General features: G+C 43.2%; 1 protein-coding gene across 1 annotated transcript; it reads left to right on the top strand.

Annotated features, from left to right (window-relative positions):
• Positions 1-10,789: 10,789 nt before the first annotated feature.
• Positions 10,790-53,696, top strand: LOC106580554 (substance-P receptor-like). The gene is made up of 6 exons (XM_045704199.1): positions 10,790-11,550; positions 31,151-31,345; positions 45,568-45,718; positions 50,051-50,247; positions 52,958-53,166; positions 53,221-53,696. The coding sequence occupies exons 1-6, from the start codon at positions 11,141-11,143 to the stop codon at positions 53,334-53,336; spliced, it is 1,278 nt and encodes a 425-aa protein (XP_045560155.1). The 5' UTR covers positions 10,790-11,140; the 3' UTR covers positions 53,337-53,696.
• Positions 53,697-67,922: the final 14,226 nt, after the last annotated feature.

The raw sequence follows: 67,922 nt of genomic DNA, 5'->3' as shown, positions 1-67,922 counted from the left end.
TACAAAACATAGAAAAACACCCCCGTCATGCCCTGACCTACTCTACCATAGAAAATAACATCTTATTATGGTCAGGACATGACAGTACCCCCCCCAAAGGTGCGGACTCCGACCGCACCTAAACAAAACAACAACCCCCCCCCCAAAAAAAGGGAGGGTAGGGTGGGTAACTACTGTCTATGGCGGCTCTGGTGCAGTACACATAACCTTCTTATCCTGTGGATCCTCCAACAGAGGAGGCGGCTCTGGTTCGGGGCGTAACCCCCGCTCTGCCCGCTGATCCCTCTGCTTCTGTGCCACCAGACCGTGGATCATCTCCGGACTGGGGGCCGTCGCTGGAGGCTCCGGACTGGGGGCCGTCTCAGGGGGCTCCGGACTGGGGGCCGTCTCAGGGGGCTCCGGACTGGGGGCCGTCTCAGGGGCTCCGGACTGGGGGCCGTCTCAGGGGGCTCCGGACTGGGGGCCGTCTCAGGGGGCTCCGGACTGGGGGCCGTCTCAGGGGGCTCCGGACTGGGGGCCGTCTCAGGGGGCTCCGGACTGTGGGCCGTCTCAGGGGGTTCCGGACTGTGGGCCGTCTCAGGGGGTTCCGGACTGTGGGCCGTCTCAGGGGGTTCCGGACTGTGGGCCGTCTCAGGGGGTTCCGGACTGTGGGCCGTCGCCGGAGGTTCCGGACTGTGGAACGTCGCCGGAGGTTCCGGACTGTGGAACGTCGCCGGAGGTTCCGGACTGGGAACTGTCGCCGGAAGCTCCGGACTGGGAACTGTCGCCGGAAGCTCCAGACTGGGAACTGTCACCGGAAGCTCCAGGCTGGGAATGCGTACTGGAGGCCTGATGCGTGGGGCTGGCATAGGTGGCGCCAGACTAGTAACACGCACCTCAGGGCGAGTGCGGGGAGCAGGAACAGGACATCCCGGACTGGGCAGGAGCACTGTAGCCTGATGCGTGGGGCTGGCATAGGTGGCGCCAGACTGGTAACATGCACCTCAGGGCAAGTGCGGGGAGCAGGAACAGGGCGTACCAGGCTGGATAGACTCACTGGAGGCCGGGTGCGTGGGGCAGGCACAGGATATACTGGACCGTGGAGGCGCACTGGAGGTCTCGAGCGTAGAGCTGGCACAACCCATCCTGGCTGAATGCTTAACCTAGCTCGGCAAATGCGGGGCGCAGGCACAGATCGCACCGGACTGTGTATGCGCACTGGCGACACAGTGCGCATCACCGCATAACACGGTGCTTGCTTCTTCACTTGCTCCCCATGGTAAGCATGGGGAGTTGGCTCAGGTCTCCACCCTGACTCTGCGGGGGGGGTCTGCCTCTCAGGCTTCCGTGATTGCCGTGACTCCCTCGCTGCCTCCACCTGCTTCCCCGGCAGGCTGTTGTATCTATCCAATACCTGCTCCCAAGTCCAGTCTATTCTTTCCTCCAACACCTCCAGAGACCAGGATGCCATCTCCTCCCGGGCACACCTGACCACGCTGCTTGGTCCTTTTGTGGTGGGAGATTCTGTCACAGCTGTCGTAGGAATGAGCGGACCAAAGTGCAGCGTGTGTGTCGTTCCACATTTTATTTATACTGTGAAACTATGCAATACATAAACAAACTTGAATAAACAAAACAACAAACCGTGATGCAGAGGTGAAACATACACTACTCAAAGATAATCTCCCACAAACCCAGGTGGAAAAAAACCCTACTTAAGTATGATCTCCAATTAGAGACAACGAGGACCAGCTGCCTCTAATTGGAGATCATCCCAAACAAAACCAACATAGAAATACAAAACTAGAACATGAACATAGAAATACAAAACATATAAAAACACCCCCTGTCACGCCCTGACCTACTCTACCATTGAAAATAAAATCTTACTATGGTCAGGACGTGACAGTTGGGGTCAGTCTATTGGATACTAACTCACATAACCAGTGACCAACTGATGGACTGATGAAATGAATGACTGTCACAGTGGTTGTCATGTCATTGTATGTGAAAGTGGGAATATACACTACCGGTCAAAAGTTTTAGAACACCTACTCATTCAAGGGTTTAGAATAATAGCGAGGACATGAAATAACACACATGGAATTATGTAGTAACCAAAAAAGTGTTTAACAAATCAAAATATATTTTTTATTTGAGATTTTTCAAATAGCCTTGATGACAGCTTTGCACACTCTTGGTATTCTCTCAACCAGCTTCATGAGGTAGTCACCTGGAATGCATTTCAATTAACAGGTGTGCCTTGTTAAAAGTTCATTTGTGGCATTTCTTTCCTTCTTAATGCATTTGAGCCAATCAATTGTGTTGTGACAAGGTAGGGGTGGTATACAGAAGATAGTCCTATTTGGTAAAAGACCAATTCCATATTATGGCAAGAACAGCTCAAATAAGCAAAGAGAAACAACAGTCCATCATTACTTTAAGACATGTCAATATGGAACATTTCAAGAACTTTGAAAGTTTCTTCAAGTATAGTCGCAAAAACCATCAAGCGCTATGATGAAACTGGCTCTCATGAGGACCGCCACAGGAATGGAAGACCCAGCGTTACCTCTGCTGCAGAGAATACATTAATTAGAGTTACCAGCCTCAGAAAATGCAGCCCAAATAAATGCTTCACAGAGTTCAAAAAACAGACACGTCTCAACATCATCTGTTCAGAGGAGACTGTGTGAATCTGGCCTTCATGGTCAAATTGCTGCAAAGAAACCACTACTAAAGGACTCCAATAAGAAGAAACTTGCTTGGGCCAAGAAACACAAGCAATGGACATTAGACCAGTGGAAAATTGTCCTTTGGTCTGGAGTCCAAATTTGAGGTTTTGGGATTTGTGAGACACGGTGTGGGGGAATGGATGATCTCCGCATGTGTATTTCTCACCTTAAAACATAGAGTAAGAGGTGTTATGGTGTGGGGGTGCTTTGCTGGTGACACTGTCTGTGATCTATTTAGAATTCAAGGCACACTTAACCAGCATGGGTACCACACCATTCTGCAGCAATACGCCATCCCTTCTGGTTTGGGCTTAGTGGGACTATCATTTGTTTTTCAACAGGACAATGACCCAACACACCTCCAGGCTGTGTAAGGGCTATTTTACCAAGAAGGAGAGTAATGGAGTGCTGAATCAGATGACCTGGCCTCCACATTCCCCCGACCTCAACCAGACTGAGATCATTTGGGATGAGTCAGAGTGAAGGAAAAGCAGCCAACAAGTGCTCAGCATATGTGGGAACTCCTTTAAGACTGTTGGAAAAGCATTCCAGGTGAAGCTGGTTGAGAGAATACCAAGCATGTGCAAAGCTGTCATCAAGGCAAAGGTTGGCTATTTGAAGAATCTCAAATATGAAATATATTTTGATTTGTTTAACACTTTTTTGGTTACTACATGATTCCATATGTGTTATTTCATAGTTTTGATGTCTTCACTATTATTCTACAACGTAGAAAATCGTTAAAAAAAAGTAAAACCCTTGAATGAGTAGGTGTGTCCAAACTTTTGACTGGTACTGTATATTATTGCCTGACTGAATAAAGGCACTTGAAACTTTTGACCGGTAGTGTAGCTTAACAGGATATTATATGAATTCTCAACATTTTATAATTCTCCATTAGATACACATTTCACAAAATCTGCCCTTTCTATCAGAATAGGGTGACTCAGAGTGACTATCTAGAAATAACGAAATACATGGGTCTGGGTTGACCAACCCTCCCACCCAAAAAAAAACTCTGGATGAAGAGCTGTCAAAAACAAGACAGGAGCAAAAAGTCAGCGTTTGGCATTCAAAGCAGGTTGCAAAAAGGTCATAACAAAAGAGCTCATTTGACCAGAAAGCACTTTGAATTCTGAGGTGTTCTAATGTAAATTACTAGGACAAAGGTCAGAGAGCTAAGGACTAAGCTCATTCTTATTAATTTTTTGTCTATTGAGTCTGTCCTTTAAACACTGGTGTAATTATTCCAAAAGGGAATTAGACAATTAGAAACTTATCTGAACCACCATTCTTCATTGTGAGAAAGTGCTGGACTGAAACTACTCTGACATAGATCAGGATATTAGAGCCCAAAGACATTTACTGCGTCATTGATTATTACTTTGTAATATCTACACCAGATAACAGGAGTTTGGTTCTGTTCCAGTACGTCACTATATTAAACATTTATTTTCTTCCTCATCTCTAAGGTGACAGGATAATCTAGTTTTCCTCTACCTATACTGTGAGCCATTAAAATTGTTCAGGTTATCATGCTAACAATAACATGCATGTACCGTGCCAAAATGAAAATCTTGCAATTAATGTGAAACAATGTTGTATATGATACAATCATCTCTCTCCCATTGCCTATAGGGGGAATTGGTGAGAATGTTGAATTGCTGACATGTTTTAAGCAGTCCCGATGATTACCTTGGAGCACTGATTACTTATTTCCCCCTGTAGGAAATAAGTGACGTCATGCAAAAAATAGAAGGTTAAGTTGAGAGAGAATGGAATTTAAGAAGGACGTATTAAAGAGGATGAGGGAGAGGATAGAGGACAGTGATCAGGAAAGAAAGGCTGTGTGTGACTCACAAGGCAGGGAGCATGGAGAAGACAGACAGGTAGAGAGAACCCTCTACTAATGGCCAATATTCTGTACCATACATTTCATGACCACCATTTTGTCCTCAAGTTCATACAGTGGGGGAAAAAAGTATTTGATCCCCTGCTGATTTTGTATGTTTGCCCACTGACAAAGAAATTATCAATCTATAATTTTAATGGTAGGTTTATTTGAACAGTGAGAGACAGAATAACAACAAAAATATCCAGAAAAACGCATGTCAATAATGTTAATGTCACGTCCTGGCCAGTATAAGGGTTAATTGTTATTGTAGTTTGGTCAGGACGTGGCAGAGGGTATTTGTTTTATGTGGTTCAGGGTGGTGTGTTAGTTAGGAGGGTGTTTGATTTATTATTTCCGGGTTTTGAGTTATGGTCTATGTTTATGTATTTCTATGTGGAGTCTAGTGAGTGTGTTTCTATGTTGAGTTAATTTGGGTGGACTTCCAATTGAAGGCAGCTGTTTGGTGTTCCCTTTGATTGGAAGTCCTATATTAGTTGGGTGTGTTTGTCTTGTATTTGTGGGAGATTGTTTTTGCATTGCGTGTTTTTGTTAGCATGCAAAACTGTCATTTGTCGTGCTTATTGTTTTCTTGTTTTTTCGTGTTCAACGTTTGTTAATAAATTAAGAAAATGAACACCAACTCTGCTGCATATTGGTCCACCTTTTCGGACGCACGATTTCGCTATATCGTCCTCCGACGAAGAATGTCGTGACAGTTAAAAATTGATTTGCATTTTAAATGAGGGAAATAAGTATTTGACCCCCTCTCAATCAGAAAGATTTCTGGCTCCCAGGTGTCTTTTATACAGGTAACGAGCTGAGATTAGGAGCACACTCTTAAAGGGTGTGCTCCTAACCGCAGCTTGTTACCTGTATAAAAGACACCTGTCCACAGAAGCAATCAATCAATCAGATTCCAAACTCTCCACCATGACCAAGACCAAAGAGCTCTCCAAGGATGTCAGGGACAAGATTGTAGACCTACACAAGGCTGGAATGGGCTGCAAGACCATCGCCAAGCAGCTTGGTGAGAAGGTGACAACATTTCGTGCGATTATTCGCAAATGGAAGAAACACAAAAGAACTGTCAATATCCCTCGGCCTGGGGCTCCATGCAAGATCTCACCTCGTGGAGTTGCAATGAGCATGAGAACGGTGAGGAATCAGCCCAGAACTACACGGGAGGATCTTGTCAATGTTCTCAAGGCAGCTGGGACCATAGTCACCAAGAAAACAATTGGTAACACACTACGCCGTGAAGGAATGAAATCCTGCAGCGCCCGCAAGGTCCCCCTGCTCAAGAATACATATACATGCCCGTCTGAAGTTTGCCAATGAACATCTGAATACTTCAGAGGACAACTGGTGAAAGTGTTGTGGTCAGATGAGACCAAAATGGAGCTCTTTGGCATCAACTCAACTTGCTGTGTTTGGAGGAGAAGGAATGCTGCCTATGACCCCAAGAACACCATCTCCACCGTCAAACATGGAGGTGGAAACATTATGCTTTGGGGGTGTTTTTCTGCTATGGGGACAGGACAACTTCACCGCATCATTTGACGGGGCCATGTACTGTCAAATCTTGGGTGAGAACCTCCTTCCCTCAGCCAGGGCATTGAAAATGGGTCGTGGATGGGTATTCCATCATGACAATGACCCAAAACACACGGCCAAGGCAACAAAGGAGTGGCTCAAGAAGAAGCACATTAAGGTCCTGGAGTGGCCTAGCCAGTCTCCAGACCTTAATCCCATAGAAAATCTGTGGAGGGAGCTGAAGGTTCGAGTTGCCAAACATCAGCCTTGAAACCTTAATGACTTGGAGAAGATCTGCAAAGAGGAGTGGGACAAAATCCCTCCTGATATGTGTGCAAACCTGGTGGCCAACTACAAGAAACATCTGACCTCTGTGATTGCCAACAAGGCTTTTGCCACCAAGTACTAAGTCATGTTTTGCAGAGGGGTCAAATACTTATTTCCCTCATTAAAATGCAAATCATTTTATAACATTTTTGACATGCATTTTTCTGGATTTTTTTGTTGTTATTCTGTCTCTCACTGTTCATTTAAACCTACCATTAAAATGATAGACTGATCATTTCTTTGTAAGTTGGCAAACATACAAAATCAGCAGGGGATCAAATACTTTTTTTCCCCCACTGTAGCTAGTAGTTAGATGAATTCCATATTTTCTCTCAAATAATAGATGATTACGTAGCTCTTAGAGATAACGTTTACAGTAATAGGAGCTCACATTATGATGAAACCTACTGTTATCCAAGATAATGACATACTGTTCTGTATGGAGGTACAGATGTAGGATCTTCATTTGACCACCCTGTTGCAGGAGAACTCTTCTGCAATGCAGGACATTTAAAACTTATATTGTATTTGCGGTTTTAAAAGGCAGGTATGAAGGTAAGAGCCAGATGCAGACAAAGTCGAATTAACAATGGTTTAATATTCCAACAGGGGCAGGCAATAGACAGGTCAAGGCAGGCAAGGGTCAGTAAACCAGAGGTTGGGAAACGGTACCAGGTCGGCAGGCAGGCTCAGGGTCAGGACAGGCAAGGGGCAAAACCAGGTGGGCGAGAATAAGAGAGACTGGAAAAAACAGGAGCTGAGGCAAAAACGCTGGTTGTCTTGACAAAGACGAACTGGCAACAGACGAACAGAAACCACAGGTATAAATACACAGGGGATAATGGGGAAGATAGGCGATACCTGGAAGGGGGTGGAGACAATCACAAAGACAGGTTAAACAGATCAGGGTGTGACAGGCTTCTGAAGTTTGTAATTTCCACTTTGAAATCTAGACTTGATTTTCCCTTACCAAAAATCTACCGACCCCTGCAAAACTTTCCATGAATTACAATCCACATAATAATTATAATTTCCTGTTGCTCTAGGATAATTTGCTACTGTAACTGGCTCAATTTAAGATCATACATCTGTACAGTAGTTACACAGTAGCATCCTCTGCACTTGTGAGCTTTTAAACAATCCTTTGGATGATAATCAATAGACAGTCCTCATTGCAAGGGCTTCCAACTGTTTAGTGATTTTATAACTGTGTTGGTCCTACTGTATAAGTGCACACATAATGATGTTACCACTATGCTGTCAGGAATGTCAATGGTTTCTCTATGTGGAATAATATTTTAAATTCTTCTTCTCAATTGTTATAGGTACATTACACATTCATCCGTGTTGACGCCCCCCCTTGGGTTGTGCCGTGGGGGAGATCTTTGTGGGCTATACTCGGCCTTGTCTCAGGATGGTAAGTTGGTGGTTGAAGATATCCCTCTAGTGGTGTGGGGGCTGTGCTTTGGCAAAGTGGGTGGGTTATATCCTTCCTGTTTGGCCCTATCCGGGGGTGTCGTCGGATGGGGCCACAGTGTCTCCCGACCCCTACTGTCTCAGCCTCCAGTATTTATGCTGCAGTAGTTTTTATGTGTCAGGGGGCTAGGGTCAGTCTGTTATATCTGGAGTATTTCTTTCTCTCTTTCTCTCTTTCTTTCTCTCTCTCGGAGGACCTGAGCCCTAGGACCATGCCTCAGGACTACCTGGCCTGATGACTCCTTGCTGTCCCCAGTCCACCTGGCCGTGCTGCTGCTCCAGTTTCAACTGTTCTGCCTGCAGCTATGGAACCCTAACATGTTCACCGGATGTTCTACCTGTCCCAGACCTGCTGCTTTCAACTCTCTAGAGACAGCAGGAGCGGTAGAGATACTCTGAATGATCGGCTATGAAAAGCCAACTGACATTTACTCCTGAGGTGCTGACCTGTTGCACCCTCGACAATCACTGTGATTATTATTATTTGACCCTGCTGGTCATCTATGAACATTTGAACATATTGGCCATGTTCTGTTATAATCTCCACCCGGCACAGCCAGAAGAGGACTGGCCACCCCTCACAGCCGGGTTCCTCTCTAGGTTTCTTCCTAGGTTCTGGCCTTTCTACTGAGTTTTTCCTAGCCACCGTGCTTCTACACCTGCATTGCTTGCTGATCGGGATTTTAAACTGGGCTTCTGTACAGCACTTTGTGACATCAGCTGATGTAAGAAGGGCTTTATAAATACATTTGATTGATAGATTGAAGTAAGACACATGAATCAACCTCCATTATTTTCAGTGATGGGATTACTACAGTATATGATGCTAGTAGTATTATGACAGGCTACCATTGTGTGGTCTTTTCTCAATTCTACAGAGGATTTTCCAAGAACTGCAATGCCGTAGCCTCGGCTCCCAGGCTGAGCTCACGTCATGTGAAAGCCTGTGACTGAGGCGAGCAATGACCTTATAAAATGCAATGTCCTTGTAAAAGCGTATTACTACATACACTACCGTTAAAAGTTTGGGGTCACTTTAGAAATGTCCTTGTTTTTGAAAGAAAAGCAATTTTTTTGGTCCATTGAAATCACATCAAATTGATCATAAATACAGTGTAGACATTGTTTATGTTGTAAATGACTATTGTAGATGGAAACGACTGATTTTTAAGGGAATATCTACATGGGCATATAGAGGTCCATTATCAGCAACCATCACTCCTGTGTTCCAATGGCACATTCTGTTAGCTAATCCAAGTTTATCATTTTAAAAGGCTAATTGATCATTAGAAAAACCCTTTTTCAATTATGTTAGCACAGCTGAAAACTGTTGATCTGATTAAAGAAGCAATAAAACTGGCCTTCTTTAGACTAGTTGAGTATTTATTTATTTTTATTTATTTCACATTTAACCAGGTAGGCAAGCTGAGAACAAGTTCTCATTTACAACTGCGACCTGGCCAAGATAAAGCAAAGCAGTTCGACACATATAACAACACAGTGTTACACATGGAGTAAAACAAACATACAGTCAATAATACAGTAGAAAAATAAGTCTATATACAATGTGAGCAAATGAGGTGAGATAAGGGAGGTAAAGGCAATAAATAGGCCATGGTGGCGAAGTAAATACAATATAGCAATTAAAACACTGGAATGGTAGATTTGACAGTAGATGAGTGTGCAAAGTAGAAATACTGGGGTGCAAAGGAGCAAAATAAATAAATTAATAAATACAGTAGGGGAAGAGGTAGTTGTTTGGGCTATTTATAGATGGGCTATGTACAGGTGCAGTGATCTGTGAGCTGCTCTGACAGCTGGTTCTTAAAGCTAGTAAGGGAGATAAGTGTTTCCAGTTTCAGAGATTTTTTAGTTCGTTCCAGTCATTGGCAGCAGAGAACTGGAAGGAGAGGCGGCCAAAGGAGGAATTGGCTTTGGGGGTGACAAGTGAGATATACCTGTATCTTGAGCATCAGCATTTGTGGGTTCGATTACAGGCTCAAAATGGCCAGAAACAAATAACTTTCCTTTGAAACTCGTCAGTCTATTCTTGTTCTGAGAAATGAAGGCTATTCCATGTGAGAAATTGCCAAGAAACTGAAGATCTTGTACAACGCTGTATTCTGATCCCTTCACAGAACAGCGCAAACTGGCTCTAACCAGTCACTTAGACATTCAGACACAGAAAATGACACAGAACAATTTATCTTTGGGCCTCTAGGAAGCTATCTCTCTCTCTCTCTCTCTCTCTCTCCCTCTCTCTCTGTCTCTCTCGCTCTCTGTGTTACTCAAGCACATTGACTGATTGTCGATCTGCCCCAATTCCTTGGGTACAACATTCATTCAGTAATTTAGCTACAGAGCATTGGGTGGTTGAGGCAGAAAAGGCCACCAGATGGAGAGTGAGCAGGAACGTGTCAGACAGTCAGTTGTGATAACTGACTTAAAATTAATTTCCCTGCTCTTTCAGGTTTCAGGACCTGATTTCAGTTATGCTTGACATAGTACTCTATCTATCCCCTTATGGCGCATGCAATAGAAGCCCATCAGGTACGTTTTCAGAGGCTTCTAAAACCAACAAAACATATCACAAAGCTGTTCACCTCAGTATAAATATCTTCTACACTTTTCACACCAATTTGGGGAAAGGAAAAGAGAGAAACATTCATTTTAGTCTCTCTCTAATCTAACCCTCTCTTTCTCCTTTTCCAATTTTTTTGGCAGCGAGAGAGAGAGAGAGAGAGAGAGAGAGAGAGAGAGAGAGAACCTCAAGAGCGCTGGAGAGTGGAGTCAAGTCTAAGAACAGCTCCTTTCACGTCCTGTGTCTTTTTGCTGCGGTGGAGAAGGGGTGCTCCGTTGAACGCCATGTACCAAGGAACACCTACATTTTACGCGGAGTGGAGTCAACTTAAATACACATTCATTTTCTTATCCAAATTACATTTTTAATAACTGCGGGTTATTCTAAATTTTCTGTGTGTGAGCTGCTTCTTCAGTGATCATTGCATCATGTTACCAGTCTAATTTAGGGGTGCCAAATTCGTCAGGATGACAATGACGAAGAAAGTTCAAATTGAAAGCATTCTCCAAGATGATTTGTTACCATTTACTCAATCAGTAACTGGTTGATTAGTGTACATTTCATAAGTGTTGCATGGACTAATTATATTATTGTCACCAGCAGAACACCAAAAAAATGGACCCCTTGTTCATCACAACTGATTTACAATTGCCAAGCAATTGGACCAACTTTTCAGGGGTCAATGGAACTGATCAGGACTGGAACCAGTTTGTGCAACCCGTTTGGAGAATTGTGCTATGGGCATTCGCCTACAGTTGCATGGTTACTGTGTCTCTGGTGGGGAACGTCGTAGTAATATGGATTATTATGGCGCATAAACGAATGCGAACTGTGACCAACTATTTTCTGTTGAACCTCGCGTTTGCTGAAGCGTCTATGTCTGCCTTCAACACCGTTATCAACTTCATCTATTCCGTGCACAACGAGTGGTACTTCGGGCTGATGTACTGCCGCTTTCACAACTTCTTCCCCGTCGCTGCTGTCTTCGCTAGTATATACTCTATGACTGCGATAGCGGTGGACAGGTGAGTTCTGTTTGGGGAAACGTTTCAATGCGCAGCTTCTCATGTTTCACACTGATCTAACAAATGTGAATTTAATCCAAAGTCTAGAATGTATGTTTATGGTGACAATAAGTCAAACAGAACAAAAATGCACTTTAATAATAATAATAAAGCACTTGAATCCAGTCACCAAGTTAGTAGTAGCCTAATAACTATGTTATAACATATTAGGATTACGACAATAACATTTGTACATAGGTTACATAGACATGTTATATAGCTAGTAATGTATTATACAAAATGGGTTCTGGAGGGATGCTACTGCCGCTACTACTACATCCTTCATCAAATCGATCAAACCAACCAATCAATATATATTTCATTTGTGCACTGCAATTCCAACGGTTATTTAGGGTATGTCTATCAGCAACTTCTGTAGATAATTGATGTTAATAATAATGTATGTAGTAGATGTGTTCATGCTATGTATTGATGTGAGGTGACAGAGGCTGTGGTATGTTATTAGTATAATTAATGTATGGTGGTCAGGTGTAGTAGTCATTTGTCAACCTATAGCAACACCATATTCATAAATCTGATGGCTTCATTCCCCCATGAGGCTGGACAAAAAAACAGCTGTGTGTGTGTGCATGCAGGTGTGTGTGTGTGTGTGTGTGTGTGTGTGTGTGTGTGTGTGTGTGTGTGTGTGTGTGTGTGTGTGTGTGTGTGTGTGTGTGTGTGTGTGTGTGTGTGTGTGTGTGTGTGTGCGAGTGTATATGTGTGCATGTGTGTGTGACCTCACTGTTTTGTGTGTGTGTGTGTGCATGCAGGTGTGTGTGTGTGTGTGTGTGTGTGTGTGTGTGTGTGTGTGTGTGTGTGTGTGTGTGTGTGTGTGTGTGTGTGTGTGTGTGTGTGTGTGTGTGTATGTGTGTGTGTGTATATGTGTGCATGTGTGTGTGACCTCACTGTTTTGTTTATCTCCAGGCTTTTGTTTTTAAACAGACTCACCCCTCACATGGCTGCTATAATTCCATTTCTGTTTGTGAGATAAAACACTTCTCATGTCAATGCTGCTGTCTGATTTGTCCTCTGACTTAGTTCTCCAGCAGTAATAGTCTGTAATGCCTGCATATCTCTGCTTTTCTACCAGCAGAGTCTGCATGAACTTGACCTTTGCAGTGTTTTAAAATGAAATGACCCCTGAGAGGAATTGGAGTAGGGAGAGCAGGCTCCATGTCCGGTGCTGAAAGGTCACAGAGAGACACGCTCCAAAAACACACTGATCTGAATTTACCCCCAATGTTGGCCAAAATGGCACCCTATTCCCTATGTAGTGCACTACTTTTGAGCAACCCCCCCCCCCCCACACACACACACACTGCTTGTGAGCAGAGCAATACTATACACACAGGGTTAAGCTAGTAGTCAGCTCTCCATTCATCATTATTCAACCACGTACTGTAATTAACTTGCCTAATGAATCCTGTCTCTTCATGAACACATTATCTTTACATACTCAATGAGCCAGTGATCATGTATGCACTCCTGTATGCAAAACGTAACTGGTAAGGTCTATCAAGTAGCGTCTCTGTTACCTCCTCCCTCCGTCTGTCAATGTGTGTGTGTGTGCATGCATTTGTGTGTATTTGTGTCTGTTTGTCAGTGCATGCGTCTGCTTGTCTGAGTATATCTGCATGGGTGTGTGTCGACGATGGATAATATCCCCAGCAGCTTGTGGTGGGTGCTAAAACATTCAGTGTTGCAAAATTCAAAAATGCTGTCTGACTCTCAGTCTCCCAGTGAAGACACCCTGATAAGTATGTACACACAGTCAGATCCTCAGCCTGCCAAACCAAAACACACTGACAAGCCCTGCCACCTTTTTTAGAGTTCTCAGAAGAAAACAGTTTTCCAAGTGTCAACAACAACCCTAAAAACGGGCAGAGGAATAAAACAATGCTTTACTGACAGTCGTGGGGGGTGACGATGTGTGTGTATGTATTTGCATGAGAGAGCATGTGTGTGTGATACTGTGTGTGTGTGCACGTGTGTGTGTACGTGTGTGTGTGTGCGTGTCTATGTGAACATAGGGTAGGCCCATGCTTTGCAGCGTTGGCACTGCAAAGCACATTAAATGGCATGTTAACCCAATCGTACCATCTGCTGTGGCAGTCAGACTACTGTGTCCGTGATTCTTCATTCACTTTCCACTCATTTCAGCCTGACTCTCAGGGGATGTCACCATGATTTGGCAAATCACTGAATCTGTATCTTTCTCACCCATCTTCATCTGATTGCTTTATATAGAAAAGGACAATAGCATTCTGTATGTGTTCATTTGAAGGAATGACATAGGGAGAGTTAGAGGGAAGTGAATGCAGACAAGTAAGGAGTATGCGGGGAATGAACCCCCAGTGCTGGGGGTCAAACGTATAAAGTCTGGGGTCAATGCGGCAGTGCTACCTCCAGACCAGACCCTGGTGGACCATATGATCGCTGCCTTTTTTTATTGATCTGCGGTTGGACTACTTGTTTAGTGACCCTTAGGGCAATAGACTAACATGTTGCTGTTGTTCATTTTTCTGTTGTCTACCCTTGGCTTTTACAATGTTGGCGATACTTTTACAGCCCGTTGCTCTGTGATTGAGGAAATATATGACTGTTTCTCCCTCAAGTTTTGCGAGAAACCACACGCTTGCTCCGTAAATACACATGAGAACTATGCACATTTCTCCCAAACAATATGGGAGAAAGCAGACTCTTGCGCTCACATGTCAGGACTGTTCTCTTGGTACTTAACCATGTCTCTGGACTTTACACATCTCCTGAAATATGTGGTGTTAAAGACTCTGGTGACTATGGATTCTCATTCAAGTGCTGTCTGTAAATCCAAATGTTGTAACCCCCGATCTAGCCATTATCTTGCTGCTTCTATTGTCTGGAAATGTGCAATCTAACCCAGGTCCTGACATTCTTACCCCTGCCGAATTAACCTGTTGGGTCTAGGGGGCAGCATTTGCACGTCTGGATAAAAAAAATGTACCCGATTTAATCTGGTTACTAATCCTACCCAGTAACTAGAATATGCATATACTTATTATATATGGATAGAAAACACTCTAAAGTTTCCAAAACTGTTTGAATGGTGTCTGTGAGTATAACAGAACTCATTTGGCAGGCAAAACCCTGAGACATTTTCTGACAGGAAGTGGATACCTGATGTGTTGTATTGACTTTAAACCTATCCCATTGAAAAACACAGGGGTTTAGGAATATTTTGGCACTTCCTATTGCTTCCACTAGATGTCACCAGCCTTTACAAAGTGTTTTGAGTCTTCTGGAGGGAGATCTGACCGAACAAGAGCCATGGAACGGTGATGTCCCATTAGACACCTGGCGCGCTACTTCATGTTGGGTACCCTCGTTCCAATACGTTATAAAAGAGTATGCATTCGTCCACCTTGAATATTATTCATGTTCTGGTTAAAAAAGGCCCTAATGATTTATGCTATACAACGTTTGACATGTTTGAACGAACGGAAATATATTTTTTCCCCTCGTTCATGACGAGAAGTCCGGCTGGCTTACATCATGTGCTAACGAGACGGAGATTTTTGGACATAAATGATGAGCTTTTTTGAACAAAACTACATTCGTTATGGACCTGTGATACCTGGAAGTGACATCTGATGAAGAGAATCAAAGGTAATGGATTATTTACATAGTATTTTCGATTTTAGATCTCCCCAACATGACGTCTAGTCTGTATCGCAACGCGTATTTTTCTGGGCGCAGTGCTCAGATTATTGCAAAGTGTGATTTCCCAGTAAGGTTATTTTTAAATCTGGCAAGTTGATTGCGTTCAAGAGATGTAAATCTATAATTCTTTAAATGACAATATAATATTTTACCAATGTTTTCTAATTTTAATTATTTAATTTCTGACGCTGACTTGACTGCCGGTTATTGGAGGGAAACGATTTCCTCAACATCAATGCCATAGTAAAACGCTGTTTTTGTATATAAATATGAACTTGATAGAACTAAAAATGCATGCATTGTCTAACATAATGTCCTAGGAGTGTCATCTGATGGAGATTGTAAAAGGTTAGTGCATCATTTTAGCTGGTTTTATGGTTTTGGTGACCCTGTCTTTGACTTGACAAAACATTACACACAACTCTTGTAAATGTACTGTCCTAACATACTCTAAATTTATGCTTTCGCCGTAAAACCTTTTTGAAATCGTAAAACGTGGTTAGATTAAGGAGATGTTTATCTTTCAAATGGTGTAACATAGTTGTATTTTTGAAAAATTTGAATTTTGACATTTATTTGGATTCAAATTTGCCGCTCTTGAAATGCACCTGCTGTTGATGGAGTGCACCACGGGTGGCACGCTAGCGTCCCACCTAGCCCCAAGAGGTTTTAAGTAGTCAGAGTGGCCTGCAGTTTTTGCATATGAATGTAAGAAGTCTTCTGCCCGAAGCTTGATTTTGTGAATATATGGATAAAAACTGCTGACCCTGATGTATTTATGCTTTCTGAAACCTGGCTCAAAAAATCTTTTACAGACAAAAATATTGGCATAAATGGTTACAATGTTTTTCGTACAGATCGCAAATCTAAGGGTGGTGGTGTTGCTCTATACGTAAAAGAAAAGTTTTCGGTGGTTGTTCTGACTTCTGTTACTATACCTAAGCAATTTAAATATCTGTCTTTGAACCTAAACCTTGGCTCATCTTTACATATTGTTGTATCTTGTTGTTATAGACCTCCATCTGCTACTGTTGGCTCTCTGGATTGTATTTTCGAATTGTTATCACAGAATGTCAATTCTGAGTTTGTCCTGATGGGTGATCTGAATCAGGACTGGTTAACATCTAGCTCTGATCAACTCAAAATTCTATGCAATACATATAATCTCACTCAGATTGTCAACAGTGTAACTAGGTTGAATATAAAATATCCTCTGAAATCCTCTTTGATTGATTTGATCTTAAACAATACTCCTCATTATTTTAATGCTTCTGGTATTTTTGCAAATTACAGATTGTAAATGGGAGAACCTCCATTCTGAAAGCCTTGAATCAGCATTTTTTAGATGCAGGGAGTATTTTTGAAAAGGTCAAAGGTATAATTGAGCCCCCTATCAATTTACCTGACACCCCTGTGCACTCACTCCTTCACCAGGTTCTCATTTTCATCCTTCTCTGTTTCAAAAGTGCGTAAAGCCCTGAAAGAAATTGATAGGAAAAAATCCCCTGGCCCTGATGAACTAAACCCCAGCTTCCTACACCTAGCTGCAGACATCATTGCTCCCCCCTTAACATGTATTTTTAACCTTATGCTTGATGTTAAGTAAATCCACAAGTTATGGAAATCTGCTTTTATACTGCCTCTCCTGAAAGGTGGAGATCCTTCGCTACTTGACAACAATCGACCCACATCAAGATTGTCTGAATTGTCAAAGGTGCTGGAGTCCTTAGTTAGTAGGCAGCTAAAGGCCTACTTCCAAGAAAATAACATCTTAAATGGAATGCAATCAGGTTTTAGGTTTGGCCACAGCACTGTTTCAGCAACATTGAAGGTTTTAAATGACATCCACTGTGCTCTTGACAAGAAGTTACATTGTGTGTCTGTCTTTATTGATTTGTCAAAGGCATTTGACACTGTGGACAAAGCTGTGTTAGTGCAAAGGTTAAAATGTTGGGGAATTACTGGTCAGGCTCTAGATTGGTTTATAAATTACCTATCAAATCGTACACAATGTGTAATGGCGGATGGTTGTAAATCTGAGTCCATAGAGGTATGCTCAGGTGTTCCGCAAGGTTCTATTTTGGGCCCACTGTTATTCATTTTGTATATCAACAACATTGGGGATCTTATTGAAACAGCAGATGTTAATTTTTATGCAGATGATACTGTTATTTATTCAAGTGGTAGTAGTTTATCTTTAGCTTTTGAAAATGCCCAAAGAGCATTTAACATCATACAACATAATCTGTATGATTTAAAGCTGGTTCTAAATTTGGGTAAAACAAAAGGCATGGTATTTTCAAATGCCAGGCATGTTACTAATCATGTAATTGCTACATTGGCTGGACATACTATGAGCAAGTCAAAGTGTACAAATATTTGAGTGTGTGGGTGGATGACAAGCTGAGCTTCGCTGTTCATGTAGAGAACCTGATAAGGAAGCTCAAGCTGAGAATAGGTTTTTATTACCGGCATAAAGCTTGTTTTTCTTTGGAGGCCCGGAAGGAGCTGGTACGATGTACATTACTGGCGGTTTTAGATTTTAGTGATGCTATATACAGTTGAAGTCAGAAGTTTACATACACTTAGGTTGGAGTCATTAAAACTAGTTTTTCAACCACTCCACAAATTTCTTGTTAACAAACCATAGTTTTGGCAAGTCGTTTAGGACATCTACTTTGTGCATGACACAAGTAATTTTTCCAACAATTATTTACAGACAGATTATTTCACTTAGAATTTGCTGTATTACAATTCCAGTGGGTCAGAAGTTTATATACAATAAGTTGACTGTGCCTTTAAACAGCTTGGAAAATTCCCCAAAATTATGCCATGGCTTTAGAAGTTTCTGATAGGCTAATTGACATCATTTGAGTCAATTGGAGGTGTACCTGTTGATTTATTTCAAGGCCTACCTTCAAACTCAATGTCTCTTTGCTTGACATCATAGGAAAATCAAAAGAAATCAGCCAAGACCTTGTATTCTGTCTCCTAGAGATGAACATACTGTGGTGCGAAAAGTGCAAATCAATCCCAGAACAACAGCAAAGGATCTTGTGAAGATGCTGGAGGAAACACGTACGAAAGTATCTATATCCACAGTAAAAGGAGTCCTGTATCGACATAACCTGAAAGGCCGCTCAGCAAGGAAGAAGCCACTGCTCCAAAACCGCCATAAAAAAGCCAGACTATGGTTTGCAACGGCACATGGGGACAAATACTTTTTGGAGAAATGTCCTCTGGTCTGATGAAAAAAATATATAACTGTTTAGCCATACTGACCATTGTTATGTTTGGAGGAAAAAGGGGGAGGCTTGCAAGCCGAAGAACACTATCCCAACCGTGAAGGGGTGGCAGCATCATGTTGTGGGGGTGCTTTGCTGCAGGAGGGTCAAGTGCACTTCACAAAATAGATGGCATCATGAGGGAGGAAAATGATGTGGATATATTGAAGCAACATCTCAAGACATCAGTCAAGAAGTTAAAGCTTGGTCGCAAATGGGTCTTCCAAATGGACAATGACCCCAAGCATACTTCCAAAGTTGTGGCAAAATGGCTTAAGGACAACAAAGTCAAGGTATTGGAGTGGCCATCACAAAGCCCTGACCTCAATCCTATAGAAAATGTGTGGGCAGAACTGAAAAACTGTGTGCGAGCAAGGAGGCCTGCAAACCTGATTTAGTTACACCAGCTCTGTCAGGAGGAATGGCCCAAATTCACCCAACTTATTGTGTGAAGCTTGTGGAAGGCTACCCAAAACGTTTGACCCAAGTTAAACAATTTTTAGGTAATGCTACCAAATACTAATTGAGTCTATGTAAACTTCTGACCCACTGGGAATGTGATGAACGAAAGAAAATCTGAAATAAATCATTCTCTCTACTGTTATTCTGACATTTCACATTCTTAAATAAAGTGGTGATCCTAACTGACCTAAGACAGGGAATTTTTACGAGGATTAAGTGTCAGGAATTGTGAAACTGAGTTTAAATGTATTTGGCTAAGGTGTATGAAATCCTCTGACTTCAACTGTATATGCAGGCCTCAACCACTCCCCTGAGAGCACTTGATTAATTAAGTGTATCATGCAGCCCTCAGGTTCATTACAAATCAAAAACATCTAACACATCATTGTGATCTCTACAGCACTGTGGGCCGGTCGTCATTGACCTTGCGTAGGCTTAAACACTGGTATACTCTGATTTATAGGGCCATATTGGGTAAAATGTAATTTTATCTCTGTTCTTTTTTTAATCAGGTCGGTAAATAAATATAAATTACGGTCCCATTCTCATTTGCTTCTAACAGTACCAACAATTAGTACAGGTCATGGCAGAAATAGTTTAAGTTACCCAGCTCTGTGGTCCTGGATTTCTCTCCTGAACATTTTAAAATTTGATGATCTACTTTCGTTGGTGGAGTTTAAACACTTGATCGATGTATATATCATAGAAGAGTGTAATTGTCCTTAGGACAGCTGTTTTTTTAGTCAAGACTTCTGTGTTTTTTTACGTAATATGTAATTGTTGTACTGTATGTGTGTTTATAGTTTTGTTTAATGTTGTGTTAGTGTATGTACGTTTTTTGTTTGAAACGTCTTTCCCCCTGCTGCTATTGGACCAGGTCTCTCTTGGAAAAGAGATGTTATCTCAATGAAAAAAAAAAAATGGTTTAAATAAAAAATGTAAAATGAGGACTGCAAACACATAGCCACACACGTGACTAAAGAGCAGATGAATAAATCCTATACCTGTATATACTGTAGGTCTGTAGCTGATCTGTCCAGAGACACGTTCACATAACACACACGGGGTGCTACATTTTTCTGTCTCCGGAAAGGAATATAAACCCTCTCTATCAATCAGCATTTCCTCTCTCTGCACCCAGCCACGCAACACCAGACAGACCTGGGTTGAAATACTATTTGGAATCATTTATAATAACTTACAGTACCAGTCAAAGGTTTGGACACACCGACTCATTCAAGGATTTTTCTTTATTTTTTACTATTTCCTACATTGTAGAATAATAGTGAAGACATCAAAACTATGAAATAACACATATGGAATCATATAGTAAGCAAAAAAGTGTTAAACAAATCAAAATATATTTTTTATTTTAGATTCTTCAAAGTAGCCACCCTTTGCCTTGATGACAGCTTTGAACACTCTTGCCATTCTCTCAACCAGCTTCATGAGGTAGTCACCTGGAATGCATTTCAATTAACAGGTGTACCTTGTTAAAAGTTCATTTGTGGATTTTCTTTCCTTAAGTGTTTGAACCAATCAGTTGTGTTGTGACAAGGTAGGGGTGGTATACAGAAAATAGCCCTATTTGGTAAAAGACCAATTCCATATTATGGCAAAAACAGCTCAAATAAGTAAAGAGAAACGACAGTCCATCATTACTTTAATGCCAGAAGGTCAGTCAATCCGGAAAATTTCAAGAACTTTGAAAGTTTCTTCAATTGCAGTTGCAAAAACCATCAAGCGCAATGATGAAACTGGCTCTCATAAAAACCACCACAAGAAAGGAAGACCCAGAGTTACCTCTGCTGCAGAGGATACATTCATTAGAGTTACCAGCCTCAGAAATTGCAACCAAATAAATTCTTCACAGAGTTCAAATAACAGACACATCTCAACATCAACTGTTCAGAGGAGACTGTGTGAATCAGGCCTTCATGGTTGAATTGCTGCAAAGAAACCACTACTAAAGGACACCAATAAGAAGAAGAGACTTGCTTGGGCCAAGAAATATGAGCAATGGACATTAGACCATTAGAAATCTGTCCTTTGGTCTGATGAGCCCAAATTTGAGATGTTTGGTTTCTTTGTGAGACGCAGAGTGGGTGAACGGATGATCTCTGCACCGTAAATCATGGAGGACGAGGTGTGATGGTGTGGGGGTGCTTTGCTGGTGACACTGTCAGTGATTTATTTAGAATTCAAGGCACACTTAACCAGCATGGCTACCACAGCATTCTGCAGCGAATCGCCATCCCATCTGGTTTGTGCTTCGTGGGACTATCATGTGTTTTTCAACAGGATAATGACACAACACACCTCCACGCTGTGTAAGGGCTTTTTGACCATGAAGGAGAGTGATGGAGTGCTGCATCAGATGACCTGGCCTCCACATTGTAACGTCTGCTTCCAACTCACACTCTCAAACACGTAGATCCCCTGAACGCAGCTCACTCTCCAGATCCTAATCACCTGATTTCTGATCACCTGTTCACACACCTCTATGTCATTATCACAAACTATTTAGTTCAGTTCTTTGCACCCCATCATTGTGAGGTATTGTTTATTTTGTGACACAGTTCTATTCTGAGCTCTGTTTTTCCTGTACTTTAATCATCCCGTGTATGTTAGTTTTGGCCTGCCTCACTAACGACGCCTTTTGCCTATTCCCTGCCTATACCTTAGCCTATCGGATTTCCTGTTATCAACCTATTGCCTGATCTCTCGGACGACGTTACTAGCCTTTTCCCTGCCTGTACTGTTGCCATCTATTTTGTGAAGTGCACCAGTCCCTCCTGCAACAAAGCACCCCCACAACATGATGCTGCCACCCCCGTGCTTCATGGTTGGGATGGTGTTCTTCGGCTTGCAAGCCTCCCCCTTTTTCCTCCAAACATAACAATGGTCATTATGGCCAAACATTTCTATTTTTGTTTCATCAGACCAGAGGACATTTCTCTAAAAAGTACGATCTTTGTCCCCATGTGCAGTTGCAAACTGTAGTCTGGCTTCTTTTATGGCGGTTTCGGAGCAGTGGTTTCTTCCTTGCTGAGCTGCCTTTCAGGTTATGTCGATAGAGGACTCGTTTTACTGTGGATATAGATACTTTTGTACCTGTTTCCTTCAGCATCTTCACAAGGTCCTTTGCTGTTGTTCTGGGATTGATTTGCACTTTTCGCACCAAAGTACATTCCTCTCTAGGAGACAGAATGCGCCTCCTTCCTGAGCGGTATGAAGGCTGCGTGGTCCCATGGTGTTTATACTTGCGTACTATTGTTTGTACAGATGAACGTGATACCTTCAGGCATTTGAAAATTGCTCCCAAGGATGAACCAGACTTGTGGAGGTCTACAATTTTTGTTCTGCAGTCTTGGCTGATTTCTTTTGATTATTCCATGATGTCAAGCAAAGAGACACTGAGTTTGAAGGTAGGTCTTGAAATACATCCACAGGTACACCTCCAATTGACTCAAATGATGTCAATTAGCCTAACAGAAGCTTCAAAAGCCATGACATCTTTTTCTGGAATTTTCCAAGCTGTTTAAAGACACAGTCAACTTAGTGTATGTAAACTTCTGACTCACTGGAATTGTGATACAGTGAAATAATCTGTCTGTAAACAATTGTTGGAAAATTACTTGTGTCTTGCACAAAGTAGATGTCCTAACTGACTTGCCAAAACTATAGTTTGTTAACAAGAAATTTGTGGAGTGGTTGAAAAACTAGTTTTAACCTGTTTAGGATAGGGGGCAGTATTTTCACGGCCAGATAAAAAACGTACCCGATTTAATCTGGTTATTACTCCTGCCCAGAAACTAGAATATGCATATAATTATTTGATTTGGATAGAAAACACCCTAAAGTTTCTAAAACTGTTTGAATATGGCAGGCTCATATGGCAGGCCAAAACCTGAGAAGATTCCATACAGGAAGTGCCCTCTCTGACCATTTCTAGGCATTCTATGGCCTCTTTATCGAAAATAGAGCATCTCTGCTGTAACGTGACATTTTCCAAGGCTCCCATAGGCTCTCAGAAGGCGCCAGAACGGGGAATGATGACTCTGCAGTCCCTGGGCGAAAAACAGTAGGGCTTTTGGAAAGTGGTCGTTCTGAGAACAATGACACGGGCGCGCGCGTGCATGTGAAGACTCCATTTTCTATTTTCAGTGTTCTAACGAAAACAAGGTCTCCCGGTCGGAATATTATCGCTATTTTACGAGAAAAATCGCATAAAAATTGATTTTAAACAGCGTTTGACATGCTTCGAAGTACGGTAATGGAATATTTTTAACATTTTTGTCACGATACGCGCCAGCGCATCACCCTTCGGATAGTGTCTTGAACGCAAGAACAAAACGCAGCTATTTGGATATAACTATGGATTATTTGGAACCAAAACAACATTGGGTGTTGAAGTAGAAGTCCTGGAATTGCATTCTGACGAAGAACAGCAAAGGTAATCCAATTTTTCTTATAGTAAATCTGAGTTTGGTGAGTGCCAAACTTGGTGGGTGTCAAAATAGCTAGCCATGATGGCTGGGCTATCTACTCAGAATATTGGAAAATGTGCTTTCACCGAAAAGCTATTTTAAAATCTGACACCGCTATTGCATAAAGGAGTTCTGTATCTATAATTCTTAAAATAATTGTTATGTTTTTTGTGAACGTTTATTGTGAGTAATTTAGTAAATTCACCGGAAGTTTTCGGTGGGTATGCTAGTTCTGAACGTCACATGCTAATGTAAAAAGCTGGTTTTTGATATAAATATGATCTTGATTGAACAAAACATGCATGTATTGTATAACATAATGTCATAGGAGTGTCATCTGATGAAGATCATCAAAGGTTAGTGCTGCATTTAGCTGTGGTTTTGGTTTTTGTGACATTATATGCTAGCTTGAAAAATGGGTGTGTGATTATTTCTGGCTGGGTACTCTCCTGACATAATCTAATGTTTTGCTTTCGTTGTAAAGCCTTTTTGAAATCGGACAATGTGGTTAGATAAAAGAAAGTGTTGTCTTTAAAATGGTGTAAAATACTCATATGTTTGAAAAATGGAAGTATTTGGATTTCTGAGGTGTTTGTAATTCGCGCCACACTCTATCATTGGATATTGGCGAGGCGTTCCGCTAGCGGCACATCTAGATGTAAGAGTTAATGACTCCAACCTAAGTGTATGTAAACCTCTGACTTCAACTGTATGTGCTTGACTGACCTTGCTGCTTAATTGACCAATAGAATAGTCCCAAAACTGTAAACCCCATCCATTTGGTACTCCAGACAGGCTATAGCCAATGTTTTGTTTCAAGTTTTATTATCACGTGCACCAGTACAGCGCAATGCTTTTCTTGGAAGCTCTTTTCACAACAATGCAGTAATCAATATCAATATTTAGTACTATAAATTAAAGTAAAGTAGAACAAAAACACAAGAAAAATAAATAATAAGAACACGAGAAGTAAGTAAGCTATTTACAGGTTCAGTTCCAATACCATATTTATATTATGCAGGAATACTGGAGTGGTAGGGGTTGATAGGTATAGGGGTATGTTGACTAGGCATCAGGAGTAGTAGCAGCGTGTGTGTGTAGTGTCAAATTAAATCAAAAGTTATTTGTCACATGCTTCGTAAACAACAGGTGTGGACTAACAGTGAAATGTTTACTTACAGGCCCAATAATGCGGAAAGAAAGAAGAAATGGAAAAATAATCAAAAAGTAAAGAATGAAATAATAAAAGTAATAATAAATACACAATGAGTAACGATAACTTCTTTATATACACGTGGTACCAGTACCAAGATGATGTGCAGGGGTACGAGGTCATTGAGGTAGATATGGTCATATAACTAGGAATAAAGTGACAGATAGTAAACAGTAGCAACAGCGTATGTGATGAGTCAAAAAGGGGTCAATGCAGATAGTCAGGGTAGCTATTTGGTTAACTATTTAGCTATCTTATGGCTGTTCAGGATCTTGTTGGTTCCAGACTTTGTGCATCGGTACCGCTTGCCATGCGGTAGCAGAGAGAACAGTCTATGACTTGGGTAGCTGGCGTCACAATTTTTAGGGGCCTCCTCTGACACCACCTTGTATAGAGATCCTGGATGTCAGGGAGCTCAGCCCCAGTGATGTGGATGGGGGCGTGCTCATCTCTCTGTTTCCTGTAGTCCACGGTCATCTCCTTGTTCTTACTGAATCTGAGGGAGAGGTTGTAGTCCTGGCACCACACTGACAGATCACTGACCTCCTCTCTGTAGGCTGTCTCATTGTCGCCGATGATCAGGCCTACCACCGTTGTGTCGTCAACAAACTTGATGATGGTGTTGGAGTAGTGCATGGCCACGCATTCGTGGGTGAACAGGGAGTACAGGAGGGGACTAAGCACACACCCGCCTGGTAGAGAGGCATCATTGGGCAGATCATGGCTGTGTCTTCCTTTGTAATCCGTAATAGAGTGTTGCCCCTGCCGCATGTGGTTGGTGGCAGAGCCTATGTAATAGATTCTACCTTGTTCCATTATTGTCCTTTTGCTTGTTTGATGGCTCTGGGGAGGTTGGAGTGGGACTTCTTGTACATGTTCATTTCGTCAGCCGTAGCCTCGGGGTTGTCTGCAATACCCTTGTGTGTGATAGCCCTTTCCTTTAGCTTAGCGTCAACCTCTGTATTAATCCTGGGCTTTTGATTGGGGAAGCAGCGAACCTTCACTGTGGGGACAACGTCGGCGATGCAGTTCCTAATGAAGCTGGTGGCGGTGATGGTTAGCTCTTTGATGTGCTAGCAAAGCAGTCCTGTAGCGTAGCCTCTGATTCGGAGGAGAATTTCTCAACAGAGTGCGTCACGGGTACTTCCTATTTGAGGTACTGCTTGTAGACAGGAAGCAGGAGAATAGAGTCATGATCTGATTTGCTGAAGGGGGGACGAGGGAGTGCCTTGTATGCTTTCTTACGGGTAGAGTAACAGTGGTCTAGAACTTTATCGTTCCTTGTGGCAAAGGAGACGTGTTGATGGAAGTTTTCATCACGTGTCTTAATGACGTGGAATTAAAATCACCGGCAAGAAGAAAAGCAGCCTTTGAGTGCAATATTTCCTGCTAGTTTATAGCCTCGTACAGTTCGTTAAGTGCCAGCTTGTTGTTATTTTTGTCATGACGTGGAATGTATAACAGTCACGAAAACAGCAAAAAACTGTTGAAATGTAGAAGGGCTGGCATTTGACCATGAGGTATACCAAGATGGGTGAACAATGGGTCGAGACATCCACTGCGTTAGAGTCAGCACACCATTTGCTGTTGATGAAAAGGCATATCCCTCCCCTTCTCAATTTCCCTGTATCCAATTTCCTATCCGCTTGGTGAATGGAGAATCCATCGAGTTGGATAGCCATGGGGGGTATCTTGTCCCAAACCCATGTTTCATATTTACTATTTGAAATAAGTATTGGAACCCAGGTCTGCCACCGGGACACATCTCCTCCCATCTGTTGATGTGGATATTATGCAAGGGTGTTGGACCCTCTGAAGAAGTATTTGATCCCCTGCTGATTTTGTACGTTTGCCCACTGAAAAAAGAAATGATCAGTCTATAATTTAAATGGTAGGTTTATGTGAACAGTGAGAGACAGAATAACAACAACAAAATCCAGAAAAACGCATGTCAAAAATGTTATAAATTGATTTGCATATTAATGAGGGAAATAAGTATTTGACCACCTCTCAATCAGAAAGATTTCTGGCTCCCAGGTGTCTTTTATACAGGTAACGAGCTGAGATTAGGAGCACACTCTTAAAGGGAGTGCTCCTAATCTCAGTTTGTTACCTGTATAAAAGACACCTGTCCACAGAAGCAATCAATCAATCAGATTCCAAACTCTCCACCATGGCCAAGACCAAAGAGCTCTCCAAGGATGTCACGTACAGGATTGTAGACCTACACAAGGCTGGAATGGGCTACAAGACCATCGCCAAGGAGCTTGGTGAGAAGGTGACAACAGTTGGTGCGATTATTCGCAAATGGAAGAAACACAAAAGAACTGTCAATATCCCTCGGCCTGGGGCTCCATGCAAGATCTCACCTCGTGGAGTTGCAATGATCATGAGAACGGTTGTCAATGATCTCAAGGCAGCTGGGACCATAGTCACCAAGAAAACAATTGGTAACACATTACGCCGTGAAGGACTGAAATCCTGCAGCACCCGCAAGGTCCCCCGCTCAAGGAAGCACATATACATACCTGTCTGAAGTTTGCCAACTGGGTGAAAGTGTTGTGGTCAGATGAGACCAAAATGGAGCTCTTTGGCATCAACTCAACTCGCCATGTTTGGAGGAGGAGGAATGCTGCCTATGACCCCAAGAACACCATCCCCACCGTCAAACATGGAGGTGGAATTAGGCTTTAGGGGTGTTTTTCTGCTAAGGGGACAGGACAACTTCACCGCATCAAAGGGACGATGGACGGGGCCATGTAGCATCAAATCCTGGGTGAGAACCTCCTTCCCTCAGCCAGGGCATTGAAAATGGGTTGTGGATGGGTATTCCATCATGACAATGACCCAAAACACACGGCCAAGGCAATAAAGGAGTGGCTCAAGAAGAAGCACATTAAGGTCCTGGAGTGGCCTAGCCAGTCTCCAGACATTAATCCCATAGAAATTCTATGGAGGGAGCTGAAGGTTCGAGTTACCAAACGTCAGCCTCAAAACCTTAATGACTTGGAGAAGATCTGCAAAGAGGAGTGGGACAAAATCCCTCATGAGATGTGTGCAAACCTGGTGGCCAACTACAAGAAACGTCTGACCTCTGTGATTGCCAACAAGGGTTTTGCCACCAAGTACTAAGTCATGTTTTGCAGAGGGGTCAAATACTTATTTCCCTCATTAAAATGCAAATCAATTTATAACATTTTTGACATGCGTTTTTCTGGATTTTTTTGTTGTTATTCTGTCTCTCACTGTTCAAATAAACCTACCATTAAAATTATAGACTGATCATTTCTTTGTCAGTGGGCAAACGTACAATATCAGCAGGGGATCAAATACTTTTTTCCCTCACTGTATACCATGGGGAGCTCTCTATGAGATGAGAGCACCCTGACGGCAGAATCTTCCTTTTGCTTGATTGCATTTTTCCTTTTATTGTAGGGGGCTTTGGTGGTTTAGATGTTATTGCCGGATCATTGGATTTGTGCCTCTCTAATTCATTCATACCATCTTCCAGTTTTGCCTGCTATTGCCTAAAGACATTCACAACAAAGGCAGGTAGAACACAGAGAAAGAAAGTGAGGTGCGAAACAGGTGCGAAAGAAATTGAGATAAAGAGCGAGGCTACAGACACTCGGGGGCAAATAGTAGCTACAGAATACAGATTGAATTTCCCCTTGGAAAATAATAAAAGGATTCCCTAAACAATGATTCCATGGTGTAGTAGGGGTATGAAAATAAAAAATAAAGACAGTGGTTGTGTGTTTGTTATTTGTTCATGTGGACATACAGTATGTATTGGTGAAAAGTAAACAAGCTGACATCAGTCACCAGTATCTAACCCACACTAGCCTCAAAAGCCAGGCCTCTAGAGCTTCTATTGTATATTGGCTCTTCAAGTAGTGTTGTCAGAGACACCTCTAAACTAAACTCATACCATGGAGAAGCAGCATTGCAAGTCTCAATTGAAACAAGATACAAGTTTCCTAGCCATGTGGTAGTGGAACGAGCCTAGCATAGCAGATAGTCAAAATGTGACAGATAGTTGTGTCGGCTACTGGGAGTGTTTTGAAATCAAGTATCTTCTCTCCCCCAGTTGATTATTGGCAGAAATCCAATTAGGAGATTAAATGGGGCTATTAGGTGGATTACGATGTTGATTAGATCTCCCAGTATAATCCCTGTCTAAGCCTCTAGATAGCAATATCTACTAAGCTAGCAGATACTAAGCTAACAGATGAGTTGTTTTGAGATGGTCATACCATATACCATCTAGCTATTTGATTTAGAATTTTAGGACCCCTGTAGGTATCAGCAAAAAATGTGTTTTTATTATTTGATGAAACATTGAATTTGGTGTTACTGCTATTAGCCCATAGAAACACATTGAATAACACATTCATACATGGCAAAAAAAGACATTGCAAAACCAGTCTCTGACATTGCTCGTTCTGATATTTTTATTTGTATGGATTATGTGCATATTGTTTATGAAAACTGTATGCTGGAGACGGGAAGCAGGTACAAGGAGAAAATTTAATGAACAACGGACATGAAACAGGACAGGAACAGCGTCTGGACAGGGGAAAAATAACGACATCAATGCTGACACAGGGAATAATGTGAGGAGCAGGCAGATAAAGGGGGGTAATTAAGAAATGAATGGAGTCCAGGTGAGTCCAATATTGCGCAGCGGTGGTTAATGATTGTGACAGGTGGGCGTAATGAAGGGCAGCCTTCGAGTGCCAGAAAGGGGGAGCGGGAGCAGGTGTGACAGGTATTAAACACAATAATTTTGCTGCACCTGTGATAACATCTGCAAATCTGTTTACTTGACCACTAAATGTTGATTTGAGTTGAGATAGTCCAAAAATAAATCAAAAGGAAGTATGTTTTGAAGTATGTTTCCTGTATTTTAGAAATATAGGAAAGCTACGGGTCATTTTTTTTTTATTGAAAGACCCTGTTCACTTCCAATTACCGGATGACCTTGGGACCAGTACTGTGAAGCTTGTGTCTCCGCTTTTCAGAACTGGGTCCAAATCGTTTCTAGCACAAACTGTTCCGACTTTACAGACTTTTTGTGAGAAGACCTGTACAGAGTTGGTACGCCGAAGGACCAAAATCGATGACACGTTTGTATTTGTGAGAGTCTCAGCTTCCCAAATATTTACTAGCTCAAAACATTCTGACTTTACGGACATTTCCATGAGAAGACCTGTGTCCTGGTCTCACAAACACATTGTAAGTCTGTCGTTTTCCACTGCAGAGCCGTATGGCCAACACCGGCGCAGTCAGTGGATTGAGATGCGCAGCCCATGCAAAAACCCGGAAGTCTCTAGCTTAAAGTCAGCGATTAAATTATTGTGCTAATTAGATTTCAGCGCAGACATCAACTCCAGGGGGAAGAATTTGCATTTCCTCTCAAGTGCCGCTTGATACGTTGCTGTCGAAGTGTGAGAAATTGTTACGTCAGTAGCCTATTGATGGAATGGGACTTAGTGGGTCTGCATCCCAAATGGCACTTTATTCCATATAGTGCACTACTTTTGACCAGGGACTCAAAGGTAGTGCATGATATAAGGCAGGGGTATTCAACTCTTTCCCAATGAGCCCCGAAGCCTGCTGGTTTTCTGTTCTACCTGATAATAAATTGCACCCACCTGGTGTCCCAGGTCTAAATCAGTCCCTGATTAGAGGGGAACAATAAAAAAATCAGTGGACCTGAGTTTGAAGGATATAGAGTATAGGGTGCCATTTTGATCATAAACTAAAATATTCATGCACTCAGTACAGTATGTGCTCCGACTGAAATTAGGTGCTGCATGATTATCGATCTAAGAGAGAATGATACTAAAGTGGTGCTGAAAATAAATACTTTGACTTCCAAAGGGCCTCTTTTCATTTCAAAGGTCTGTTAATGTCTGGATTAATTATTATGTTGGTACGATTCAAAGGATACCAATTTACAGTATGATTTTCTCTTATCAGAAAAATGTATTCACATGATGACGATAAGCTTTTACTCTGTCAACGGCAGACATAGTCTATGAGTCGAACTGAAATTGTAACATCCACATTGCATTGTTGGAGACCCTGAAGCTCAGAGGAAAGTAATAGAAAAAGTTTTATCAATACCTTCAGTGTGTGTGTGTGTGTGTGTGTGTGCTATTTTATGATTAGGTTAGGGTTAGGTAGAGGGTAAGAGTTAGGATTAGTTTTAGGGTTAAGTTTAGGGTTGGGGAAAATAAAATGTTTGAATGGGAATTAATTGTTTGTCCCCTCAAAATACTCAGAACTATAGTAAAACAGAGTTGTGTGTGTGCGTGTGTGTATGTGTGTGCTTGTAGATCTTCCCATTGTATCTTCCCCCAGGACTGAACATGTGTTTGCCCTTGCTGCCTCTCCTCTCCTCCTAGGTACACTGCCATCATCCACCCCCTGCAGCAACGCATGTCATCCACAGAGACCAAGGTGATCGTGGGGGTGATCTGGATGCTGGCTCTGCTTCTGGCATTCCCTCAATACTACTACTCAGTGACCGAGGAGCTCCCTGGACGAATCATCTGTTACATCGAGTGGCCCGAATACACCGGCTGCGACTACAAAATTCTGTGAGTTTCATTTATAAGTGTGTTTGAGAGAGAGAAAGAGAGAGAGAGTCAGAGAGCGAGAGAGAGAGAGAGAGAGAGAGAGAGTCAGACAGAGTGTGTGTGTGTGTGTGTGTGTGTGTGTGTGTGTGTGTGTGTGTGTGTTTAGTGAATAAAAGCAGCATGGAACAAAGATGCTTTGTTTCTTTATTGAAAAATGAAAAGAAAGGGGAGAGTTTGGTGTTGAGTCATTTTCTACATTCAGCATCACTCCAACAAGGGAAATATAGTATTCTTTCTAACAAAGATATATATTTCAGGAAGTTGTGTATCCCTGGAAATAATCAGAATTCATGTAAACATTACGGTTTTGAAAACATAGCTTGTCTACAAAAAGTGGTCTATGGGGTAAGTTGAGCTGCGGGACAGGATAACTTGAACCCCTTTGGGGTAAGTGGGTGACCGTGTCCTGTGACTGGGTGATGGTTCTGGTAGGTCAAAGTTTAATTCATGGAATGGGGGTGTGGTATATTGTATGTCTTAAATGTAATCTCTCTAGTTTCTTAGAAATGTCTGTACTGAATGAAATATTACCACTATCTTTTTAAAACCATGTCTATATTTCTTTCCCAAACACAATTCAACACAATCACAATGGCTTTTTTTGTCTTTTAAGCATAATTTTAAGCATCTTTTAACACAGACTTAAAGGACACCTCTAGAGGAATTTGCCTTCTCTATTTCAACATCATTTCCTGTCCAATAGAGGAAATGCACATTTAGATTCCACCTCCAAAGAATAACAATGGCTACTTATACATATGCACGAATTGGGAATTTCCACATGGAGTTGATAAACATCAACAAATAGGGCACTGACAGCTGTCAGTGTAGCTAGCTAGTATGCTAACCTTATCTAGTTAAGTAATGTTATTAGCTGTTGTTTTTTTTGACCACACCATATTCAAAAGATTAGCCAGCTGGCTCTATGGCTGGTTCCGGAGCTGGATTTGTCTTATGCATTGATTTTAGGGAAAACTTTGCCTCAGATGGAAACCACTGGCCTGTCTTTGACTTCGTCATCTATTGTTATCTTCAAAGTTTTGTCATCTTCCATAAATTGCAGCCGCGAATCCGCCATATAAATAGTTAGAAAGAATAAGATGAAGCTCCGGCAAAATGGATAACTTTTGAAAGATAGCTGATATGCGTTATTCTACATCGTAATGGACACCGTGCAACCTTTGGTAGGTAGGCGGCTGGCAGGCTTTGGCTGAGGTACAGCAAAGCCAAGTCAGCCCGTGCTCATGGTTCTCACAGGGGAAGTGAAATGATAGGCTACAATTACTTTGCTCATGATCATGCACACCGTAAATGTTCCTTGAATTCTCTTTCACGGGGGCCTTTTCATTATCTGGATAGACACTTGTGGGTTCTAGCTAACGTTACACCAATCAAAACAGTGGAGCATGTAGGTAGCCTAGTGGTTAGAGTGGCAGGTAGGCTAGTGGTTAGAGCGGCAGGTAGCCTAGTGGTTAGAGTGGCAGGTAGGCTAGTGGTTAGAACGGCAGGTAGCCTAGTGGTTAGAGCGGCAGGTAGGCTAGTGGTTAGAGCGGCAGGTAGCCTAGTGGTTAGAGCGGCAGGTAGCCTAGTGGTTAGAGCGGCAGGTAGCCTAGTGGTTAGAGCGGCAGGTAACCTAGTGGTTAGAGCGGCAGGTAACCTAGTGGTTAGAGCGGCAGGTAGCCTAGTGGTTAGAGCATTGGGCCAGTAACCGAAAGGTTGCTGGATTGAATCCCCGAGCTGACAATGTAAAAATCTGTCGTTCTGCCCCTGAACGAGGCAGTTAACTCAATGTTCCACCGGTAGGCTGTCATTGTAAATAAGAATTTGTTCTTAACTGACTTGCCTAGTTAAATAATATGTAGTGAAGCAAAACTTTAGTGGTGAAAACCTAATCTCAGTCACGAAGAGGAATAACTTTGTATCTGTTTCTGATTAATAAACAATGCCAACCTGGTGGATGGTAATATTGCCTTGCATTACGCCTTGGAAGAAAACACTCCAATTTGCTCAACTTGCCATTGGCTCAATTTACCCTATGGCCATTGGCTCAAATTACCCCAAGGCAAACATTTGTAACTATATTACCCAACACAGATACAAGGATGCACTTTCATGCTAGGTTTAGGACCTCATATTGTAGTTTATAGAGGCCCACAGCTGATGTATAGAACAATCTTAAAATTATCAACTTTGGTTCAGACACTAGCATCATGAAACCTCTAACACAATAAATTCATTTGACTTGGTGAAATTTCTTTTTTGCTTGACACTTTTTCCATGTGGTTTGTTCCTTCACATACTCCATAAAATTATGATCTCTTCCCAAATATTGTCAAATTGTTACATTTTGTGTATGGTTTCCTAGAAACAAGGTTGGCTCAACTTACGCTTTTGGCTCAACTTACCCCACTCTCCCCTACAGTTTACTATTCTCTCAACATTCATTAAAGCTAATGTACACTAAAGCAGCAAAGTCTAACTATGTTTTAAATGTAATGCAAATTATCAATGTTATTCCAGAGCAGCGGAGAGTTAAGGCACCCCCTGGGTTGACCGATGCATGTCTTCAGCAGAGTAGATAAAACACAGACGAAGACATTCTACCGTTTATCGTTCTGTTGCCTAAGAGAGAAAATCCCTCATTTACCTTCACTATTGATTCCAAGTTTCTTTTAATTGTCTCCACTCAAGAGAAACTTTGGTTAAGTATTAAAGAAAATTCCATTATCTCACAACCCTAGCTGATTCCATATTCTCCTCTTAGCTCCAACCACCAGAAGCAACAAACAACCTTGAGAGGACTGAGTGCGTCCCAAATGGCACCCTATTCCCTTTATAGTACTTTTGACCAGGGCCCATAGGGGCTTTAAGTCATTTTAGATGTTATTGTATAGATCATTCCTTGTATTGTAGAGGTCTGTAGTGGTTTAGATGTTATTGTACAAGTTATTCCTTTTATTGTAGGGGGCTTTGGAGGTTTAGATGAATTTTATTGCTGGATCATTGGATCTGAGCCTCTCTCATTCATTAACACCATCTTCCAGCCATTCTTAAACATTGTCAAGGACATTCACAACTCAACCAGCTACGAAACAGAGAAGACAGATGATGTGAGAGTTACACTAACCTATGATCTGTTCTGGAAAGTTGTGAAAGGACGGGGTGCAGCACCTTAATGGCTGAGTTGGAGTTGTGCGAGTCAGATCTGCTCTCCTAAGTATATACTGTATATACACTTGAGTGTACAAAATATTAAGAACACCTCCTCTTTCCATGACATAGACTGACCAGGTGAAAGCTATAATCCCTTATTGATGTCACTTGTTAAATCCACTTCAGTCAGTGTAAAGAAGGATTTTTAAGCCTTTAGGCAATTGAGACATGGATTGTGTAGGTGTGCCATTCAGAGGGTGAATGGGCAAGACAAAACATGTAAGTCCCTTTATACAGCAAGGCAATAATATACAGTACCAGTCAAAAGTTTGGACACACCTACTCATTCAAGGGATTTTCTAAATTTTTACTATTTCCTACATTTTAGAATAATAGTGAAGACATCAAATCTATGAAATAACACACATGGAATCAACCAGATTTTTTTTTATACAAATCAAAATATATTTTACATTTGAGATTCTTCAAAGTAGCCACCCTTTGCCTTGATGACAGCTTTGCACACTCTTGGCATTCTCTCAACCAGCTTCATGAGGTAGTCACCTGGAATGCATTTCAATTAACAGCTGTGCCTTGTTAAAAGTTCATTTGTGGCATTTCTTTCCTTTTTAATGCGTTTGATCCAATCAGTTGTGTTGTGTCAAGGTCGGGGTGGCATACAGAAGATAGCCATATTTGTTAAAAGACCAAGTCCATATTATGGCAAGAACAGCTCAAATAAGCAAAGAGAAACGACAGTCTATCATTACTTTAAGACATGAAGGTCAGTCATTCTGGAAAATTTCAAGAATTTGAAATTGTACGGTGCATTTGGAAAGTATTCAGACCCCTTGACTTTTTCCACATGTTGTTATGTTACAGCCTTATTCTAAAATGTATTAAATCATTTTTTTCATCATCAATCTACACACAGTACCCCATAATGACAGAGTGAAGACGTTATTTATTTATTTTTTGCAAATGTATTAAAAATAAAAAACAGTAATACCTTACTTACATAAGTATTCAGACCCTTTGCTATTGAGCTCAGGTGCATTGTGTTTCCGGGCAAACTGAGCAATTGGGGGAGAAGGGCCTTGGTCAGGGAGGTGTCCAAGAACCCGATGGTCATTTCTGACAGAGCTCCAGAGTTACTCTGTGGAGATGGGAGAACCTTCCAGAAGGAAAACCATCTCTGCAGCACTCTACCAATCAGGCCTTTATGGTAGAGTGGCCAAACAGAAGCTCCTCCTCAGTAAAAGGCACATGACAGCCAGCATGGACTGAAAGGATTCTCAGACCATGAGAAACAAGATTCTCTGGTCTTATGAAACCAAGATTGAACTCTTCAGCCTGAATGCCAAGCGTCACGTCTGGAGGAAACCTGGCACCATCCCTACAGTGAAGCATGGTGGTGGCAGCATCATGCTGTGGGGATGTTCTTCAGTGGCAGGTACTGGTAGACTAATCAGGATTTCTGGATTTTAATAATTAGCGGGTATCGGCCTAATTCTGCTCTGCATGCATTATTTGGTGTTTTACGTTGTATTTTAAGTAGGATATTTTTGCAGAATTCTGCATGCAGACTCTCAATTTGGTGTTTGTCCCATTTTGTGAATTCTTGGTTGGTAAGCGGACCCCACGTCTGTCTGTCTGTCTGTCTGTCTGTCTGTCTGTCTGTCTGTCTGTCTGTCTGTCTGTCTGTCTGTCTGTCTGTCTGTCTGTCTGTCTGTCTGTCTGTCTGTCTGTCTCGATCGATCTCGATCTCTCACAGCAGCTACATTGTGAGGCGATAGGAGGATTTACACCTTCAGCTGAAGCTGCCATTCATTTTCACGGCTCTTACACACACACACACACACACACACACACACAGTAATACATCTTCACAGCCTTTGGTTTGCCGTACATCATCAGTTGAAGAGGACCAGAAAAAGAATTGGGGAGCAGTGCTGTTGACGGCCTTGCTATTCTATTCCCCACAGTACAAATGTATACTGTAGGTAACATTATTGCCTTACTATATACAGTGCATTTGGAAAGTTCTCAGACCCCTTGACTTTTCACACATTTTGTTATGTTACAGCCTAATTCTAAAATGGATTATATCGTTTTTTCCCCCTCATCAATCTACACACAATACCCCATAACGACAAATGAAAAACAGGTTTTTAGATGTTTTTGCAAATGCATAAAAAACAAAAAACTGAAATAACACTTTAACTAAAATATTCAGACCATTTACTCAAGACTTTGTTGAAGCTGGGCTCTGGCTGGGCCATTCAAGGGCATTCAGAGACTTGCATTATCTTGGTTGTGTGCTTAGGGTCATTGTCTTATTGGAAGGTGAACCTTTGCCCCAGTCTGAGGTCCTGAGAGCGCTGGAGCTGGTTTTCATCAAGGATCTCTATGTATTTCTCCGTTCATCTTTCCCTCAATCCTGACTAGTCTCCCAGTCCCTGCCACTGAAGAACATCCCCCAGAGTACTGGATGTACTGGGCTGTGGAGGCGCACTGGTTGGAGAGTGCGGGGAGGAGGCACAGGACGTACTGGGCTGTGGAGGCGCACCGGAGGCCTGATGCGTGGGACCGGTACAGGTGGCACCAGGCTGATGACACGCACCTCAGGGCGAGTGCGGAGAGGCGGCACAGGGTATACTGGGCCGTGGAGGCGCACTGGAGGTCTGGAGCTTATGGCTGGCAGAATTAAAAAACCTAAGAAAGAAATTGAGAAACCTATCCAACCAAAAACATAGAGACCCAGGTAACCTGAGCCTACGCCTTCACTATGGTGTGAGCCTACGCCTTCACAATGGTGAATCACTAAAACAATACAGAAATACACTATGGAAAAATAAGGAACAGCACGTCAGAAATCAGCTCAATGTAATTTGAAGAATCCATAGAATATAACCACTTCCGGGAAAAACTCGAAACAACCAACACGAAGAGTTATCTTCCCTGCCACTGAAGAACATCCCCCAGAGTATGATGCTGCCACCTGCTTCACTGTAGGGATGGTGCCAGGTTTCCTCCAGACGTGACGCTTGGCATTCAGGCTGAAGAGTTCAATCTTGGTTTCATCAGACCAGAGAATCTTGTTTCTCATGGTCTGAGAGTCCTTTAGGTGCCTTTTTGGCAAACTCCAAGCAGGCTGTCATGTGCCTTTTACTGAGGAGTGGCTACCGTCTGGCCACTCTACCATAAAGGCCTGATTGGTAGAATGCTGCAGAGATGGTTGTCCTTCTGGAAGGTTCTCCCATCTCCACAGAGGAACTCTGGAGCTCTGTCAGAGTGACAATCGGGTTCTTGGACACCTCCCTGACCAGGGCCCTTCTCCCCCGATTACTCAGTTTGGCCAGAAACATGATGCAGCTAAGCTCAATAGCAAATGGTCTGAATACTCATGTAAATAAGGTATTTCTGTTTTACATTTTTTATACATTTGCACAATGTTTTCACTTTGTCATTATGGAGTATTGTGTGTTGATTGATGAGGGAAAACAACTATTTAATTCATTTTAGAATAAGGCTGTAACATAACAAAATGTGGAAAAAGTCAATGTGTCTGAATACTTTCCGAATGGATTGTATATAGAAGAATTCAAAAACCTAAGAAAGAAATTGAGAAACCTATCCAACCAAAAACATAGAGACCCAGGTAACCTGAGCCTACGCCTTCACTATGGTGAATCACTAAAACAATACAGAAATACACTATGGAAAAATAAGGAACAGCACGTCAGAAATCAGCTCAATGTAATTTGAAGAATCCATAGAATATAACCACTTCCGGGAAAAACTAGAAACAAACAACACGAAGAGTTATCTTTCCAAAATGGAGATGTATGGATAAACCACTTCTCCCATCATTTTAGCTATTTAACAAGGAACAAACAGCAAAAACATATACATGATCAAATACAAATCTTAGAATCAACTATTAAAGACTACCAGACCCCACTGGATTCTCCAATTATATTGAATGAACAACAGGACAAAATACAAACCCTCCAACTGAAAAAGGCCTGTGGGTTTGATGGTATCCTAAATGAAATGATAAAATATACAGACCACAAATTCCAATTGGCTATACTTAAACTCCGTAACATCATCCTCAGCTCTGGCATATTCCCCAAAATTTGGAACCAAGGACTGATCACCCCAATCCACAAAAGTGGAGACAAATTTGACCCCAATACCATTTGACCAGCTGCCTCCAATTGGAGATCAACCCCAAAAACAACAACATAGAAAAACTAGAACTTAAACATAGAAATAGAAAACATAGAAAAACACAAAACACCCCCCCCCCGTCACACCCTGACCTACCCCCACCCCACCCCCCCCCCCCCACCCCCCCCAGGATGTACTGGGCTGTGGAGGCGCACTGGAGGGAGAGTGCGAGGAGCAGGCACAGGACGTACTGGGCTGTGGAGGCGCACCGGAGGCCTGATGCGTGGGACCGGTACAGGTGGCACCAGGCTGATGACACGCACCTCAGGACGAGTGCAGAGAGGCGGCACAGGGTATACTGGGCCGTGGAGGCGCACTGGAGGTCTGGAGCTTATGGCTGGCACAACCCGTCTTTGCTGGATGCTCAACCCAGCTTGACAACTGCAAGGCGCGGGCACAGATCGCACCGGCCAGTGAGTGCGCCCTGAAGACACAGTGCGCATCACCGCATAACACGGTGCTTGCCCCATTACTTGCTCCCCACGGTAAGCACGGGGAGTTGGCTCAGGTCTCCCCCCTGACTCTGCCAAACTTTGGGGGTGCCTCTCAGGCTTCCATCGTTGGGCTAGCTCCTCATAGCGTCCCCGTTCCGCTTGCGCCGTTTCCACCTGCTTCCATGACAGGGTCTTGTCCCCTGCCATTATTTCCTCCCAGGTCCAGGACGTCCTCCATTCTCTTTTCTCCCGAGCCCAGGATCCCTGCTCCTCCTGGGCATGCTGCTTGGTCCTTTTGTGGTGGGTGATTCTGTCACGGCTGTCAAAAGGATCGGACCAAAATGCAGCATGGTTGTAGTTCCACATATTTATTTATCCGTGAAACGTAATGCAATACACCAAATACTTGAAATAACAAAACAACAAACCGTGACACAGAGATTAACACACTACTCAAAATATATTCACCCACAAAGCCCAGGAAGAAAAACCCCTACTTAAATATGATCTCCAATCAGAGGTAACGAGGACCAGCTGCCTCCAATTGGAGATCAACCCAAAAAAACAGCATAGAAATATAAAAACTAGAACTTAAACATAAAAACATAAAACATAGAAAAACACAAAACACCCCCTGTCACGCCCTGACCTACTCTACTATAGAAAATTACATCTTACTAGGGTCAGGTTGTGACACTATGCCATCAAAAGGAACATAAAGTTTGACATACCAATTAGGATCTGGCAAAAAATACTTGAATCAGTTAAAGAACCCATTGCCCTTTATGGTTATGAGGTCTGGGGTCTGCTCACCAAACAAGAATTCACAAAATGGCACAAACATCAAATTGAGACTGCATGCAGAATTCTGTGAAAACATCCTCCATGTACAGTGTAACGTAAAACACCATATAATGCATGCAGAGCAGAATTAGGCCGATACCAGCTAATTATCAAAATCCAGAAAAGAGCCGTTAAATTCTACAACCACCTAAAAGGAAGCGATTCCCTAACCTTCCTTAACAAAGCCCTCACCTACAGAGCAATGAACCTGGAGAAGAGTCCCCTAAGCTAGCTGGTCCTGGGGCTCTGTTCACAAACACAAACAGACCCCACAGAGCCCCAGGACAAGCAACACAATTAGACCCAACCAAATCATGAGAAAAAAAAAGATAATTACTTGACATATTGGAAAGAAATAACAATAAAACTGAGCAAACTAGAATGCTATTTGGCCCTAAACAGAGAGTACACAGTAGCAGAATACCTGACCACTGTGACTGACCCAAATTTAAGGAAAGCTTTGACTATGTACAGACTCAGTGTGCATAGCCTTGCTATTGAGAAAGGCCGCCGTAGGCAGACCTGGCTCTCAAGAGAAGACATGCTATGTGCACACTGCCCACAGAATGAGGTGGAAACTGAGCTGTACTTCCTAACCTCCTGCCAAATGTATGACAATATTAGAGACACATATTTCCCTCAGATTACACAGATGAACAAAGAATTCGAAAACAAACCAAATTTTGATAAACTCCCATATCGACTGGGTGAAATACCACAGTGTGCCATCACAGCAACCAGATTTGTGACCTGTTGCCACAAGAAAAGGGCAACCAGTGAAGAACAACCACCATTGTAAATACAACCCATATTTATGCATATTTATTTTCCCTTTTGTACTTTCACTATTTGCACATCTTTACAACACTGTATGTATATACATGATATGACATTTGAAATGTCTTTTTTCTTTTGTAACTTCTGTGAGTGTAATGTTAACTGTATATTTTTGTTTATTTCACTTTTGTTTATTATCTACTTCACTTGCTTTGGTAATGTTAACATGTGTTTCCCATGCCAATAAAGCCCTTGAATTGAATTGACAGAGACAGAGGGACAGAGGGACAGAAAGAGAGAGAGAGACACATCGAGAGACAGCGACAGAGAAGGAGAGATACAGAAAAAGAGAGAGAGAGACAGAGAGAGAGAAACAGAGAGAGACAGAGAGAAACAGAGAGAGAGCGAGAGAGTGAGAGAAAGACAGAGAGACACACACAGAGAGAGAGAGAGAGAACCTCCTGGAGCTGTTTTTGTCTTGGGTTACGAAAACAAGGGATGATTCTAGTACGTGTAAGGTCCATTTACTCTCACATCTGGAAAGTGCTCCCCATACCTGTGGCCCTTAATGTATTTGTTTGTTTGCAGTCATTACCTCCCGCCGTTCAGCAGGCTGATAAACACAGATTGCCCAGCTCGGCTCTGATCACAGCAGTCCCTCCGCTCTCAGCACATCAACACCCCAGTGTTTTAGGAGCTGCTTTCTTTGTCTCCAAATGCCATTGTCATTCAGCCTGGCTGTCCAGGCTCCCACCCTCCCACATTGCAATCATTTGTAATGAATAGGATGATGACAATGTTCATGTCAGAATTGCTGCGGCACTCATTACTTTTTTAATGAAACTATAATCACTGACACATCTGGCTAAGTGAGCAGAGCCTTGGTGTGGTTGTAATTCAGCCAGCCTGCCTGCTGCTGTAATTGATATCTAATTATGGCTAACCCCTGGTCAGATCTTCCAGTCCCAGTCTCTGTGTGTGTGTGTGTGTGTGTGTGTGTGTGTGTGTGTGTGTGCTGTTCATGCCTCTCAGCCAGCAGGGATTAGGGAGCAAGGCCACACGGGGGGGTATAATTAGCGTCGTCACAAACTAACCGCAGTTTGTTCCTGAAAGTATGATCACACACACAGACAAGTACGCCAGACTTTTACACACACGTCTGCGTGTGTGGCCGATTATAGCGAACACAAACAGCTGCGCACAGACCTACGTAAATTCACACATAAAGAGAGAGAGATTTAGACACACATTGACTCTCACACACACACAGTGAAAGAGAGAGAGAGAGGGAAATAAAAAGCTACGGACAGGGAGTAATAGAGAGAGAAAAAGAGACACAAATTGACACACACACAGACCATCCCATTCAAGCACACCCCGTACTCCCCCCCTCCCCTAAATTGAGTACCTTAAGAGCTTGTCTGTGATGAGTAAGCCAGCAGTGTTGTGCAGGGTGTCATGTTACCTCAGCCACTACGTTCATCTCCCTCTCACCCAGGTCACATTCTCTTTTCCCAGAAAAGTCAAAAGAACTACAACAGCAACCCAGACAACAGAACCCAGACACTGAGATGCAGGCTAGGGCTTGGCTGGACACTCAGGCAGGAAGTCAACAGACACTGAGATGCAGGCTAGGGCTTGGCTGGACACTCAGGCAGGAAGTCAACAAACACTTAGATGTAGGCTAGGGCTTAGCTGGACACTCAGGCAGGAAGTCAACAGACACCGAGATCCAGGCTAGGGCTTGTCTGGACACTCAGGCAGGAAGTCAACAGACACCGAGATCCAGGCTAGGGCTTGTCTGGACACTCAGGCAGGAAGTCAACAGACACTGAGATCCAGGCTAGGGCTCAGCTGCATACTCAGGCAGTAAGTGAAGCCAGAAAAGTCATGAGCAGTAAGTACATGGTGAATATTACTGGATGGGCTATTTAATGCACTCGGTATTATTCTGCCCCAGTTTGACTTCCTCTGACAGGGTTTTTATTTATATCAGTCGTGTGACAGTTTGGTGACAGAGTACAGCCTCCAATTCCTCCAAGTCCCCATCCATCAGAGGAGGGATGTTTTTCTAGACACTTGAAGGCTCCCAGACACTCTCTTTTGTTTTCTGCCAGATCAGAGAGCAGGAGGCACAGGGCAGGTGGGAGGAGAGAAGAGGAGAGGAGAGGGCAAGCAGGAGGCAGACAGCTGCCTGGCTCATTGCATATTCCGAGTGTGTATACTAAACGCCACAATGATTTTTGTAAATTGCCTCAAATATCAACACAAGTCTCATCTGGAAGTACTGACAGTTCTTCAGACGGACACTAGTTTCTAACCAGAATATACACTACCGTTCAAATGTTTGGGGTCACATAGAAATGTCCTTGTTTTTGAAAGAAAAGCACATATTTTGTCCATTAAAATAACATCAAATTGATCATAAATACAGTGTAGACATTGTTAATGTTGTAAATGACTATTGTAGCTGGAAACGACTGATTTTTAATGGAATATCTACATAGGCGTACAGAGGTCCATTATCAGCAACCATCACTCCTGTGTTCCAATGGCACGTTGGGTTAGCTAATCCAAGTTTATCATTTTAAAAGAAACTGAAGATATCATACAATGCTGCGTACTACTCCCTTCACAGAACAGCGCAAACTGGCTCTAACTAGAATAGAAAGAGGAGTGGGAGGCCCCGGTGCACAACTGAGCAAGAGGACAAGTACATTAGTGTCTAGTTTGAGAAACAGATGCCTCACAATTCCTCAACTGGCAGCTTCATTAAATAGTACCCGCAAAACACCCATCTCAACATCAACAGTGAAGAGGCGACTCTGGGATGCTGGCAGGGTGAGAATAGAAAACCTGGCTTTATATACACATTATATTTACGTGTCCATACTTACATGGCTGTCCGAATGTGTCCCACGTGGTATCGTATTCCCTATGTAGTGTACTACATTTGACATTTTACCAAAAGTAGTGCACTATATGGGGAATAGGTTGAGATTTGGAACACAAGCACATTCTTTCATGTTGAGAGAGAAAGGGAGAGAGAGAAAGAGAGAGGGAGGGAGGGAGGGAGGGAGGGAGGGAGGGAGGGAGGGAGGGAGGGAGGGAGGGAGGGAGGGAGGGAGGGAGGGAGGGAGGGAGGGAGGGATAGGGAGAGGGAGAGGGAGAGAGGGAGAGGGAGAGATGGAGGGAGAGAGAGGAGGGAGAGAGAGAGGAGGAGAGGGAGAGATGGAGGGAGAGAGAGGAGGGAGAGAGAGAGGAGGAGAGGGAGAGATGGAGGGAGAGAGAGGAGGGAGAGAGAGAGGAGGAGAGGGAGAGATGGAGGGAGAGAGGGATGAAAAGATGATAATGTTGTTTGTTATTGGCTTCTTTTTCTTTTTCCCTCTGTTTGACGTGTGGTCAAATGAAACAGGACTATCTGAGAAATATAAATGAAATACAAGTGCTGCCTACCTGTTCTCCATCTAATGTAATCAGTTGCTCCCTCCTAGTGTGTTATTTACAAACAGAAAGCGGTAAACTGTGACAACCAATTTCACACATCCCAGACAACAAAGTCAGTGGAAGTCTTTACAGGAGCCCAGCCATTTCCAATGTACTGCCTGTACTCTCTCATGCAATTCCCTAACATTTCGCTATTGTAATCACTCCAAATAGGCTGTGAATGCCTCCAATATTGGATTCCTCAGCAAACACAAACAGATGCTTTCCACAGTCCCTTAAAAACAAAAACACTGCATGCATCCCTGGAGAACAAAAAGGTACAACAGAGGTTTTTGGAAAACAAAACCATTCTGGAGGAAAAAGGTGCATGAAAAAGTTCAGCCTCGTAGTCAATTGGTTGAATTACAGCTTCTCTCTCTTTGAGTTCATTTCATATGCCTTGTGTGCTGTGTGGGCCATGTTTGATCTGCATTTGGCTCAGTAGGCAGGTACTGTATGAGGGCCTGAAGGTTGATGTGTCTCTGTCCTCCTTGGCGTTCTATCTGATTATCATAATTGTAGTTAATTACCAAGGAAATGGCCTGTGAGTCTCAGCCGTGCTGTGTGCAGCGAATGAAATGGAAGTTCACTGGAGATGAGCGGTGTCCCCTCTCCACATGAACAAGCACACACACACACACACACACACACACACACACACACACACACACACACACACACACACACACACACACACACACACACACACACACTCATATTTAACATATTATTGGACAATTCCAACCAACAAAAAGCTTTAAGTATTTCTTTCATTAGTCCATTGTTGATATAGTCCCAAAATGTTTTGCATGTCAGCAATCAAGTTTTCAATATATAACTTTCAAAAAATAGAAATACAGCTGGTATGATGCATAATGGGCTGGGGTTCGTTCCTTTACCATTTAAATATCAAAAAATGAGCATTAGATGTATTTGCTTCCTAAAGGAAGCCCTTATTTATATTGTATTACTGTTACACCTTACATAAAGATACAGTTACCCCATCTGTATCCCATCGGAACCCACACACCTGCCTGATCTCTGCTTTAGACTGTATGTCATCATTCACGTCTGTCTTCAGTGTCTGCCTTCCACTCCCCCTGTCTCCCCTGGCCTGTCTCCCCTGGCCTGTCTCCCCTGGCCTGTCCCCCCTGGCCTGTCCTTTTGACACTGTGCAGGTCTTCTTCCTCTGTCCTGTTGGTAAAATGTAACAGTACTGCATGCTGATCTTGTCTTTCCCTTCCTGTCATGTAGGTACTACGTATGTGTGACTGTGCTGATCTACTTTCTGCCTCTGCTGGTGATGGGCTGTGCCTACCTGGTGGTGGGCCTCACCCTCTGGGCCAGTAACATACCTGGAGACTCCTCTGACCGCTACAAAGAGCAGCTCACTGCCAAACGCAAGGTACAGTACAGTATAAAGATACTATAAGCCTGGGTGTACATGCTCATAGCCAAATGCAAGGTTCCAATTATGAGTTTTGTAGGGTAAGGATGTACTGTGGGGCTTTGTTAAGAAGCAGACTGTGACATCATTCAGTAAAGTGCTTTGAGAGACTAGTCAAGGATCATATCACCTCCACCTTACCTGTCACCCTAGACCCACTTCAGTTTGCTTACCACCCCAATAGGTCCACAGACGATGCAATCGCCATCACACTGCACACTGCCCTATCCCATCTGGACAAGAGGAATACCTATGTAAGAATGCTGTTCATTGACTATAGCTCAGCATTCAACACCATAGTATCCTCTAAGCTCATCATTATGCTTGAGGTCTCAATGCAATTGGGTCCTGGACTTCCTGACGGGCCACCCCCCAGGTGGTGAAGGTTGGAAACAACATCTCCACTTCGCTGATCCTCAACACTGGGGCCCCACATGGGTGCGTGCTCAGCCCCCTCCTATACTCCCTGTTCACCCATGGCCATGCACGCCTCCAACTCAATCATCAAGTTTGCAGATGACACAACAGTAGTAGGCTTGATTACCAACAACGTTGAGACAGCCTACAGGGAAGAGGAGAGGGCACTCGGAGTGTGCTGTCAGGAAAATTACCTCTCACTCAACGTCAACAAAAAAAAGGAGATGATCCTGGACTTCAGGAAACAGCACAGGGAGCACCCCCCTGTCCACATCAACGGGACAGCAGTGGAGAAGGTGGAACATTTTAATTTCCTCTGCATGCACATCACGGACAAACTGAAATGGTCCATCCACACAGACAGTGTGGTGAAGAAGGCGCAACAGCGCAACAGCGCCTCTTCAACCTCAGGAGGCTGAAGAAATTTGGGTTGTCACCTAAAACCCTCACAAACTTTTACAGATGCAAACAACCGCAAGTCTCTCCAGAGGGTGGTGCGGTCTGCACAACGTATCACTGGGGGCAAACTACCTGCCCTCCAGGACACCTACAGCCCCCGATGTCACATGAAGGCCAAAAAGATCATCAAGGACAACAACCACCCGAGCCACTGCCTGTTCACCCCGCTACCATCCAGAAGGCGAGGTCAGTACAGGTCCATCAAAGCTGGGACCGAGAGACTGAAAAACAGCTTCTATCTCAAGGCCATCAGACTGTTAAACAGCCATCACAGCCAGTTACCTTAGCTTTCTTGGGAACAGGAACAGTGGTGGCCCTCTTGAAGCATGTGCAAACAGCAGACTGGGATAGGGATTGATTGAATATGTCTGTAAACACACCAGCCAGCTGGTCTGTGCATGCTCTGAGGACGCGTATTCTAAGTCAGAGCCGTCCAGAGTAGTGATGCTGGACGGGCGAGCAGGTGCGGGCAGTGATCGATTGAATAGCATGCAATTAGTTTTACTTGCATTTAAGAGCAGTTGGAGGCCACGGAAGGAGAGTTGTATGGCATTGAAGCTCGTCTGAAGCTCGTCTTAACACAGTGTCCAAAGAGGGGACAGAAGTATACAGAATGGTGTCGTCTGCATAGAGGTGGATCAGAGAATCACCAGCAGCAAGAGCAACATAATTGATGTATACAGAGAAGAGAGTCGGCCCGAGAATTGAACCCTGTGGCACACCCATAGAGACTGCCAGAGGTCCGGACAACAGGCCCTCCGATTTGACACACTGAACTCTATTAGAGAAGTAGTTGGTAAACCAGGCGAGGCAATCATTTGAGAAACCAAGGCTGTCGAGTCTGCCAATAAGAATGTGGTGATTGACAGAGTCGAAAGCCTTGGCCAGGTCGATGAATACGGCTGCACAGTAATGTCTCTTATCGATGACGGTTATGATGTCATTTAGGACCTTGAGCATGGCTGAGGGGCACCCATGACCAGCTCTGAAACCAGATTGCATAGCGGAGAAGGTACGGTGGGATTCGAAATGGTCGGTAATCTGTTTGTTAACTTGGCTTTCGAAGACCTTAGAAAGACAGGGTAGGATAGATATAGGTCTGTAGCAGTTTGGGTCTAGAGTGCCACCCCCTTTTGAAGAGGGGGATGACCGCGGCAGCTTTCCAATCTTTGGGAATCTCAGACGATACGAAAGAGAGGATGAACAGGCTAGTAATAGGGATTGCAACAATTTTGGCAGATCATTTTAAAAAGAGAGGGTCCAGATTGTCTAGCCCGGCTGATTTGTATGGGTCCAGATTTTGCAGCTCTTTCAGAACATCAGCTATCTGGATTTGGGTGAAGGAGAAATGGTGGGGGCTTTGGCGGGTTGCTGTGGAGGGTGCCGGGTAGTTGACCGTGGTAGGGGTAGCCAGGTGGAAAGCATGGCCAGCCATAGATAAATGCTTATTGAAATTCTCAATTATAGTGGATTTATCGGTCTTAATAGTGTTTCCTAGCCACAGAGCAGTGGGTAGCTGGGAGGAGGTGCTCTTATTCTCCATGGACTTTACAGTGTCCCAGAACTTTTTAAGTTAGTACTACAGGATGCAAATTTCTGTTTGAAAAAGCTAGCCTTAGCTTTTCTAACTGCCTGTTTATATTTGTTCCTAACTTCTCTGAAAAGTTGCATATCACGGGGGCTATTCGATGCTAATGCAGAACGTCACAGGATGTTTTTGTGCTGGTCAAGGGCAAACAGGTCTGGAGTGAACGAAGGACTATATCTATTCCTTGTTCTACATTTTTTGAGTGGGGCATGCTTATTTATGATGGTGAGGAAGGCACTTTTAAAGAATAGCCAGGCATCATCTACTGACGGGATGAGGTCAATGTCATTCCAGGATAACCCGGCCAGGTCGATTAGAAAGGCCTGCTCGCAGAAGTGTTTTAGGGAGCGTTTGACAGTGATGAGCGGTGGTCGTTTGGTCGCAGACCCATTACGGATGCAGGCAATGAGGCAGTGATTGCTGAGATCTTGATTGAAAACAGCAGAGGTGTATTTGGAGGGCGAGTTAGTTAGAATCTATCAGGGTTACGGATTTGGGGTTGTACCTGGTAGGTTCATTGATAATTTGTGTGAGATTGAGGGCATGAAGTTTAGGTCACCTAGCTGCACGAGCTCAGAAGATAGATGGGGGGCAATCATTTCACATATGGTATCGAGGGCACAGCTGGGGGTAGAGGGAGGTTTTATAGCAAGCGTCATGGAAAGCTTTGGGTCCTATGCAATTCTAGCTCCCAGATTGCAATTCCTATGGCTTCCACTAAATGTCAAGAGTATTTGTTTAAGGTTTCAGGCTTGTTTCTGTCGGTGCGCTATGATTTTACTTTTATATTTAACATATTTCTTTCTGTATGAAATATTGTAGTTTATTTACATTTTAGGATACCTGAGGATTACATAGAAACGTAGTTTGACTTGTTTGAACAAAGTTTAGTGGTAGCTTTTTGGACTCCTTTGTCTGCATGTTGAACGAGTGGATTACTGAAATCGATGACGCCAACTAAACAGACATTTTGGGATATAAAGAATGATTTTATCTAACAAAACTACCATTTATGTTGTAGCTGGGATTGCAAACAGAGGAAGATTTTCAAAAATAACTGTTTGAGGCGCCGTCCTCAAACAATCGCATGGTATGCTTTCGCTGTAAAGCCTATTGTAAATCAGACAATGCAGTTAGATTAACTAGAATTTAAGCTTTTAAACAATGTAAGATACTTGTATATTCATACATGTTTAATATTACGATTATTGATTTGAATTGCGCGCCCTCCAATTTCACCGGATGTTGTCAACAGGTGTCCCGCTAGCGAGACGCCTAGCCTTAAGAAGAATTATGAAGGGCAATCAATAAACTGAAAGACACTTTAAATGAGACATTTCCTCAGAAATGTACACAGTCTCATGCCATGTTTGTAAACAATTTGCTTCCAGGAATACTTGCTTCCAGGAATGCTTCCAGGAATTCTTCCTGGGATAGCACTATAAAGGGAACATGGTTCCATTTGGAACGCATCCTAAACAACTCTTCTGCATCAACTTCAGGTCAAGCCAAAGAAACAGAGGGAGGAGTTGAAAGTTTGCCAATGTTTACTTCTTCCTTCAGGACTCATGAAATAAACACGACGACACCCTGAGCTTCAAGCTTTCTCTACTCCTCTCATCATTTCCCAACTGACAGCTACATGTCTGATTGTTTCTTATTCCTCTAACATACACCGTCTTCCACTTTCTTTCTGCTGTCTTGTCCCCTTTCTGAATGACTGAATTGAACACAGAATTACATTTACAACTAATTAAATAGAATATCTGTGGAATGGATGAATTGAGCCCAACTCTTTGTGGTATCTGTGTCTCTGTCTGTGTTAGGTGGTGAAGATGATGATCGTGGTGGTGTGTACGTTTTCTCTCTGCTGGCTGCCCTACCACGTGTACTTCCTGCTCCACCTGTTCTTCCCCCTGCTGTTTGAGACACTCTATATCCAACAGGTATACCTGGCTGTCATGTGGCTGGCCATGAGCTCCACCATGTACAACCCTATCATCTACTGCTGTCTCAACGACAGGTCGGTACACTACACTACACTACACTACACTACACACACTACACATGCACACACACACACTCACACACAGGTACGCACGCACACACACAAGCAGGTACACTACACTACACTACACTACACTACACTACACTACACTACACACGAACACACACACTACACACACACGTACGCACACACACACACACACACACACACACACACAAAATTGTTTATCATTCTCTTTAACACCTGTTTTTATTATGTACATAGATTATTCATTGCATTATTTATAAGTTATGGACTGTTCAGCACGTATTATTCATAACTTTTACCACTGTGGTGAAGGCAAAATGAAAAATACTTATTTGAATTCCTGCATGAAAAACAACCACTTGCTCTCATATGACTTGTTGACATCCTGGGTATGGCACATAATAGTAAAACCTCTATGAGTTTGTTTTTTAATGATTTTTAAATTGTTTTGGAAAAGAAGTGTGAATTTACCACCATAGAGTTAGATGGTATGGACACTGTCATTGAGGGCTTCACCATTTTAAAGTAGTCAGCTGGGTGGGACTTCCTATGGGTGAAGGAAGGATCACATGATTCCATCCGGTTCATCAGGAGGGATCCGCCAATAAATTCTACTTGTGAGCAAACATTCCATAACTGTAGGTAGCAGGAAATCACCAACCATGGCTTTATACATGTTCAAACAATACACTCTAGATGGCAGTATGTACCTTTTATGCCAACTAATAGAAGTAGAAGAAAATGGACTACTTCAAAATGGAGATGGCCTCAATGGCACTGCCCGTGCGCTCACAGACACCATAATGGAACATATATAAAGATGATCTTTATCATTCTATATGTTTACCACATATGACTGGAAAAAATACATTTGAACGGCCCTACAACTGGTAATTACTAGCAGGAAACTTGTCTATCATCCTTGAGCTCCAAGTGGGAGGTGGGAATTTACCAGTTGTGAAGTTGTAAATACCAATTGGATGCATTCACATGCACTTGCTGAGAAACATCCGATTAGCTAATAGCCAACAAGCTGTGTCAACCATAAACTAAAAGTACAGCTATCAGGCTCGTAAAGAAATTATGGTCTTCAAAAACCATATTAATAAATAGCTTTTTAAAATACTGTTTCGTAGTTAAATGCTGAAAATGTTGTTATCAAGGTAATTTCCTTAGTAGGTGACGTCAGAGGTCACCATTTGGGAGAAGTCAGAGGTCAAGGAGGATAGAGAAGTTTCTCACTAGTAATTACCAGTTAGTATCATGTTTTAAGGTATGACCCAGGTGCAGACAGTGTTCAATAAATGAAAGTTTATTCTTTAAACAGGGGCAGGCAAACGACAGGTCAAGGCTGGCAGGGGTATATAATCCAGATTGGGTATAAGGCACCGGAACAGCAGGCAGGCTCAGGGTCAGGACAGGCAGAGGTCAGTAATCCAGAGTAGTGGGGCAAAGGTACAGGACGACAGGCAGGCTCAGGGCAGGCAGGAATGGTCAAAACCGGGAAACCAGAAAACAGGCACTAAAGCACAGACAGGCGCAAGGGAAAAACGCTGGTAGTTATGAACAAACAAAATGAACTGGCACAGACAGGTATAAGTACCCAGGGGATAATTGGGAAGATGGGCGACACCTGGAGGGGGGTGGAGACCAGCACAAGAACAGGTGAAACATATCAGGGCGTGACAGTTAGAGGGCCGTTCAATAGATTTTTCCCAGTGGTATGTTGTAAACATATAGAAGGATATCAATATCATCTTTATACATGTCCCATTATGGTATCTGTGAGCGCATGTGCAGCGCCATTGAGGCCATCTTCATTTTGAAGTAGTCAATTACATTTTTATACTACCTATATGAGTTGGCAAACAAACTGAAAGGGTGCATACTGCCAGCTAGAGTGTGTTGTTTGAACAGGTTTAAAGCCCAGGTTGCCAAAGTACTACCACCTACAGTTATGGAATGTTTGCTCACGAGTATAATTAATTGGCTGATACCCAGATGGAATCATGTGATCCTTCCTTCACCCAAATGAAGGCCCACCCAGTTAACTAATTTTAAATTCTGTAAGCCCTCATGTCCATGCCAAAATAGGTGTTATCTATCTAGAGTCCTCTATCTAACTTTATGGTGGTAAATTCCCACTTTCGACTTGGTTACGAACACAGCATAATTCACTGTGGTGGTAAAGTTTTATGAAGAGCCAACTTTCAATTGGTTTTCAGAATAACAAGCTGGTGTCCGAAAAATGTCTGAAAAGTCTTTGAAATATGTCTCTGAAGGATGCCTAGTTCATACTCGGTTATGACTGAGTGTCGTTACAAGACAAAATGAAAATGTGAGAGTTAGTTGCACTGCTAGAGAACTGTTAGGGTCTAAGTCATGAAACATTATGCAGTGCTCTTCTCTCCACAGCAATATCCATTTGAAGTTTCAACATTCATAACCACATCTGCCTCTACACTCATTTTCCAACAAATTCTTGCCTCTTCGTCTGTCTTCAGCCTTTTTACTTTCTCATTTTTTGAACATGTCTGTCTGTCTCTGTCTGTCTGTCTGTCTGTCTGTCTGTCTGTCTGTCTGTCTGTCTGTCTGTCTGTCTGTCTGTCTGTCTGTCTGTCTGTCTGTCTGTCTGTCTGTCTGTCTGTCTGTCTGTCTGTCTGTCTGTCTGTCCGTTGGTCTCTCTGTCCTTCCCTAGGTTCCGAGCTGGCTTCAAGCAGGCCTTCAGCTGCTGTCCCTGTGTCCCCGCCGGCTCCTACGAGGGTCTGGAGCTCAAGTCTACACGTTACCTGCAGACCCAGGCCAGCATGTACAAGGCCAGCCGCATGGAGACCAACGTGTCCACCGTGCTGCATGTGGCCGACGACCTGGAGCCTCCCAGGTTTGGGGCCCTATCTGTGGCCGGGTGTGGGTCCGAGGTGCGGGGGGTTGGCGGAGGGGGAGGGGGGTTGTGTGCGGTAGCGGCACCCAGGCGCTCCTCTCTGGATCTGACCTCTAACGGCTCCTCGTCCCGCAGCGTCTCCAAGAATGTGTCGGAGACCTCCAGCTTCTACTCTAGCAACAACCTGCCTGAGTAGAGAGGGGAGAGGAGAATCAGGCACCGCTAAACACTCCATCTCACTATACCTGCCAATGGGGGCTGTGTGTGTGTATGTGTGTGCATGCATGCGTGTGCACATATATTCCATCCATGTTTGTCTTTGACCATTTACATAATGTCCTTTCTTTGAATGTTGGGCATCAAGTCTACCGCCTGTGGCTGAGGCTTGGTTGGTTCCCCTTCAGAGGGCAGTGTGCTTATCCAGTGGTCCTTGGTTCAAACTAAGGCAATAAGGCATATCCAGAGCACACTGCCTGGTACCTGCTATAGCCCAGAGAGATACTGTAAGGGCTGGGTTCATTTTTTAATTTATTTCACCTTTATTTAACCAGGTAGGCAAGTTGAGAACAAGTTCTCATTTACAATTGCGACCTGGCCAAGATAAAGCAAAGCAGTTCGACAACATACAAAAACACAGAGTTACACATGGAGTAAAACAACATACAATCAATGATACAGTAGAAAAAAACAAGACTATATACAATGTGAGCAAATGATGTGAGATAAGGGAGGTAAAGGCAAAAAAGGCCATGGTGGCAAAGTAAATAAAGTATAGCAAGTAAAACACTGGGATGGTAGATTTGTTATTTGAAGAAAGTTCAAAGTTAAAATATAAATAATATGGTGCAAAGGAGCTAAATAAATAAATAAAGTAGGGGAAGAGGTAGTAGTTTGGCCTAAATTATAGATGGGCTATGTACAGGTGCAGTGATCTGGGAGCTGCTCTGATAGCTGGTGCTTAAAGCTAGTGAGGGAGATAAGTGTTTCCAGTTTCAGAGATTTTTGTAGTTCGTTCCAGTCATTGGCAGCAGAGAACTGGAAGGAGAGACGACCAAAGGAGGAGTTGGCTTTAGGGGTGACCAGAGACATATACCTGCTGGAGCGCGTGCTACAGGTGGGTGCTGCTATGGTGACCAGTGAGCGGAGATAAGGGGGGACTTTACCTAGCAGGGTCTTGTAGATGACCTGGAGCCAATGTTTTTTGCGACAATTATGAATCGAGGGCCAGCCAACGAGAGCGTACAGGTTGCAGTGGTGGGTAGTATATGGGGCTTTGGTGACAAAACGGATGGCACTGTGATAGACTGCATCCAGCTTGTTGAGTACGGTATTGGAGGCTATTTTGTAAATGACATCGCCGAAGTCGAGGATTGGTAGGATGGTCAGTTTTACGAGGGTAAGTTTGGCAGCATGAGTGAAGGATGCTTTGTTGCGAAATAGGAAGCCAATTCTAGATTTAACTTTGGATTGGAGATGATTGATGTGAGTCTGGAAGGAGAGTTTACAGTCTAACCAGACACCTAGGTATTTGTAGTTGTCCACAAATTCTAACTCAGAACCGTCCAGAGAAGTGATGCTGGACAGGCGGGCAGGTGCAGGCAGCGATCGGTTGAAGAGCATGCATTTCGTTTTACTTGTATTTAGGAGCAGTTGGAGACCACGGAAGGAGAGTTGTATGGCATTGAAGCTCGTCTGGAGGGTTGTTAACACAGTGTCCAAAGAAGGGCCAGAAGTATACAGAATGGTGTCGTCTGTGTAGAGGTGGATCAGAGATTCACCAGCAGCAAGAGCGACATCATTGATGTATACAGAGAAAAGAGTTGGCCCAAGAATTGAACACTGTGGTACCCCCATAGAGACTGCCAGAGGTCCGGACAGCAGGCCCTCCGATTTGACACACTGAACTCTATCAGAGAAGTAGTTGGTGAACCAGGCGACGCAATCGTTTGAGAAACCAAGGCTACTGAGTCTGCCGATGAGGATGTGGTGATTAACAGAGTCAAAAGCTTTGGCCAGGTCAATGAATACGGCAGCACAGTATTGTTTCTTATCGATGGCAGTTACGATGTCGTTTAGGACCTTGAGCGTGGCTGAGGTGCACCCATGACCAGCTCTGAAACCAGATTGCATAGCGGAGAGGGTGCGGTGGGATTCGAAATGGTCGGTAATCTGTTTGTTGACTTGGCTTTCGAAGACCTTAGAAAGGCAGGGTAGGATGGATATAGGTCTGTAGCAATTTGGGTCAAGAGTGTCACCTCCTTTGAAGGGGGGATGACAGCAGCTGCTTTCCAATCTATGGGAATCTCAGACGACACGAAAGAGAGGTTGAACAGGCTAGTAATAGGGGTTGCAATAATTTCGGCAGATAATTTTAGAAAGAAAGGGTCCAGATTGTCAAGCCCAGCTGATTTGTAGGGGTCCAGATTTTGCAGCTCTTTCAGAACATCAGCTGAATGGATTTGGGAGAAGGAGAAATGGGGAGGCTTGGGCGAGTAGCTGTGGGGGGTGCAGTGCTGTTGAATGCAGTAGGGGTAGTTAGGTGGAAAGCATGGCCAGCCATAGAAAAATGCTTATTGAAATTCTCAATTATAGTGGGCTTATCGGTGGTGACAGAGTTTCCTATCCTCAGTGCAGTGGGCAGCTGGGAGGAGGTGTTCTTATTCTCCATGGACTTTACAATGTCCCAGAACTTTTTAGAGTTTGAGTTGCAGGAAGCAAATTTCTATTTGAAAAAGCTAGCCTTGGCATTTCTAACTGCCTGTGTGTATTGGTTTCTAACTTCCCTGAAAAGTTGCATATCGCGGGGGCAGTTCGATGCTAATGCAGAACGCCACAGGATATTTTTGTGTTGGTTAAGGGCAGTCAGGTCTGGGGAGAACCAAGGGCTATATCTGTACTGGTTCTACATTTCTTGAAAGGGGCATGCTTATTTAAGATGGTGAGGAAGGCATTTAAAAAAAATAACCAGGCATTCTCTACTGACGGGATGAGGTCTATATCCTTCCAGGATACCAGGGCCAGGTCGATTAGAAAGGCTTGTTTCAGGGAGCGTTTGATAGTGATGAGTGGAGGTCGTTTGACCGCTGACCCATTACGGGTGCAGGCAATGAGGCAGTGATCGCTGAGATCTTGGTTGAAAACAGCAGAGGTGTATTTAGAGGGCACGTTGGTTAGGATGATATCTATGAGGGTGCCAGTGTTTGCAGCTTTGGGGTTGTACCTGGTGGGTTCATTAATCATTTGTGTGAGATTGAGGGCATCAAGCTTGGATTGTAGGATGGCTGGGGTGTTAAGCATGTCCCAGTTTAGGTCACCTAGTAGCACGAGCTCTGAAGATAGATGGGGGGCAATCAGTTCACAAATGGTATCCAGAGCACAGCTGGGGGCAGAGGGTGGTCTATAGCAGGCGGCAACGGTGAGAGACTTGTTTTTAGAGAGGTGGATTTTTAAAAGTAGAAGTTAAAATTGTTTGGGTACAGACCTGGATAGCAGGACAGAACTCTGCAGGCTATCTCTGCAGTAGATTGCAACACCGCCCCCATTTGGTCGTTCTATCTTGTATGAAAACGTTGTAGTTAGGGATGAAGATTTCAGAGTTTTTGGTGGACTTCCTAAGCCAAGATTCAGACACAGCTAGGACATCCGGGTTGGCAGAGTGTGCTAAAGCAGTGAATAAAGCAAACTTAGGGAGGAGGCTTCTAATGTTAACATGCATGAAACCAAGGCTATTATGGTTACAGAAGTCATCAAAAGAGAGCGCCTGGGGAGTAGGAGTGGAGCCAGGCACTGCAGGGCCTGGATTCACCTCTACATCCCCAGAGGAGCAGAGAAGAATGAGTATGAGGGTACGGCTAAAAGCTATAAGAATTGGTCGTCTGTGACGTCCAGAATAGAGAGAAAAAGAGCATGTTTCTGGGGGCGATAAAATAGCTTCAAGGTATAATGTACAGACAAAGGTATGGTGGGATGTGAATACAGAGGAGGTAAACCTAGGCATTTAGTGATGATGAGAGAGATATTGTCTCTAGAAACATCATTGAAACCAGAAGATGTCATAGCATGTGTGGGTGGAGGAACTGAGAGGTTGGATAAGGTATAATGAGCAGGGCTAGAGGCTCTACAGTGAAATAAGCCAATAAACACTAACCAGAACAGCAATGGACAAGGCATATTGACATTAAGGAGAGGCATGCTTAGCCGAGTGATCAAAGGGTCCAGTGAGATTCAGACAGCTAGCCGGGCCATAGGTAGCAAGCTGGTGGAAGATGGAGGGAGGTCTGTTTTTAGCCACCTCGTGCGTTTCCGTCTGTGGATTAGTGGGGTTCCATGTGGAAGGGGGGACCAGTCCAAGTTGGCAAAATAGTTAGTTATAGTGGCCCAAGAGAAGTGCCCGATAGACCTATTCAGATCGCAGCCGATAAGACAGCTAACGATTAGTGGGCCGCAGAATTGGTGATCAGGTTACGTCGCGACGGAGGGGCCAGTTGGATAACTCCCTCGGGCAGATAACGTCGGTGGTCCAGTCGTGAAGGCCCGTTGGGGCTCCGCATCGGCAGTAAAACGGGTCCGGATAGGTGATTGTAGCCCAGGAGACACTTCAGCTGGCTAGCTCAGGAAAAGCCCACGAGTGGCTGACGGAACTCTTCAGCTGGCTAGCTCCGGAATAATGTGTGTTAATTCCGGGACCGGCGTTGCCAATAGTCACTCAGGTAGCAGCTAGTTAGCTGCAAGATCCAGGTGTAAATGTCCAGAGCATGCGGTAGAAATCCGGGGAAAGGAGAGAGAATAGGACCGGTATGCTCTGGTCTGAGTCGCGCTGTACGAAGACTGGCGATAGCTTTTCGAGCTAATGGATATCTGATGACCGCTAACCGTGGCTAGCTGAACTCCAACGTTAGCCAGTGAAAATGGCTAACCTCTGGCTAGCTTCTGTTGTGGATTTCAGATTTGAGGTAAATAATACTTTCTTTTTTAAATTGGTGAGGCGGGTTGCAGGAGAGTGCTTTGAGGTTGAGTTTTTTGAAGAAAAAATGTAAAAAGATATGCGAAGAAAAATATGTAAATATATATATATATATACACGGGACACGACAGGAGGAGGGTAAAGGACGTCTGAACTGCTACGCCATCTTGGATGAACAACCAATGACTGGGTAACAAGACTGGGTCAATACAGGACAGGACTGGGTAAATACAGGACAAGATTGGGTCAATACAGGACAAGACTGGGTCAATACAGGACAAGACTGGGTCAATACAGGATAAGATTGGGTCAATACAGGACAAGGCTGGGTCAATACAGAACAAAGTTAATACAGGACATAGCACTAACTGAACCCGATAACCTTCACACCATCAACACACCTTCAACTATCAGAATGTATCCAATACTTATCTAGCAATTGACATTTGCTTCTAAGGACCCACTCACCACACACACACAGTGGTGTATGAGTTCATATTACCACCCGTACTTCTGAATGGTGCATTAATGTTTGATTGCCGCCCCCGTGCTGGAAGCACAGTCAGTCCTCACAGTATAGTGGTTTCTCAGTTTGTCAGAAACATATGATAAGCCTAAACATAAACATAAACATCTGATTCCTGTTGCATCTCTTCAGCCCCTATAGTGTAGCCCAGGCTTAACAAGCCCGCACTCCATAGGACACACACTTTGAAACAGATTATTGTGGCTGAGGTGTGTTTACCTGGTGGCCTGTCAGCATGTAGACTTCAGTGGAATAATGTGGGATGGAGCTGAACAAACAGACCCTAACCTGAACAGTGTTAGTCAGCTGTGTACAAGACAACAGGAGAGAAAAGTGGTGTGATTACAGAGGCAGAGAAACTGCACTGTGAGGACTTCCTCTTATACCGCATGCTCTTATTGACAGTAAACGCTAGATGGATTGTGTTTTCGGGGATGATGTTAGTTCTTATAACTAGCGATGGGAAGATGTGCCTGGATACTTAGCATAATGCAGATATGAGAGGAAGGGAGGCAGCTTAGAGGCCATGCTCTCTTTATGAGACTTCTGGGTCTCAAATGGAACCCTATTCCCTTTATAATGCGCTACTTTTGACCAGAGTCCTATGGACCTGTTCAAAAGTAGTACACTAAATAGGGAATAGTGTGTCATTTGGCATGCAACCTCTGTGTGAGACTGAGTCCAGCAAGAGGGAGCTATTTTAGCTGTGTGTAATGATTCCTGATGTGTCACAGCAAGTCCTGTCTAACCCGCCATCTGAAACCCAACAATGACACATCATATGTATGTATGATGTTCAGCACACACATCCCCACACAATCACACATTCTCAAACAGACACACTGACACCCGCAGTTGTTCACACGTCAGACAGAGGCACACTCACACATGCATGGGTGTGCTTACACACACCCCCCCACACACACTTTGACCAGAGTAAAATGAGCACAGTAGTCATCTCAGATCTCCGGCAGGTTTGATGTGGAGTTTCAGCTTGGTAACACTAGGTCAACATGATCTAGAGGGCAGAGGGGACAGGAGGGGTAACAGAGGGTCAACATGATCTAGAGGGCCGAGGGGACAGGAGGGGTAACAGAGGGGCAAGTACACCTGTTACTTCATATCTCTGGGCCTTGTAAGAGTGAGTTTATTGGTAGTGTGGAATATACACTGAACAGAAATATAAACACATCATGTAAAGTGTAGGTCCCATGTTTCATGAGCTGAAATAAAATATCCCAGAAATATTCCATACTCACAAAAAGCTTATTTCTCTCAAACTTTGTGCACAAATGCATTGACATCCCCGTTAGTGAGCATTTCTTCTTTGCCAAGATAATCCATCCACCTGACAGGTGTGGCATATCAAGAAGCTGATTAAACAGCATGATCGCTATACAGGTGCCCTTTGTGCTGAGGACAATAAACGGCCACTCTAAAATGTGCAGTTTTGTCACACAACACAATGCCACAGATGTCTCAAGTTTTGAGGGAGCGTGCAGTTGGCATGCTGACTGCCTGCAGGCATGTCCACCAGAGCTGTTGCCAGAGAATTGAGTGTTCATTTCTCTACCATAAGCTGCCTCCAACGTTGTTTTAGTGAATTTGCCATTACGTTCAACCGGACTCACAACAGCAGACCACGTGTATGGCGTTGTGTAGGCGAGCGGTTTGCTGATGTCAACATTGTGAACAGAGTGCCCCATGGTGGCGGTGGGGTTATGGTATGGGCAGACATATGCTACGGACAACAAGCACAATTGCATTTTCTCGATGGCAATTTTAATGCATAGAAATACTGTGACGAGATGTTGAGGCCCATTGTGGGGCTCATTTTTTTAAGGTACTGTATCTGTGACCAACAGATACATATCTGTATTTCCAGTCATGTGAAATCCATAGATTAGGGTCTAATGAATTTATTTCAATTTACTGATTTTCTCAAATATGAACTGTAACTCAGAAAAATCGTACAAATTGTTGCATGTTGCGTTTATATTTGTATTCAGTATATAATCTACAATATAATCTACTATATCTAATATATCTACCAGAGACAGTAACTGAGGAGTGACAGTGCAGAAAGAATAGTTATCTAATTACAATGGGATAAGTAGATCTTCTACGCACCCAATGATTTACGTTTTAAAGGGATGATTTGTGTGTGTGTGTGTGTGTGTGTGTGTGTGTGTGTGTGTGTGTGTGTGTGTGTGTGTGTGTGTGTGTGTGTGTGTGTGTGTGTGTGTGTGTGTGTGTGTGTGTGTGTGTGTGTGTGTGTGTGTGTGTCTGCGTCTGCGTGTTGACAGTTACACATCTCAGTGGGCCCAGTAATCTGTAAAACAGCGGTCAGGATACACCAGACATTCCATTACTCCTGTAGACAGCAACTAAATGAAACACGCCTTGCAACTGAATAATTTACCATGGGCAACCAGGTAGGCTGTTATTCTCTGCAAACAAGCTCTCCCAGGCACAGACACTAGTCTAGCTAAAAAGGCATTGCTCTCTTACAGTTAGTCAGACAACATATGGACTGAATACTAAAACCAAAAATAGACCAAACACTCAGTTTCAAAACACTGCAAAATGTTTTTCCATTTCACATGGCAGGTTCAAGTGGGGATTTTGTCAAAGACAGGCAACTGAATGCGTAATCATCCACATTCAAAACCCATCTGTTAATTGACAATGTTCCAGGTTGGATGGTAGGTTGTTTAAGAAAGCAGTGTTGGTTTTGATCACTGTAGTGATGGAGACAATAAGTTTGCCTTGTTCCTGTGGCTGGGAGAGAGCTGGCGCCAGTCTGACTACTCAACTGGGTGAATGTCCTCATCAGTGCCATCACTCTTCAATCACACTAATTACCCACAAGAAAAGAGCGAGACGGAACAGAGAGAGACAGAACAACTGCACACACATAGAGAGAGAAGCACACAGGCAAAGACAGGGTAAAAAGAGAAGATATCTCTTTAGCCGTAAGAGTCATTCTAAAATGGTGTGTCTGTGCAGAGGTAGTGTTTGCATTCATTAAAACGTGAGGCCCAGTTAGGTAAAAAAGAAAAGAAAAAATGGTTGTAAGTGTGTGCATGTGTGTGTGATGTGTTTTTCACTTACCTGTATGTAGGAGTCTACCATCTACATGATGGACCCTGGCTGCTGCAGCGCACCATGAGATGTGCTTATCTCTGCTACAGTGACCTGAGTGGTTACTGCTTTGATGGTCCCAGCTGTACTGCTAGACAGCAGCTCACACACAACTTATAGTATAGCACAGTTACAGTTACGTTCCAAATGGAACCCTATTCCCCATATGGAATAGGTAGCCATGGGACGCACACACAGTGCTCTCTGATACAGTGCTGAATGAGCAGTTCATCTCTTATGTGGACCTCTTTGTACATATTACAGTTATGTTTGGGATGTTCTTTATGTACAGTATAACATTGTTGTTTCTTTGAAATGTAATTGTCAATCATACCAGTTCACCTCCTACTGTAATGTTACAAACACTTGCTTGTTTGCTACTATACATGGCTTGGCTTGTGAGGTCTGTGTTGATCGCTGTTGTACATTTTGTTTTGAATGTAACTGTCAAGCTAGACATCACATGAAAGCAGTTGAAAATATTCAACTATTACAGCTGATGTGATGGGGTTTACAAGCTGTCGGAGGGAGAAATTGAATGATGCAACTTTGATCTCTCTATTGCATTAATCTATCAAATGGATTTCTCTTGTCAGGCTGTTGACTTCTCTGAGACACTGTTGAACATTTCTGATACTTTGTCTGACAACTACACTGACTGAACTATTAGCCCAGTAGGCAGCATCCATGGAGGAACATCTCTGTTACAACACAACATGTATCACAGGCCAGTGCCATATTTCAGCCTCTAGCGGAGTCTCCTCCTCTGGCTACTATCAGCAACTATATCCCAAATATCGAGAACCCTCTTGCAGTACATTTTTAGTGGCTGGGGGAGGATTCTAAACAGAATGTTGCACTGTATTAAAGTATCACTTTGATATTTCATGCTTTCATATGTGTTATTATGTGTTATTTCAGACATGTGTTTCATGTGTATATTTTACTCTTGTTGGGAGTTATTATGTCAGCATTGTGAACGGTACTTATTACAGTATTATCAATATATTTTTTAGCAGGATTCATTAGTAAAACAATCAAAGGTATTTACAAAGTTAGTATTATTTTACACTCAACCACTATCTATGATCTATATTATCAGATGTTTTGTGGAACTTGTTTGCCTTTTAAAGTGTAACTATGTTGTTCGTTGTTTTCAAGGTACAGCTCAATATTGTGTTAATATTATGAATAAATGTTACCTTTTATTGTAGCTAACTTTTTAATTCACCATCAGTTTGGCAGGAATAGTGTACCCTGTAGTATATATTATGGCTTCACACAAATAATCTAACAATGTTTCAGTTTAGATTAAGTTTAAACATCAATTCATAACGAATAAATCAAAAGCAAACCTGCAGACCTTAGCAGAGAAAGAACGCCTTTAGCAAAATAATGTTGGGGAATTACTAAAACATCACAGGCAACTTAGCTCTGGGAGCAGCACGGTCTGGTCTCTACTTCATTGTAATTCCTGACCTTCAGTGGAGTCCTCACCAGACAGAGGAGAGGAGAGAAGAGGGAGAGGAGAGGGAGCAGTGAGCGAAGCGCCTTGTGTCAGATGAAGCATATTTGTGTTTGGACTGGACCTTTGTTGTCTGTCTGTGAAAGGAGAGTAGAGGACAGTCTGTGCGTATTAAACTCCAGTCTATCTGCATGGGCCTGGCCAGAGTCTGGCTGTCCACATCTCTGTAGACCCGTCTGAAAAGGTGTGACTGATAGGCCATGTACTTTATCTGTAAGTAAGGGTAGGTTCCAAATGGCACCTTAGTCCCTTCATAGTGCACTACTTTTGACGAGAGCCTAATGTGCCCTGGTCAAAAGTAGGGCACTATAAAGGGAATAGAGTGCAAATCACAGACAGGGGCTTGGCTGTCCGGAAGCAGTTTGTCTTAGAATCATCTGACCATAACAAAGGTTTCCATCCTATTTCAAGGAAAATATAAGAATAAACCTGTAAGAGCAGTTCTGCATGGTTGTAGAGCGACCAAGCCGCAGCCCAATACTTCAATTGCCTTGGTGACGAATGCATTAGGAGACAGAAGTGAAGTTGACAGATATGAGCAGAATAGGCAATGAGATACAAAATGATATTGACAGCATGAAGAGATTGAAAGAGAAGAGGGAGATAGAGAGACTGACAGAGGGGAGGAGGCGGTGAGGGAGTATAGAGGAGTCCATGCTGAGATTGATTATCACGTTGGGCCCCAACACGGTGGCTCCCGACGGATCTGCAGCTCATGTAAATAAATCCAGATTTTCTTCATTCACTAATCTCACTTCTTCTCAGAAGCATATCACCTCATCAAAGAGGGAGGCGGGAGGGAGGGGGGGTCTGATAGAGAGAGATAGCCAATAGACAACTTGAGTGCACTAGCTAGATTCTTCAACGATCACCACTAGAGAAGGAGTGCGTGTGTGTCTTTAGCGGTCTGAGCAGCCGTGCAGTGATTAGTGTCGGTGTGAGTGGCAGGTGGTAGGAGAGTAGTAAGGGGATTGTGAGAAGCTGCTCTCCACTGAGACTTTGTTTTACTCCACTACATGACTGTTACTTGCCAAAAGATACAGATACTACCGTTACGCTTGTTTACACTGAGCTGCACAGAGGTCGGAACCAATCATGGTTACATTAACACACCGTGGAGCCGGCATGAGATATGGTTCAGAAAATGTACCTCAATGCAGGGAGGGATATGCCACTGTACTCCAAATTTGACCTTTATCCACACTGCTCCATTGAGGAGATTGAAATACTGCTTGTTTTCCTGGAAAACGGCCCTTTTCGGCCTCATGCTAGCTAGCAGTAGCCACAGGAGTCATTATGGAATGGCACATCGCGTTGAACAACAAAAGAGTTGATTGGCTGACACTGCCATTTCAAAATTGCTGCGGTGGCTACTGCTAGCTAGCATGAGGAAGTAAAGGGCCGTTTTCTGGGAAAATGTTCAGTATTTCAATCTCCTCGATGTATCAGTGTGTACAAAGGTCAAATTTTGAGTACAGTGGCATATCCCATCCCTGCATTGAGGTACGTATTCTGACCCATATCTCGTGCTGGCTTAATGTAACCATGATTGTGTTCTGACCCCAGCACAGTTCAGTGTAAACAAGACTGTCACCGTCTGCCTGCCTGCTAGGCTTCTCATGCTGCTTTCCCTTATCAAGTACATTATCTCCATTATCATACATTATTGTGCGATCACACAGTGTAAGTGGATCTTCTTATGTTCGTACCAGTGTCCGCCCTTCCTTCCTCTCTCTCGTCTTGATGTGCATAAGATGGGACTTGATCCGAGGGTCGTTAGATGGTATTTCTCTCTTCATATGTTCTGCTCTGATTGTCATAAGGGTTTCCCCTGTTGTGGTTCACTCAAACGACGTACATACTGTACATTTAAATTCAACAACCACCAATAAAGGCTCCTTTTGTTGGGAAAAACTGTGTCTGTCGTTCGACTATTGACCTTATCTTACTCAGGATTTATTCATATGATTTATATGTTGTTTTTTCATCAATAGTTCTACTTCCTTTCTCACCATTACTGAAATGACCTGTCTGCTTCTGCTCAGGTAAAACATATCTAACAACATGCCAGTAGTAGTACATCTGCATGTGGTGGTGGTTTTACAGACCTAACCGTCTGTACACTTCACCCTTCCTCAGTGGGAAGGGAAGGGGAAGTCACACCGTGTAGATGTCTAAGAAGGTCCATCTCACGTCCATCTGTCTTAAGGGCAGGCATAGGGAACCTATACAAGGACACTAGATTTCCCTCTCTCACACAAACGCCAAGAGACAGATTAAGAAAACTCTTGCTCGCAAATACACATGGTACCAACAACAACAAAATGCAGATACATGGATGTAGGCTGCTCTATGGCTGTGTTAACACGTGCTGCCCAATGTATTTGCATTTATTTTATACAATAAAGTGCATTCGGAAAGTATTCAGACCCCTTGACGTTTTCCATGTTTTGTTACGTTACAGCCTTATTCTAAAATTGATTTAAATAAAAATGTTTCCTCATAAATCTACACACAATACCCCATAATGACAAAGCAAAAACAGGTTTTTAGAATTTTTTGCAAATGTAAAAAAACAAAAAACAGAAATACCTTATTTACATATGAGACTCAAATTTGAGCTCAGGGGTACCCTGTTTCCATTGATCATTCTTGAGATGTTTCTACAACTTTATTGGAGTTCACCTGTGGTAAATTCAATTGATTGGGCATTATTTGGAAAGGCACACACCTGTCTATATAAGGTCCCAAAGTTGACAGTGCATGACAGAGCAAAAACCAAGCCATGAGGTCGAAGGAATTGTCCGTAGAGCTCCGAGACCGGATTGTGTCGACTCACAGATCTGGGGAAGGGTCCCAAAAGAATTATGCAGCATTGAAGGTCCCCAAGAACACAGTGGTCTCCATCATTCTTAAATGGAAGTAGTTTCGCACCACCAAGACTCTTCCTAGAGCTGGCCGCCCGGCCAAACTGAGCAATCGGGAGTGAAGGGCCTTGGTCAGGGAGCAATCAGGGGAGAAGGGCCTTGGTCAGGGAGGTGACCAAGAACATGATGGTTACTCTGACAGAGCTTCAGAGTTCCTCTGTGGAGATGGAGAACCTTCCAGAAGGACAACCACCTCTTCAGCACTCCACCAATCAGGCCTTTATGGACGCGGACTATGAGAAACAAGATTCTCCTGTCTGATGAAAAACTCTTTGAACTGAATGCCAAGCGTGATATCTGGAGGAAACCTGGCACCATCTCTATGGTGAAGTATGGTGGTGGCAGCATCATGCTGTGGGGATGTTTTTCAGTGGCAGGGACTGGGAGACAACTCAGGGTCGATGGAAAAATGAAAAGAGCAAAGTACAGAGAGATCCTTGATGAACACCTGCTCCTGAGCGCTCAGGACCTCAGACATTGGGGAAGGTTCACCTTCCAACAGGACAACGGCCCTAAGCACACAGCCACAGCAATGCAGGAGTGGCTTCGGGACAAGTCTCTGAATGTCCTTGAGTTGCCCAGCCAGAGCCCGGACTTGAACTCGGTGAACATCTCTGGAGAGACTTGAAAATAATTGTGCAGTGCCGCTCCCCATCCAACCTGACAGAGCTTGAGAGGATCACCATTCTTCTGTGAGAAAATCCATAATTTGGTGTTTTGTTGATGATGATGGAAAACGCTGTCACAGGTGCCGGTCCAGAATCTGCCATAAGTGTTCCATTGGGTTGAGATCTGATGACTGAGACCCAGACACACACACACACACCCTTTAAACCCCCTCTTTTGAGACCCCTCTTTCAAAGTCACTGAGATCTCTTCTTCTAGCCATTGTAGACAAAATAATGGGCAACTGGGTATTTTAATTTATGATCCTAAGTATTATGCAATGTTTATTGCTTAATTAACTCATGAACCACACCTGTGTGGAAGCACCTGCTTTCAATATATTTTGTATCCCTCATTTACTCAAGTGTTTCCTTTATTTTGCCGGTTACCTGCAGCTCCCACAGTGGATTTAGTTCAGGTAATTGGTAGCCTAATTGCCAACACTTATTTGACATTCAACCTGGATTTCTACTGTCACTCATGTGCACTTAAGTTACAGTGGCAAGAAAAAGTATGTGAACCCTTTGGAAATACCTGGATTTCTGCATAAACTGGTCATAAAATGTGATCTGATCTTCATCTAGGTCACAACAATAGACAAACACAGTCTACTTAAACTAATAACACACAATTATACATTTTCATGTCTTTATTGAACACACAATGTAAACATTCACAGTGCAGGGTGGGAAAAGTATGTGAACCCATGGATTTAATAACCGGTTGACCCTCCTTTGGCAGCAGTAACCTCAACCAAACGTTTTCTGTAGTTGTGGATCAGACCTGCACAACAATCAGGAGGAATTTTGGACCATTAATCTTTAAAAAACTGTTTCAGTTCAGCAATATTCTTAGGATGTTTGGTGTGAACTGCGCTCTTGAGGTCATGCCTGTAGCGGGGTGCGTAATTGGCAGCAGAGAAGTCAGGCGCAGGAGAGCAGAACTGGGTAATAACCGGAGATTTAATAAGCAAAACCAACGGCATCCAGAACAACAAGATAAATGGGCACAAAAATAACCCGTCATGTGCT

Source organism: Salmo salar, chromosome ssa20 (assembly GCF_905237065.1).
Source record: "Salmo salar chromosome ssa20, Ssal_v3.1, whole genome shotgun sequence".
NCBI lineage: Eukaryota > Metazoa > Chordata > Actinopteri > Salmoniformes > Salmonidae > Salmo > Salmo salar.
The sequence above is the reverse complement of the archived record's forward strand: the minus strand, read 5'-3'. Positions and strand labels throughout refer to the sequence as shown.

Excerpts from the sequence above, each read along its gene's own strand:
- LOC106580554 (XM_045704199.1), top strand. The coding sequence starts at position 11,141 with ATGGACCCCTTGTTCATCACAACTGATTTACAATTGCCAAGCAATTGG. Across the intron at positions 31,346-45,567 it reads GGCTGCGACTACAAAATTCT|GTACTACGTATGTGTGACTG; the intron begins GTGAGTTTCATT and ends CCTGTCATGTAG. Across the intron at positions 53,167-53,220 it reads GGCCCTATCTGTGGCCGGGT|CGGCACCCAGGCGCTCCTCT; the intron begins GTGGGTCCGAGG and ends TGTGTGCGGTAG.